This window comes from Camellia sinensis, chromosome 13 (assembly GCF_055761805.1).
Source record: "Camellia sinensis isolate YWXY chromosome 13, ASM5576180v1, whole genome shotgun sequence".
NCBI classification, from domain to species: Eukaryota; Viridiplantae; Streptophyta; class Magnoliopsida; order Ericales; family Theaceae; genus Camellia; species Camellia sinensis.
This window is the reverse complement of record NC_138973.1, coordinates 131,136,882-131,208,970: the sequence shown is the minus strand read 5'-3', so window position 1 is coordinate 131,208,970 and position 72,089 is coordinate 131,136,882. Positions and strand designations below refer to the sequence as shown.

The window sequence follows — 72,089 nt, the reverse complement described above, 5'->3', positions numbered from 1 at the left end:
ACCATCGATCGGTTGAAATAACTCTCAGACAAGAGAAGAAAAGAAGAAGAGGGGGAGGTTGTAGACATGATTGTGAGATTGATTCTTGATTAACCATAGAAAGTTATCAAAGCGTGTATAACACAACATAACAAGCTAGATGTGAAGACTTACAATATAACAAACAAGATATTCAAGCATATACTAATTAAATAAATTACAACAGCCCTAAAACAGCCCCTAATATGCTAAAAATAGCGACCAAAAATCATGTTAGAGAGCATAAAAAAGGTAGGAAAGAAATAAGGCAAAGTAAAACCAGTGAACAAAAAGCAAGGAGAGGTGGCTAACCTCTCCATTTTTAAGATCTCAAACCATGTTTTTTAGCCTTTTCCAAGCTCTGAAAATCAGTTTAAAAGGCAAAGAAAAGAGTGTAAAAACAAGGACTTGAGCTATGAAATAAGGTGCAATACCCTTTGGTAGCTATCCAAACCCAAGTTTAAACACTTGAAATGGACTCAAGGCAACACAAAAACACAAGAAGTAGCTAACAAGAGATAGAAAAAGAAGTAAAAGAGAAATTGGTAAGCTTATACCTCTCAAAGAAGCAAGCTCTTGATTATAACATAAACTTGGTTCAGACACACTCTCAAGCTTGAATTGTGATGCACACACAAGCCTCAACCAAGGCTCCAAGGTTATGATCTAGGGTGGTCTATGGTGTATGGATATTAGTCAAAAGAGATAGGTTTGCTCAAATGTGACTTGTATTGGAAGACAGAGCTCTCTCTTGTGTGTATTGGCCCTTTAGAAATTGTTCAACCCTCAAAACAGAGGTATAACCTCGTTTTTATTGAATTTGAGCAAAACTAATCAAAAATATCTTCAAAAATAGATAGTTGGCGAGCTCTCGCCTAGAATAGTGTGTATCACCAACAAAGCACAGTCGGACCCAAATAGCCACGGTCGGCTCTCAATGGGGCACTGTCGAGCCCTAATATGCTACCCCATTTGCCTGTTTCAAGCTCAGTGTAAGATGACACAATGCTAAAAAATGAACCCTTGATGCAAGCATAAGGCAAGTAAGAAGGTTTTGGGATTTTCTCGGGACTTGGCCTTGGATTCCCTCGCCGAGAACTTGAATCACACAATGCAGTTTTTATCATCGAGTGCATTGGACCAAGGGCCTAAGTCTTACGAGTGGTCAAAAATAGGACGTCTACAAACATATTCAAAGAATTTAAGCAATAACAATGCTTGGTTAGAATGATGAACTGATCTTTTATGTATGCAAGACGAGTGGATGCTAATCATGGAAAATGCTAAGGAAATGTGACGCTCTATTCTACCATCATAAGTAGAGAAATAAAAGGGAGAAAGAAATGGGGTTGGAAGATATACACACTTATTACACTGTTTTCCCTCATGCAAAAGGGTTCGAATGAATGTCCAAGTGTCCGAAATAAACTAACTATCACAAAACCAAACGAATGAATCAAGCTAATGAATATTAAATAACTAACTAGCTATCTAATTTATTACAAAAGCATGAACAATAAAACTAACTAGCTAAGTTAACTAACTATGACAATTACAAATGAACATTAATAATAATTACAATAATGCTAACTATAATGGTAATTAATTACAACAATGATGTGAACATAAATTTACAATATTGACATAAACAAAGAGACACAAGGATTGCGTACACGTGACTATTTTCAGAAGCAGCTTTGCCTGCCTTCGTGGAATCTGCCATGTTTTATCTTCAGCCACTGCCTTCTGTTTTTGCAAAAACATACTATTTACCAAATATTGGGGCCTGGCCAGCCCCCAATGAGGCCCGGCCAGGTCAAAACAAGGTCGGTCGTGCCCTGATTTCATGTAAAAGTCTACTTCCGTGCTCTGAGGTGAAAAAGTGCAGATAAAGTTTTTCTAAGCTCTGTTTGTCCCTCTTCCCTTCTCTGTCATGGATTTCAAGAGGAGCGGATTTGGTTCTAAAATCATTAACAAGCACATCTTGATGGCTTGATGATTTCGTACACAATTTGGACAAAAAATTAATAAATGCAATGAATAACAACCACTCTCCTACTTATCATGAAGTGAGCTCAAAGTAGAAGGTAAAGACGCTTTAAGATTCATCAAAACATCATGAATTGATGTGTGACGACTCTTGACATGATGGATTCGGCATAACGTCCGACCGAACCCAAGCAATATAACTCATTTTCTTTACGTCGGTTTCATTGGTTTTAAGCCCATTTTATTAATCCTTTCCATTCTTTAGTTCATTTGTCCAAAGTGATAGTTAAGTCCACTAAGTGAGAAGAAATGTCAAACAAGAGGTGATCTGAAGCATGAAAGAGGGACTACGCCTTGACGATGAACCTCCGTAGAGGTTACGCAATTGAGCATAAATCTCTTTCCCATGTCGTGAATAACCATCAATCCTTTGAGACAACTCTCAAACAAAAGAAAGGAAGAAAAGAGGAAGGTTGCAGACATGATTGTGAGATTGATTATTAGAATGAGACTCTTAATATGAAAACCAAGCAAAGGAAACCAAAAGATAAACAAAGCATGGACAACACAACACAACAAGGAAGATATGAAGACTTTCAACACAACAAGTAAGGTATTCAAAGTATATACTAATTAAATAAATGGACAGCCCTAAAACAACCCCTAATATGTAGAAATCAGTGACTAAAATGATGTTTAAAGAGTACGAAAAATGTAGGAAATAGCAAGGAATCACAAGGCTAGTGAACAAGAGCAAGGAGAGATGGCTAGCCCCTCCATTTTTGAGACCTCAAACCATGTTTTTTAGCCTTTTTTGAACTCTGAAAGTCAGTTTGAAGACTAAAAAAAGAGTGTAAAGACAAGGGTGTGAGCTATGAAGTAAGATGCAAGAAAGGGTGTTAAACCTTTCTACCTTTGATAGCTATTCAAACCCAAGTTCCAACACTTGAAATGGATCCAAAACAATACAAGAACACAAGAAATTGATAGTAAGAGACAGAAATGAAAGCAAGATAAGGGATGGTAAGCTTATACCTCTTAAAGAGGACAAGCTCGTGTTGCGAATCAAACTTGGTCCAAACACACTCTCAAGCTTGAATTGTGATTCTCAAGGTTCAACCAAGGCTCCAAGGTTAAGGTTTTTAGGGTGTATATGGTGTATAGCTATGACTTAAAGATGGCAAGCTTGTTCAAAGATGGCTTGCACAAGAAGAAGGAGCTCTCAAGTAAGTGTATAGGCTCTTTGGAAATTGTTCAACCCTCAAAATAGAGATATAACCTCGTGTTTATAGAATTCTAGTTTTTAATTTGTTACATGCTTTTTATTTTCTAGACTAGATTACATAATTTAATTTTTTAGAATTATTTGCATATGTTAATTGCTAAATGGTTATTGGTTTGCAACTCTTGCTTATTAATTTTAGTTTAATGTATTTTGGAGTTATAGAGTTTTATGAATTGTGTACATGATTAATTTGAATTTAATTGGGTGCATTAATCTGAATTATCTAATTGGGTGCATTAATCTAAATTATTTAATTAGATGCATTAATTTGAATTTAATTGGGTGCATTAATCTGAATTATCTAATTGCGTGCATTAATTTTTGGTTTTAATTTATTTATTTGGAGTTACAAGTTTACATGGTTGTTGTGAATTAATAACTCATGACTATTAAATTTTATTTTAAAGTTATAATTTAATTTTGAAGTTACAAATTGTATTTTGTTTTGATACCTTATTTTAATTGGTTACTTATATAATTAATAGTTGGCTAGATGGTTTCATTTAATTTATTAAATTTACTTTTTTCTTAGATTATTTGTTTGTATTTTGTTGTGGTTTGTTACTAACTTTCTTTGTAGGCATACCAATGCGAAAGGGAATGGAAAAACAAATACAAAACTAAATCAATAGTATTTGGGATGTAAAATTAAAAACATTTGGACTACTAACCTTTGTGTTGAATAAGAATACCTAAGCGTGGAAAGGCTTTTGGACTAAATAGAATCCTTATGGATTGGTTATTTTATTTAAATGTTTGAAGCATGTTTTGCTTGAGATTTAGTTGTTTTGTTTACCAATTTGTAGTAGCAAGTTTTATTTGCTTATATTGTTGTAACAATTGTTTTATATTGCTTGTAAAAATTTTGGACCTTGGTTTGTTTTAACCTAGTTCATCCCTAAGAAAATTTAATTCTTAAAATTGTTTATCACAGATTAGGAGTCAATATGCTCTTGAAAGTTTTGTCAAAAGGTTAACTGGGTCTTAAGTGGGATCGTTGTGACCCCTCCAGTCTTCCTGGGAACTTTCTTGACCATGTTTGATTCTAGGTTTTGTGGTGAGACTAAATTTTGAATTAACTTTTCATCTGAGGGATTTTCTAAGGAAGTTTAATTTCTAAAAACACAGAAGTGATATTCTGGTGTAATTTTCAGAAATGGCAACTATCACTGATGCTGCTACTACTGTTAATGTTGGTAGGGATCTGAACCCCGGGGCAACTAGGTTACCAACCGCTACTGTTGTGACCTTTGTGGTCAACCCTGGCGTTACTTTGGCTATTTCGGGAGGACCGCTTAGTCACCATGAGCGCTTAGAAAAATTTGTTGGGGGTAAACTTTAAGAGATGGCAGCAAAAGATGCTGTTTTACTTGACAGCGCTAAACCTTGCAAAGGTCCTGAGCGAGGATCCTTCAGTCGTCGCAGAGAATGAGCCTGATAGGCAGAAAGTCATGGCGCTTGACACATGGAAGCAGACAGACTATCTCTGCCGGAACTATGTGTTCAATAGCTTGACAGACTCATTAGACAGTGTGTTTTGTGCCAAGGGCTCAGCAAAGGAGTTATGGGAATCTCTAGACAAGAAATACATGACTGAGGACGCCGGAGCAAAGAAATTTGTAGTTGGCCGGTTCCTAGACTTTAAGATGATCGATTCAAAGACTGTGATAAGCCAAGTCCAGGAGTTCCAAGTGATCTTGCATGAAATTCATGCGGAGGGAATGCCTTGGAACGAGTCATTCAAGTTGCTGTGATCATTGAGAAATTTCCCAATGGTTGGAAGGATTTTAAGAACTACTTGAAGCACAAGCGCAAGGAAATGTCAGTTGAAGAGCTGGTTGTCCGACTCCGGATTGAGGAGGATAATAGAAAGAAATGAGGGAGTACCTCATCAGTAAAGGCCAATGTCATTGAGCATGGCAAATCTTCTGGGATTAGGAAGAAGCCTCAAATGAACAAAGGCTCAAAGTTGGGGCCAAGAGGTGGTGTTACAAAGAAGTTGGCATATAAGCCACAGGAACCAGGTTATCGGTTCTTAGGGAAGTGCTATAGCTGTGGTAGCGAGGGGCATCGGGCTAGTGACTGCCGCAAGCAAAAGAAGCCATACAAGACCAAACCTCGTGCTCATATGACAGATATACAAGAGCACTCCCATGAGGAGGATGATATGCACTTGTCTGCCGTTGTCTCTGAGGTGAATCTGGTGGGTTCAAACCCAAGAGAATGGTGGATTGATACTGGGGCTTCACGCTACATCTGCTCCGAGAAGAAGCTATTTACAACTTTCGAGCCGGTTACAAACGATGAGACGTTGTTTATGGGAAACTCTGCTACCTCTATTATTGAGAGAAAGGAAATGTGGTTCTGAAGTTGACATCAGGAGAGGAGCTGACCTTGAACGAAGTCCTGTATGTTCCGGACATTTGTAAGAATCTTGTCTTAGGGTCTCTTCTCAGTAAATATGGTTTTCGCATGGTTTTTGAGTCCGACAAGGTCGTTCTAACCAAAAGCGGAATGTATGTAGGTAAAGGTTATATGTTGGGGGGTATGTTTAAACTCAATGTAATGACTATTATCCCAAAGATGAATAAAGGTGCATTTTCTTCTGCTCACATGCTTGAGTCTTCCAATTTGTGGCATGGTAGACTAGGACATGTGAACTTTGAATCTTTACGTAGATTAATCAAGTTAGATCACTGTAGACACCTCATTTTTGACCATCCTCAAGACTTGGATCGTTTGAACACTCAATGATCATCCATGTTTGTGTTCGTTTTGAGTTCCCGGAGGTCTCGGTTACGCGCCTTGCCTTAGGATCTCTCAACTTGACTGTTTTGTGCTTGGCTGGACCAAGGACTTGTGATTTTTGCACCTGAGGTAGGAAGTGGCTTGTTGGCCACCCCCCTTAACCCACCAGCCATGGCTTGAGGCCACCGGCCTTGCTTTCTTGCCACCGGCCAAGTGTATTGGCCGATCGGCACTTTATTTAGTCGGCTGACCATGGTGTTGGTTGATCGGCCATTTTTTGCTGGCCAAACCCGGTTCATCTACTTTATGCAGATATTTTGTGCCAGCTGGCATAGACCCTATCCTCCATACACGTGTATGGAGGATTTTGAACCTTTGTTTTAGCTTCTTGAGGAAGCTTGAACCTTGTTGAGGAAGCTTGAACCTTTTGAATCTTTGTTTTAGCTTCTTGCGGAAGCTTGAACCTTTTGAACCTTTGTTTTAGCTTCTTGAGGAAGCTTAAACCTTTTGATGCTCTATCTTCTCCAAGAAGCTTGAACCTGTTGATCTAGCTTCTCCTAGAAGCTTGAACCTTTACTCTAGCTTCTCCAAGAAGCTTGACCCTTTTGCTCTAGCTTCTCCAAGAAGCTTGACCCTTTTGCTCTAGCTTCTCCAAGAAGCTTGAACCCTCTTGTTTCTCTATAAGAGAGGGCCTCCCTCTTCTTTAGAGAGGTTGAAAAATTTGTCTAAGGCACAAGAGATATCTCTCTCTCTATATCTCTATATTTTGGGTTCAAAAGAGTGAGATTCTTGGCCCTTTGCACACCACCTCACAACCACACACCTCCACCATTCATCTAAGGTTCTTGGAGGGTATTTTTAGAGGTTAAAGAGCTGGTTTTTGGTCCAAGAACCTGCTGGTTTTGCTGAGCTACAAGGGTAACTTCTTTTCCCTCTTTATTTCCCATTTTTGCACAAGATTTTGGCCTATCTTGCATGCTGTTTTGAGCTTAGTGTATAACTAATAAAAGTTCTATTGTTTTCATGATTTTAATCTTTGTTTAAGATCACTTTTGTATTTGAGTTTGTTTACCCCCTCTTAGGCCTTGTTTGGCCTCATTTTTGTGCCTTTTTTGTGAGCTTCGGGACCACCTTGTATTAGCCTTCTCACCACTCTGGATTTTAGTGGGGGGGATGGTGTTTTGAGGTCCTAAGAAGGAGAGGGCCATCCCCTCTCCTTTGTTGTCTTGTTTACTAGCATATTTGGCCTATCAAAGGAGCATATGTTTATATCATTTGGAGGCCTATTTCAGGCACTTTTTGGTGACTTTTTGGACCTGCCTAGCCTCTGTCCATGGTTTGGTCCCTTTTTGTTTGCCTCTTGCATGTGTAGAGTAATCCCTTTCATAGCTTATCAAAGTAGCGCATCATTCTTGCATGTATTAACCATGTTTCAATGGGTTTTTGGTCATATTTTGGCATGCCATGATGCTGTTTTTGGCTGGTTTGGTGGCCCCTCACATGCTTCATAGGCTTGTAGTGTAAATCATGCTTACTAGCTTACATTGCATGTTGTTTTGGCCCCCTATTCTAGCACTTTTTGGCCACACTCCAAACATGTTTTGTTCATATTTTGGGCTGCCTTAGCTCTGTTTTTAGGCCTCTTGGCCGATTGGTGCTTGCCATGCATGGTTGTAGTGTAATAGCCTTGCTTACCTTTGAGTTTTGGGGTCCCTTGCATGTGTTGCTTGAGGCATTTTAGTGTTTTGGCTTCATTGAATATGATATTTCAAAGTTTATAGGTGTGCCATATTCTCATGTTTATCATGCCTTCAATGTGTTTGAGAGTTATGCTTTTATACCCCATTTGTGAGCCATTGCATGAGCTTTATTTTGGTGCATGTCAAGCCATCATTCTAGTCCATTTGGCCACTTATTTTGGCATGCTTGAGAGCTACCCATGTTAGTGTAAGTCCATCTCGCCACGTTGTTGCATGCTTGTTTCATTTTGCATGTTGTTGCATGCTATACATGTTCACATGTTTAGGTTGTATGCCTATTGCCTATTGCATGCTTGTGTTGCTTTGTTAAGTTCATCATGCATGTATTATATTGGTCTAAATATACTTGCCTTTGCATGATATTAAATGTTAGCCTATTGACATGTTGTTGCATGAATCCATCTTGCATACTTGTTAAGTTACATGCTTGTTTGCATGCTTGTCTTTGCATATTGTTATATGCTAGTTGCCTTGTGTAGCATTGTTGCTTGCATGCTCATGTTGCATTAGTTTGCTTGCATTCTTAGGTTGCATAGCATTGTGTGCGCATCCCTTTCCTCTTGAATCAATCATGATAGAGGTTGGGGTCCTTATGTGTTTTTATGCCTTTCATTTGATATCAAATTGCACACTTGGCACCTTTGGCCATCATGCATTGAAATGCGTGATTGGTGGCCCGAGGGTGGAGAACCAAACTCGCCCTTGAGTTCATAACATGATAGGGAGGGTGGTCGTGCATACATTGTCTTGTAAATTCCTTCTCATGCACTGTCGGTCCTCTACTGCAGCAAAAACAGAGTTCTGCAGGAACAGATGGCCGGTCGGCCCTCTTCAGTGTCGGTCGGCTACCAAAGTCCAGCCGAGGGCCCCACTTTTGGTCGGTGACCACTTCCTAATGGCCGGTGGTCCTATCTTTTGGCCGGCGACATCCCACAATGCCTAGGGAGTAATTCAGAGGCATCTCAAGGATTTTCACAGTTCTCAGAGGTGCAGAACAGTGCAAATAGAGGCAACATATGGCATGACAATGGGTTTCCGAGCGAGGCGAATCGAGCATGCATGCATTTGACCCTCTTCCCGAGGCAGCTTTACTGCTTTAATAGCTTAATTAATTAAGGTTTTGTAATATTTAATTAGCTAGAGTAGTTAATTATTTATTTGGTTTGTATTATTCTTTTGCCCCCTCCGAGAAAGGGCAAATTTTGTTATAAGCGTGCGTGTGTGTGATGCATATCTTCCAACCCCACGTCTTTCTCCCTTTTACTTACCTGCTTTCAATGGTTAGTCTTAGGGCACATTTCAATTAGTATACTTATGATAGCATGTTTGCATACATTCATTCGTATTGCACGCACCGGGCTCGGTGCATCATACTAATTACATAGTATTTCAATTCCAACTTGAATACGTGTATCGAGTTGTCGCATTTCACATGCCATTTTTAGGGTAGCCGAGCCTATCTTAGTTGCATTTTGCATGCATTGCATTAGCCATTGCTAACATGAACTAGGATCATGCATGATTACTAACCAGTTTCTTGTTTTGGCTCGGAGTACACTGTGAGTGTTTATGCTTTAGCGTCTTGCATGTATATGAATGTTAACATGATAGCATGCTTGCCATGAGGCTATTTGCTTATGTGATATAACTGTCTGAATGCCTGTGGGTGAAGGTTGGATTACTCGAATTGGACCAATTCATTGAAATCCATGTTTTAGCCTACTTGCGAGTGGCAAACCTCAAACCATTTTCCAAACAAACGGATATGCGATGCTTTGTTCCAAATTAGGCGATCTAGTCTATACTTGTGTGTTGTGCGCATCACATAGTAATTCTAGCTAATTAACCGGAATAAGAACGCATGTGTTTTTAAAAACAAGATATCATGTTTAGTACAGGCCGATTTTTGATCGGGCGAGCGGGGGTGCTCATAGATGACCTTCCCCAATCGTATCCAAGTTCCCGAACCAATTCAACTTTGGTGATGACGGAAACATGGCCTTAGGCACGAGTCAGGGTTTCCTAAATTCTCCCAAAATAAAATATTTAGGTAGCGACTCTGTATTTGGCAAAGTAGTCCATGTTTTGCACTTCTTTCTGAAAATCAGTTTTTCAAAATGATTTGCGGGATTTGGACTCTTTGGTGATTTATCGGTCTTGCATTGCACACTCCACGAGAGTAGATACAGGACCGTGACATTGAGTCCGAACTGTAGTAAGCCCAAATGAACAAAATGGGATTCTTCCCAGGACATTCGGGGACGTCTACAGTTTCTAGCGACTCTACTAGGTATTTAGAGAACTTGACTTGAACTCATGATATCTTGTTTTGATTACACTTATGTGTTTCTTTGCATTGCATTTGCATTGGTGCGCCTAGGACACCGTGTTTGCCATCTGCTATTCCTGAACGGTTTGCCGGAGGCTCGCTTTGAGAAGCGTGCCATAAGGCTGACTGGTTACGGGCTCTGCCATGATGGGAACACAAACCCCGATTTTTACCGGGGCACCCCTTTTGACCATTCGACCTAGTGCATATTAGAATCCATAGTGACCATTCCAAGCTAGGACAGGTTACTTACCCGATTATAGGTTGTTTAAAACCGCTGCGTGCGTAGTGAAACCCTAGCTCCTGACAAAATAGGACAGGGAAACCCTACTCCAACATAGGGGGGTTTTGGGCTCTCACTTACTTGCTATGTGTTTTTAGAGTGCGTCTCTACAGGAACGGATGTATCAGTTTGCAAGTCTGAGTATCAGGCCTGAGGGCACTAATATTTGGAAATCAATTTTACCTGAGGGTATCAGTTTACAGGCAGAATTTGGGACAGAATTCAATAGAGAGCACAGTTATTCAGCTTTGCTCATATATGTTTTGGTGAAATCAGGCTGAGATGTTGTCTATTTTCTTCTTTTGCAGGGTAGTCTTGGAAACATAGCTTCAGAAGGCTCTGATATCCCCCGGTACATTTGGCTTATGCTGATAGACTTTGTCAGGTCAGAGATTCAGTTCAAGAGAAAATCAGTGTTCCTTCGCCAGAGGCAGGGTAAAAAGGCCAGTCAGACACAGATCATCAGTTCAACAGTCTTCGGATCAGCAGTCATTATCAATCTCACCTGTGTGCAATTGGGTTGAGATATCTGTTTTTACCACAGAGACAGATATACCGATAGATCAGTTAGATCAGGGCAGTATGGCAGGAATGGAGGAGATGATGCGTCAACTCTAAGAAAGTATGAAAATCATGCAGCAGGATGCTGTTCGTCAAGCCGAATTTGCCAAACAACAGGCCGAGGTCATGGCTCAGCAGGCAGAGTTAATTGCCAGGCTACAACAGCAAACCGGAGCATCTGCTTCACACTAGGTTCCTCCCCTACCAAGAGTCCCAATACCCAGGGAGACGGCAAATGTCCAAAATGTCCAGGAGGATACAGACATCCCAACGGGGCCACCTCCGCCCCCGATTCTACCTCAACTATCCAAAGCACCCACGCCTATCAATTTACCGGACTCTCCCTTTGAGTTCGAGGTGGACCCCACAGCATTAAAAGTGAGCAAGCTTGAAAAGCTGTTCAAGAAATCTCAAGGTGTGAAGTCCATTTCGGACATTGAGGATGGCTATACCGATGCGGCCGTAACTTTGTCGGACCGGTTTAAGATGCCACATATTGACCGCTTTGACGGATCTGTGGATCCCATGGTGTATTTGCGGCTATTTTCGGACATACTAAGGTCGATGGGCCTCACCAGATTACAGAAGCTTTCTTTGTTTGGCCGGACCCTGTCAGGCGTAGCGGCCATTTGGTATGCAAAATTGGAAGATTCCGTAAAGAGGAATTTGGAGGAGATGACTGAGGCCTTCATAGCTTAATACTCCTATAACATGCAGATTGAGATTACAACCTGTGATCTTGAGACCACTAGGCAAGAGCCGAAGGAGAGTTTCTCCGATTTTGTAACCCGGTAGAGGACTAAGGCCTCGATGATGACCATTAGGCCTGTTGACAAAGATCAGATACGGATGGTTGTGCGCAACCTCCAGCCCAAGCTCATGCAAAAGATGATCGTTCTCCCCTTCCCCATCTTTGCAGATCTACATGAGATTGGGGTACAGATCGAGGACGCTATGAAGCAGGGCCTCATTGACCAGGAGAAGGAGCAGCCCAGGAGGGCGTTTTCCCGCAGTTTGAATGCGACCACCAGTGGTGATGCAGCTGCAAGATCTTCTGAAGTGGGCATGGTCACCACCACCGCATCAAAAATAGCTACCCCATTCACCGGTGCGTCCGGAAGTAGCTTACAAAAAACCAAATATCCACCTCGAGTCAAGAGGGTTTTTACCCCACTTTATATGCCTTTGTCAAAGGCTCTAGAGATCTTACTCCGGAAAGGACATCTGAAACCATTGGAACAACGGCCTCTACTAAATCCTATCCCTCCAAAGCATGACCAGACTAAGTACTGTGCCTACCATCAGCAAACTGGTCATGACACTGACAGTTGCTTTCGTCTTCGCCATGATGTACAGGATCTGTTTGACAACAGGGTCATCGCTGCACCAGTCTTGCAAAGTCTATCGGCACTTGATCAGTGAAGTTATGGGGGATAATGTGACTATGTGATCGAGGGATGAACCACCTGCGGATGGCCCTCGATTTACTCCAGATGTGGCGTATGGCACGCACTGTTTTGAACATTTGCAAATGCTGGTTTTTGTACTTTCTGACTTGGGTATTGAGTCAGTCTTGTTGTGTTATATTGAGTCAGTCTTTTCTTACTGAGTCAGTTGGGTCTGTCTTATTGTACCGAGTCAGTCCTGTTTTGTTGGAGTCGGCTGATTTCGAGGGTGTTACCTCAGACAACACTTGCTTGTTTTGTGTTTGTCTTTTCGTTTTCTTTTGAGTCTGTTTCTGCCTTGGAGCCAGTAATGCCAACAGATTTGAATGAACAACAGTGATTTTTGTACTATTGTGTTTGCTTCTACCTTGTGCTAGTTGCGCCAGAAGTTCTGAATGAGATGGCAGAATTTGACTAAAAACTGTGTCTTTTCTGTGCTTTGAAATCATTACATTGACCTGAGTTTTTCAAAACTTTTTGAACATTGTGATGAAAACAAAGAGGAAGGAATTCCTCGGGATTTGCAAAAAATTTGATTAATTGAGAGAAAGAGAGGCATGCTGAGCCCTTAATGATTGAGATCATGTTTGTTAGTGTGAGTACTGAGAAGGATCCTGACTTGATCCAGATTGGTTCCGTACTGTCTTCAGCGCGAGCGACTAGTCGCTTTCTTAAAAGATTTCAAAAAATATTTTGCGCGATCCTGCGAAGACCTGTGTGGAATCGCTCTTGAGATTGCACAGCTTAGGATCGCTCTCAGCCCCGAGACTCGACCCCTCACTTTCAAACCTTGAACTTGAATTCAGAATGTTCAACGGTCAACCATAATGTAAGGCCCGCGTGGCCGGATCAGAAGCAACCCATGAACTAGGGGCGAGAATGTCAGATGTGATCAAAGGAAGCTTGCGAAGCTAGATCAAAAGCAGCCCTTGAACTAGGGGCAAAAATGTCAGATGCGCTCGAAGAGTCAAAGATGAGTCTTTTCTGCAAATCAGGGAAGACTGGCAAGAATGCCAAATCCCAGAAAGGGGAAAGAAGAAAGTATTGCTGAAGGACAACCAAGTTCCTATCCACAACACTGGGGGCAAATTCACCCTCCATTGGATGGACTTCTACATCATCAGCGAACAACAGCCATTCTCTTGGATTCAGATGGCTCCGAGATCTCAAACCATTTAACATGGACAAAGCTAAACTTTTACCCTTGAGAGGCTCGCTAGGCCGAAAACCCGGAAGGGTGACCGAGGCAAAAGTTAGAGCAAGAAAAAGAACAAAAAAAGAAAAATGCAAAGAATGAAAAAAAAGAAAAGAAGAAAAATGAAGAAAATGAAAAGAAAAGATGAAAAAGAAAAAAGAAGAAAAGAAATGAAAAGAATTGAAAAGAAAAGAAGAACAAAGCTCGCAAGGCTTGATTCCTGAGTGTACCCGAGTGTACCTTAACCCCGAACTACGTAAGGTTTGATTCCCATCTTTGGGATACGTAGGCAACTTCATTCTGAACTCCAGCTATAAAACACTTCAAATTTGACTGTGTCCATGTGATGGTTCTGGTCATCTTTGTCTTCTCTGTATCCGAGAATTTGGTTGTAATTGTCACTGTGAGGACTGGTTGCCACATGCTGCGGCGCTATTCAAACTAGGGGCAACTTTTCGTTGTCGTGCACTGCTGAGGTGCCATTCAGACAAGGGGCCATTTTCTATTGCCATACAGTGCCGTTCAAACAAGGGGCAATTTTCTATTTTTTTGGATCTGAGGTTGTGCATCTCAAGAGTAAGTTCCGTGTTGGTCGAGCAGTGGCCATTTGCAAAAATAGTTTTTGAGATTTTTTAATGAAGTTGACTAATTTTCTCAAAAATTATTTCATTTTTCCAAAACTGGACCATTTCTTGGACCCAAAAAAGGAAAATTTTCAGTGCTCATAACCTAACTTGCATGATTTTAAATTAGAAAATCGAACAAGCATGTTAATCTAACTCTCATGTTGGTCAAAATTGTATTAGCAGAACGTCAAAAACAAAAAATGGTCAAAATAATGAACTAGGGGCACCATTAAGTCAGGTGTTCTGTCTTTTCCCCATTGTCAAAATACTTGCCAGAAAGGGCACCGTATCTGCCAGAAAAGGGCACAACAGAAACTAACAACAAAATGACGAAAGTTCTCTCATCCTCCAAGCAATGAGGTATCAAGCTAGGTGCAAAGCACGAACTGGAATGGGGCAAGATATTCCACTCCCTCACCTAGACAGATCTAATCACGTCTAAACTCCCTAGTAGAGCATCGTCAACCAATGTCAATTGTAGATCTGCTGCACATCCAGCCGCATCACAACCCCTCTGTGGGGGAAGTTCACTGTTGTGAGCAAAAGAAAGAGAATCTAGCAGAATGCTAGGGGCAAGAGCCCGCAACTTCTTGTTTATCCATCAACCACCCAAGGAAGGGACAAAAAATGAGAGATTAAAGAATAGAGAGATGTGCGCTGAGAGAAAAAGTGAGGAAAAGGGCTTTTTCAGAAAAAAAAAACAGAGCCTAAGGGCCGAGTGATGTGAGAATCACAAATGAGAAAGGCTGGGAAACAATACCCAGAGAAACAGGCTCCCTGTGCACGTCTGAGTGTCGTGTCTTTTTGTTTTATCTATTCTTGTTTTGAGTCGTTTCGAGTGTTACTCAATGTGTTTAGGCTGTTTACCTTTTGTTTTCCGTTGTTGAGTCGTAGTGCGCTGCGTTCAGTCGTAGGCTCAATACCCTGGTCAAGAACTCATCTCTTAATTTCAAAAATAAAATCGTTTTGCACTCCGAATGCCGTGCCATTCTCCACATCTGTGCAAAACAAGATTCGTTCTTTCGTAAAACCGCAGGGTTCAACCCAAGTCATGCGAGAAAAGAGGGAAAATGTCGGGTATCTGAGTTTGTTTCAACTTCAGTAAGTTCTGAGATTGCATTTCGTGTGTACCTCTTCAGGTCTTGCCAATGCTCCAAAGTATGAGTGTACCTCTACCTTAAGCTCAAGATCAAGTTTGCTTCAAGCCAGAATGGCGATCAAAAGTGCTTTCCCTGAGTACCATTCCCTGCTAGAGGTATCTTGGCTATGTTCGCAATGCGTTCCTAGGAGACCAACTGTGACGGTGGAAACTAGAGTTCGAATGGCTGTTGCCTAGAACGCAAAGGTTCGGGATTTCCGAGACTAAAGTCTGGTTTAAATACCCAGAGGCGTGTCCTCGGCTTGAAATCTGTATGGAAGCCCCATAGGTTGAGATAGCGTGTATGCAACTCAATTCTAGATACTGAACCAACCTAGTCTGCCACCCCGTTAGAGAATAAGGAAAGTTGTGAATATGATTAGGAAAAAAGGCAACATCCAAAGTGTTCTACGTGAAGAACCCTTGTCAGCATTTCAGAGCCTTTGTACTGTCAGTTGAAGGTAAGTGTTCGAAAAGCACGAGGGAAAACCCCCGTCATAGTAGAGCGGTTCATCACCACTCACCCCATGAGGTGCTTTCTAAAGCGCCGCTAGGTTTGTTTATTTCATTCCTTAAACATCATGCATTGTATTGCATTGTACCCATCAAGTTTCTTTCTCATTCATGCACGATATTGTATGTACGGTTCATTCAAAGAAGTTCTGTTTGAGATCATTTATTTAGTGTATCAATTACACTTCATTCAGTTAGTGTATCAATCACACTTCATTTATTTAGTGTATCAATCACACCTCATTCACCCTTAGTGTATCTATCACACTTTCTTCATTCGCTTAGTGTATCAATCACACTTCATTTATTTAGTGTATCAATCACACTCTCTTCACTTAGTGTGTCAATCACACTTCTTTCATTTTGTGTACCTATCACACACATTCTCATTTTCTGTATCTATCACACACATTCTCATTTTCTGTATCTATCAAACATATTCTCATTTTCTGTATCTATCACACACATCCTCATTTTGTGTATCTATCATGCACATATTCACTTCATTACCTTTTGTGTATCCATCACACCTGTTCACTTAGTGCATCTATCACACTTTGTGTTCACCTTTAGTGTATCCATCACACTTGTTCACTTAGTGCATCTATCACACTTTGTGTTCACCTTTAGTGTATCTATCATACTTTGTTCATTTAGTGCATCTATCACACTTTGTGTTCACCTTTGTGTATCCATCACACTTGTTCACTTAGTGCATCTATCAGACTTTGTGTTCACCTTTGGTGTATCTATCACACTACACTCACCTTGTGTGTCTATCATACCTTGTTCATTTAGAGCATCTATCACACTTTGTGTTCACCTTTTTGTGTATCCATCACACTACGTCCGCTTTGTGTATCTACCACACATGCTCACTTTGTGTATCTATCACACATTCGCTTTGTGTATCTATCACACATGCACAGTGTATTCGCAGTGAGAATTGCAGTAATTCTCTTACACCATTTCTGCATGAAATGTAGTTAGATTTGTGTATGCTTGCTTAAAACTGTTGCATGTTATGTTTCGTTACAGCTTTCTTTGCATGATCATAAGTTATGCTCGGCTTTGTGCATTGTCTTGCATCTTGCCCCTGCCTTCGGGCACATATCTTTATTTGTAGCTTGTATGCTTTGTCTAAGTCTTCGGCCTTGTCAAAAATGGGTCGTCTTTGGGCTTTGATATTCACTCCCGTCATTTTTATGACTTTCAAGTTCTATCAAAGAGGGGCAACTGTAGACACCCCATTTTGACCGTCCTCAAGACTTAGATGTCATCATTTGAACACTCGATGATCATCCATGTTTGTGTTCGTTTTGAGTTCCTAGAGGTCTCGGTTGCGCGCCTTGCCTTAGGATCTCTCAACTTGACTGTTTTGTGCTTGGCTGGACCAAGGACATGTGGTTTTTGCACCTGAGGATAAGAAGTGGCTTGTTGGCCAACCCCCTTAACCCACCAGCCATGGCCTGAGGCCACCGGCCTTGCTTTCTTGCCACCGGCCAAGTGTATTGGCTGATCGACACTTTATTTAGTCGGCCGGCCATGGTGTTGATTGATTGGTCATTTTTTGCTAGCTGAACCTTATTCATCTGCTTTATGCAGATATTTTGTGCCAGCTGGCACATACCCTATCCTCCATACACATGTATGGAGGATTTTGAACCTTTGTTTTAGCTTCTTGAGGAAGCTTGAACCTTTTGAACCTTTGTTTTAGCTTCTTGAGGAAGCTTGAACCTTTTGAACTAGCTTCTCCAAGAAGCTTGAACCTTTTGCTCTAGCTTCTCCTAGAAGCTTGAACCCTCTTGTTTCTCTATAAGAGAGGGCCTCCCTCTTCTTTAGAGAGGTTGAAAAATTTGTCTAAGGCACAAGAGATATATCTCTCTCTATATCTCTATATTTTGGGTTCAAAAGAGTGAGATTCTTGGCCCCTTTGCACACCACCTCACAACCACACACCTCCACCATTCATCTAAGGTTCTTGGAGGGTACTTTCAGAGGTTAAAAAGCTAGTTTTTGGTCCAAGAACCTGCTGGTTTTGCTGAGCTACAAGGGTAACTCCGTTTCCCTCTTTATTTCCCATTTTTGCACAAGATTTTAGCCTATCTTGCATGCTGTTTTGAGCTTAGTGTATAACTAATAAAAGTTCTTTTTTTTCATGACTTTAATCTTTGTTTAAGATCACTTTTGTATTTGAGTTTGTTTACCCCCTCTTAGACCTTGTTTGGCCTCATTTTTGTGCCTTTTTTGTGAGCTTCGGGACCACCTTATATTGGCCTTCTCACCACTGAAATCCCTTTAGTAGGGATGGTGTTTTGAGGTCCTAAGAAGGAGAGGACCATCCCCTCTCCTTTGTTGTCTTGTTTACTAGCATATTTGGCCTATCAAAGGAGCATATGTTTATATCATTTGGAGGCCTATTTCAGGCACTTTTTGGTGACTTTTGGGACCTGCCTAGCCTCTGTCCATAGCTGGTTTGGTCCCCTTATGTTTGCCTCTTGCATGTGTAGAGTAATCCCTTTCATAGCTTATCAAAGTAGCGCATCATTCTTGCATGTATTAACCATGTTTCAGTGGGTTTTTGGTCATATTTTGGCATGCCATGATACTGTTTTTGGCTGGTTTGGTGGCCCCTCACATGCTTCATAGGCTTGTAGTGTAAATCATGCTTACTAGCTTACATTGCATGTTGTTTTGGCCCCCTATTCTAGCACCTTTTGGCCACACTCCAAACATGTTTTGTTCATATTTTGGGCTGCCTTAGCTCTGTTTTTAGGCCTCTTGGCCGATTGGTGCTTGCCATGCATGGTTGTAGTGTAATAGCCTTGCTTACCTTTGAGTTTTGGGGTCCCTTGCATGTGTTGCTTGAGGCATTTTAGTGTTTTGGCTTCATTGAATATGATATTTCAGAGTTTATAGGTGTGCCATATTCTCATGTTTATCATGCCTTCAATGTGTTTGAGAGTTGTGCTTTTATACCCCATTTATGAGCCATTGGATGAGCTTCATTTTGGTGCATGTCAAGCCATCATTCTAGTCCATTTGGCCACTGATTTTGGCATGCTTGAGAGTTACCCATGTTAGTGTAAGTCCATCTCACCATGTTGTTGCATGCTTGTTTCATTTTGCATGTTGTTGCATGCTATACATGTTCACATGTTTAGGTTGTATGCCTATTGCCTATTGCATGCTTGTGTTGCTTTGTTAAGTTCATCATGCATGTATTACATTGGTCTAAGTATACTTGCCTTTGCATGTTATTAAATGTTAGTCTATTGATATGTTGTTGCATGTTCACCCATCTTGCATACTTGTTAAGTTACATGCTTGTTTGCATGCTTGTCTTTGCATATTGTTATATGCTAGTTGCCTTGTATAGCAGTGTTGCTTGCATGCTCATATTGCATTACTTTACTTGCATGCTTAGGTTGCATAGCATTGTGTGCGCATCCCTTGCCTCTTGAATCAATCATGATCGAAGTTGGGACCCTTATGTATTTTTGTGCATTTCATTTGATATCAAATTGCACACTTGGCGCCTTTGGCCATCATGCATTGAAATGCGTGATTGGTGGCCCGAGGGTCGAGAACCAAACCCCCCCATTGAGTTCATAGCATGATAGGGAGGGTGGTCGTGCATACATTATCTTGTAAATTCCTTGCCATGCACTGTTTGTCCTCTGCTGCAGCAAAAACAGAGTTCTGCAGGAACAGATGGCCGGTCGGCCTTCTTCAGGGCGGCCGGCTACCAAAGTCCAGCCGAGGGCCCCACTTTTGGTCGGTGACCACTTTCTAATGGCCGGTGGTCCTATCTTTTGGCCGGTGACATCCCACAATGCTCAGGGAGTAATTCAAAGGCATCTCAAGGATTTTCACAGTTCTCAGAGGTGCAGAACAGTGCAAATAGAGGCAACATATGGCATGGCAATGGGTTTCCGAGCGAGGCGAATCGAGCATGCATGCATTTGACCCTCTTCCCGAGGAAGCTTTACTGCTTTAATAGCTTAATTAATTAAGGTTTTGTAATATTTAATTAGCTAGAGTAGTTAATTATTTATTTGGTTTGTATTATTCTTTTGCCCCCTCCGAGAGAGAGCGAATTTTGTAATAAGTGTGCGTGTGTGTGATGCATGTCTTCCAACCCCACGCCTTTCTCCCTTTTACTTACCTGCTTTCAATGGTTAGTCTTGGGGCACATTTCAATTAACATACTTATGATAGCATGTTTGCATACATTCATTCGTATTGCACGCATCGGGCTCGGCGCATCATACTAATTACATAGTATTTCAATTCCAACTTGAATACGTGTATCGAGTTGTCGCATTTCACATGCCATTCTTAGGGTAGCCGAGCCTATCTTAGTTGCATTTTGCATGCATTGCATTAGCCATTGCTAACATGAACTAGGATCATGCATGATTACTAACTAGTTTCTTGTTTTGGCTCAGAGTACACTGTGAGTGTTTATGCTTTAACATCTTGCATGTATGTGAATGTTAACATGATAGCATGCTTGCCATGAGGCTATTTGCTTATGTGATATAACTGCCTGAATGCCTGTGGGTGAAGGTTGGATTACTCGAATTGGACCAATTCATTGAAATCCGTGTTTTAGCCTACTTGCGAGTAGCAAACCTCAAACCATTTTCCAAACAAACGGATATGTGATGCTTTGTTCCAAATTAAGCGATCTAGTCTATACTTGTGTGTTGTGCGCATCACATAGTAATTCTAGCTAATTAACCGGAATAAGAATGCATGTGTTTTCAAAAACAAGATATCATGTTTAGTACAGGCCGATCTTTGATCGGGCGAGCGGGGGTGCTCATAGATGACCTTCCCCAATCGTACCCAAGTTCCCGAACCGAGACAACTTTGGTGATGACGGACAGGCTTTAGGCACAAGTCAGGGTTTCTTAAATTCCCTCAAAATAAAATATTTAGGTGGCGACTCTGTATCTGGTAAAGCAGTCTATGTTTGGCATTTCTTTCTAAAAATCAGTTTTTCAAAATGATTTGCCGGATTTGGACTCTTTGGTGATTTATCGGTCTTGCATTGCACACTCCGCGAGATTAGATACAGGACCGTGGCAATGAGTCCGAACTGTAGTAAGCCTAAATGAACAAAACGGGATTCTTCCCGGGACGTTCGGGGACGTCTACAATCACATACCATCTTTTAAGATTAATTCGAAACACAAGTGTGAAACTTGTATTGAAGCGAAGTTGACAAGATCTTCATTTCATTCTATTGAAAGAAGTTCAGAACCGTTGGATTTAGTGTATAGTGATGTGCGTGACTTAAAATTTATACAATCACGTGGTGGCAATAAGTACTTCATCACTTTTGTTGATGATTACACTAAGTATTGTTATGTCTATTTGCTCAAAAGCAAAGATGAGGCTATTGACAAGTTTGTTCTTTATAAGATTGAAGTTGAGAATCAAGTAGGCCGCAAGATTAAGGCTTTAAAAAGTGATCGTGATGGTGAGTATGAATCTCCGTTTATTGAGATTTGTGCTCAATTTGGGATTATCTACCAAACCACGGCGCCTTATTCTCCTCAATCAAATGGGATTGCTGAGCGGAAGAATAGGACGCTAAAGGAAATGATGAATACAATGTTGATAAGTTTTGGATTGCCATAGAACATGTGGGGGGAAGCAATTCTCTTTGCAAATTACATTCTGAATAAAATACCCCGGAAGAAGGTGGACAAGACGCCGTATGAGTTATGGAAAGGCGTTAAGCCTTCGTATAAATTCTTACGAATGTGGGGGTGTCTTGCAAAAGTGGCGATTCCTACACCCAAATGGGTTAGGATAGGCCCGAAATCCATAGATTGTATATTCATTGGTCATGCACATAATAGTAGTGCATATCGGTTTCTTGTACATAAATCTAAAATTCCAGACATACACAGGAATACCATTATGGAGTCAAGGAATGCATGTTTCTTTGAAGACATTTTTCCTTACCGAACCCATGAAGGGGTTCCGAGGTCTTTGGAGCAAGTTGATGAGCTTGCTAGTGATGATGATCATGTTGATGATCAAGGTTATGATCAAATTGAGGTTTTAGATGAGCCTAGAAGGAGTAAAAGGGCTAGGATGTCCAAATCTTTTGGTCCAGACTTTTTGACTTATATGGTTGAGAACGAACCTCAAACTTTTCACGAAGCTGTGACTTCTCCAGAGAGTCGTTTATGAAAAGAAGTGATCAAAAGTAAGATTGACTCTATCTTACAGAACCACACCTGGGAGTTGGTAGATTTACCTCAAGGTTGTAAGCCTTTAGGCTGCAAATGGATTTTTAAAAGAAAGATGAAGGCCGATGGGTCAAATGTCAAGTATAAGGCGAGGCTCGTTATCAAAGGGTACAGGCAACGAGAAGGCCTGGATTACTTTGATACGTACTCACCTGTAACTAGGATAACATCCATTCACATGGTGATTGCGATAGCAGCTTTGCGCAATCTAGAGATACACCAGATGGATGTAAAGACAGCTTTCTTAAATGGGGATTTGAATGAAGAAATCTCCATGGAGTAACCTGAAGGGTTTTCAACTCTAGGGCAAAGCAAGAAAGTCTGTAAACTTGTCAAATCATTGTATGGTTTGAAGCAAATGCCTAAACAATGGCATGAGAAGTTTGACAACGTAATGTTGTCAAGTGGGTTTAGAATCAAAGAATGTGACAAGTGTGTTTATGTCAAAGACACTGACAAAGGTTATGTCATTTTGTGTCTATATGTTGATGATATGCTCATCATAGGTAGTAACGATGAAATGATCAAAACTACCAAGAAGTTGTTAAACTCTAAGTTTGACATGAAGGATATGGGCATTGCAGATGTTATTCTGGGAATTAAGATTACCAGAATATCTGGTGGAATTGTACTTTCTCAGTCTCATTATGTTGATAAGATATTTGAGAAGTTTAGTGGATCAGATACAAGTGTGTCATCGACACCTGTAGACTTAAGTCTACATTTTACCAAGAATAATAAAGAGAGTGTCTCTCAGTTAGAATATTCTCGGGTAATTGGAAGTTTAATGTATCTGATGAGTTGTACTAGGCCGGATATAGCTTACTCGGTTAGTAGGCTTAGTTGATACACAAGTAATCCCGATGCTTCTCATTGGAAGGGCATTGTGCGGGTGTTAAGGTATTTACGCTACACTCGGGATTATGGGCTGCATTGTACTCGATATCCAGCGGTGCTAGAAGGCTATAGTGACGCGAATTGGATATCAGATATAAAGGACTCAAAGTCCACTAGCGGATTTGTGTTCACTCTTGGTGGGGCAGCCGTGTCTTGGAAATCTTCCAAGCAAACGTGTATATCTAGATCAACGATGGAATCAGAGTTTATTGCTTTAGATAAAGCAACGGAAGAAGCTGAATGGCTTCGCCATTTTATTGAATAAATTCCACGTTGGTCTAAACCTGTGCCAGCTATTTGTATTAATTGTGATAGTCAATCTGCAATTGGTACGACACAGAGTAATATGTATAATGGAAAGTCTAGACATATCCATCGTAGACATAATTCCATACGACAATTACTCTCGAATGGAGTTGTCTCTATAGACTATGTAAAGTCTAAGGACAACATTGCAAATCCGCTAGCCAAAGGGTTAAATCGAGTGTTAGTCGAATCGTCGTCAAAAGGAATGGGGTTGAGGCCTTTGGAAGTTACCGGAATGGAAACCCAACCTAGTTGACTGGAGATCCCAAGATCTAGGTTCAATGTGACAACCTAATTGTATGTAACGGTGGCATGTCACTGAGGAGGTTAAACCTCCAGCCATTCTTTTTACCAGTGATACCTGCAAGTGTAGAGGTTAAGCTGAGCTTTTAATGACTCTAGTGTGCTAAGCTGTTGAACTAAGTATAGCAAGATACTAAAGTAGAGTCACCTATGTGAGTTTGAAGTGGGGTCGCTTCTAGAAGAATTGGGCAGGCCAAGATTCTTTGAAACCACTCGCTGAACTAGGCTAGTGCCCAGGGCCATGCAAGGCACACCAGTGAGAACAGAATGGTGGTAGGAGTAATTCCCGTGTGAGATCTATTGTCTCAGTTTACATAAATGGCAGAGCAGTTCAAGATGTCATATTCACTGATCAGCCAGTAAACTCGATAGGTTTTCACTGGGAGAGGTTCAAAGTCAAAAGCTACATTCTCTGATGTCGGGGTTAGTTCGTTGTACTCTCTCTTCGAGTCATTATTGTTGAACGGTGTCCGTTTGTTGAGTCATTCGGTCAATTTTTATTTATGTGGGGGATTGTTGAAAAAAATGATTTTTTGGTGACTTTAATTTAATATTAAAGTCGGTCCCAACCATTTATTGTGTTGGGTCCAGGTGGGCCAAAAACCATTGAGATGTGAATAAGAAATTGCCAAGAAATTGCCTCATGATGTTAGATTCATGAATGAGATTTTAAAGGGTATTTAAATCCTTTTTCTTGGCTAAAGGGTGTGAATCTTTTGGGCATCCAAACTTTTCAACTTTTTTGAAAAGGGGCTATGGATGTTGGTTAATGGTGTTTTAATGACTAGCCTTAAAGACTGGAGGCTCTTCTTTTATTTCCTATACATGTATAAATTGAGACCCTCCTGTCAAATCTCAATATAGAAATTTTTGCTTCCATTTTACAAGTCAGTTTGCCAGAAAGTTCCTACAATGAGAGAGTGCTGCCACAGTTTTTGTTCGCTAAGCTAGACAGAGAGCGCTTCTGCCGTAGTTGGTTTTTGATCGTCGTATCCTGGGAGACAGACGCCGGGATTCCTCAAGCACTCGACCCATGAGGCGGCGAAATTTGTTTTAAGGAAACTGCTACCGTGCAGGCTTCGGTTTGGTTTCTTTACCATTTTATTGTTTTGTGTATTTCTGTTGAAATTTAGTTGTAATTATCAGCATATGTTTTTGTTATATAATTTTGATTTCTTCATAAATCTATTTATTTAATTTCACAATTTGGAGAACAGTTGGTGAGCACGAAGTAAGGAGTTGATGTTTGGTGGTTGTCCGTGAACCCCAATCAATGGTGGTCGCCGGTTGTTGGTGATTGTAGATTAAAAAGAGAAAGAAAAAAAAGGAAGGTGTGGTCGTGGTCGTGGTCGTGGTCGTGGTTGTGGTCATCACCGATATCAAAGAAAGAGAAATACAAAGAAGTAAGGTGTAAAGAAAGATGAGAAGATAAATTGGTATAGCACTTTTGGGTCTATCTAAAAGGTTTTGGGATTAAATAGAATACACACTTTTCAAAAAGAACTTGTGGGTAATTTGCCCAAAAAATATAGCAGGACTTACGTTTGCATCAGATTGTAACTTAGGACCTGATGAGTAATAGAATGAAATACCAAGATCGGCTGGAAGATTTCCCATAAAATTATTATTATCCTAAAACAATGAATAACAAATATTATTATTTTAAAAATTCAATAAATGTGTTATATGCTTTACACATGATCTAATTTTCTATAAATATCTAACAGAATCTAAATTTCTAACAGAATCCCAATAAAAAGGGTAAACAGTAATAAGATAATACTTTAGGAGGTTAACCATTGAGTTTTGAAATTCATCGAGCAAAGTGAAAATGGGTCATAATTTAAAGGGATTTACTATTATTTACAAATTTATTTGAGTTTGGCTAAATTAAAATTTGTTTGAGATTAACCCAAAAGGTAAACACAAAAATAAAAACAAAATTAACTTTAAACGCGTTATGAAAATTGTTAAGGTAAACAAATTAAATTTGAATAATCTACTAATTTTAAAAAAAATTATTTGAGTTTGACTCAATTAAAATTCGTTTGAGATTAACCCAAAAAGTAAATACAAAAATAAAAACAAAATTAACTTTAAACAAGTTATGAAAATTGTTAAGGTAAACAAATTAAATTTGAATAATCTGCCAATGAAAAAATATGTATTTAAGTTTGCCTCAATTAAAATTCGGATGATATTAACCCAAAAAGCAAACACAAAAAACTAAAAACAAACGTAACTTTAAACACAAAAATTTATGGGTTAATTACCTAAAAGTAAAATTGGTATTCCATTAAGTCCTGCCTCATTGTTTTTAACCTATAAAGTCCTATTTTCAAAATATTTATGTACATATAACTATTTTATCCTTATTAAAAAGCGGAAGGAATTGAGAAGTGTCAATTTATTGAGTGTTAATAAAAAATTATTAAGTGTTATAAGTGCACCACATAATAATATTTATCATTCACTAACCACCAAGCATTATGTGTCATGCCACAATACAAAATTGTGAGCTCTACCATCTTCACCAATTACAAATATTTTGATAACCAACCTAACCATGCCGTCAAAACATTAGATAATATTTCTAATTCAAGTGGGTATTGCTATGTGGCATTTATATTTGTTCTGTTATTTCAAAACCTAAAACTTTCATAACTTTTATTAAACATGTTATTTTTAATAAAAATTACATTTTGGAGTCTATACAATGAGATCTATCAAACAAGACCAATATTGAATATAAATTTTTGTAAAAGTAAAATATTATTTTTTTAGCTATACGAAATTAACAATTTCCTATTTTACGAAACTATCCAGTAAAATTAAGAAATTTCTCAATTTTTTTCAGTTTTAAAATTGAAAATATTATCAGTTTTTTGACTAAAAAAATTGGAAAAAACTAACTGATAATATTCTCAATTTTAAAACTAGAAAAAAATTGAGATTTTTTTTAATTTTTAATTTTGTATAAAAATGTTACATATAATTGTTTAGTCAACTAAGAATTTTTTCAATTTTTTTAGTTTTGTAATTGAGATGTTTCTTAATTTGTTTATGTATGCTTATATGTAAAAGAGATACTTTATTTGTTTAAAATTTTAATTTATGGTTAGAAATTAAGAAAATTGTACATAAAAATTAATATTAGTCTTGTTTGATAGATTTCATTGTTTTGATTTTAAAAATATAAATTTTGTCAAAAATAAATGTATATTGCAAAAATTATGATGTTTTGAAGTTTTAAAAACCAAAATAAATGTTATATGACCACACCTTTCTACAAATAATTACAAACGATGAATAATCATTATTTGAAGGGTAATTTCGTCTATAAAGAATTAATAGAACCTGAAGGAGTAACAAATCTTGTTTAGGACTTAATGGATGTGAGGGTTGGTTTTACAATACTCCTTCGCTCCAAACAAATTTCGTCTATAAAGAATTAATAGAACTTGAAAACTTAGGTGAACTCAACCCAAGTAATTTGAGTCGAGTTTAAAAAATTTTAAAGATTGAATAACATAATTTTCAATTGAGTGAGAACCTATGCAAAAATTTAAAAATTCAAATTAAATTTGAGTGGACTTGGGAAGAAACACCAAATAACTTGAGAAACCAAAACAAAATTATATATAAATTATTTGCTACTTTATTTTTTTTAAATAATAAATAAAGATAATTAAAAATTTAATATTAATGAACAAAAGAAAAAGCAATATACTTAGGCCAAGTTTGGGGACTTTAAAAAAAGTCAAAAAGTCAAAAAGTTACTCAAAAAGTTAAAAAGTTAACACTATTCACCAAAAGTCAACAATTACGGCTGCACAACTCCCCATTCAAATTTTTCCCTACAAATCAATTTTTACAATTTTTTATTACACGTTTTTCAATAAAAAGTCAAAAAGTTAACCCAAACATCCATATTTTCAACATCAATTTTTTAGTCCAAAAAGACAAAAAGTACACTTTTTTAGTCTTCCCAAACTTGGCCTTAAGATTTTCAATAGAATTTTTCTTGAAAATATTTAAAAAATAAACCTTTTAGAAAGGGATTATCGAATAAAGGGTTGTTTAGGAAGTGTCATATTAGCGCACTTTTTTTTTATCTTTTTTGGGTCACATTACTTCTCTACTTTTCTACACATCTTTTCGTAAAAAGTAAAAAAATATAGTTAATTATCTTTTTTGAGTCACATCACATCTTTACTTTTTGTACATATTTTTGTAAAAAATAAAAAAATATACTTATTTAGTACTTCCTAGACTACCACGAAGTTGATATTAAAAAATTTACTTTTTATAATGACATAAATAATTTAAATACGATTTTTTAGAAATTCTTTTTAATTTGAAATTACAATAAAATATTAAATAGAATAAAAACAAATTCCTTACAAAGTAAAAGTATTTGAATAAAAAAAGGTAAAAAGAAAATTTAATATGGTATTTTTATCTAATCTGAAAATAATTTTAGATGAATAATAAATTATCACTTATAACTCTTTCTTTTTTTTTTTAATACAAAAAGTTTAACAGACTATCACTTTTAATAATAATAAAAAAAAGATTTCTTTCTAATTTATTTTAGCAAAAGTAACTTTTTAACAATTTGAGCCAAAGATATCTCTTTATTCTTTATTCTAAGTTCTTTAATCGACAATTGACATTAAAAAAATAAAAAAAATACAAAACAAAATCTAACAAAATCCACGATGTTTGGTAAGTAATTAAAAAAGTTATGTTTTGTACTTTTGTCAAATATATATATATATTAAAAAATATTATATATATATATATATATTAAAAAATATTATTGTTCAAATTCTTATAGTATAGAAGGATTAATTTTTTTTATAAAATTTAAAACAAAAAAAGGAAAAAAAAAATTATAGCAATTAATAATTTGAACACATGTATTTAAAAGAAATTATATTTAGACCAATAATATTATGACGCATGTGAATATTGATCTCATTCTAATTGTAGTAATATAATTTGAAGAAGAATTTAAATTTGAAATTTTATTTTATAATTTAAAAAAGGATCCAAAATTTAAGAAATGAATATTGATCTCATTCCAATTATAGTAACATGATTTAAGTAAGAATCCAAATTTGAAATTTTATTTTAAGAATATAAAATTAATTTACAGACCAATCATATTGTAACACGTATTAACAAAAAATTGAAAAAATAAAAAAATTGAGAAAAAAGAATTACAACTTTCAACCTTAATAAAATGACAATATTTTACAATTATAATAGTATATCCACTTTTACTTATATAATATATATATATAGATAGATAGATAGATAGATAGATAGATTGATTGATTTAATAAGAATTTATATTTGCTTTAAATATTTTTTTAATATACAAATTATTTTTTTAAAGATTTTTTATAAAAATATAAAAAAAATAATTTAACAATCTCATTACTAATGGTGTATAAAAGAAGTTGAAAATAGTGTAGCAGTAGGTATGAGAGAAGTCAAAAAGGCTTGTTATGGATTGGGAGAAATCAATAAATATTACATTTTTTTTTTAAAATCAAAAAATTAGAAAATTAAGATTGAGATAATAGAGTTCCCACAAAATTTGTGGATTAAAAATCTCATTTGCCTTATCTAATATAGAGATTTTGAGTATAGAACATTCACGTGCCATAACAAAAGGGCCAACGAAACCATAACAAGTGGTGTATTATGAACAGTTTATTAACTTCGTATACTTGTTAAATCGTTAATTGTTAAGTTCATTTTTTTTGTGTTTCAATTTTTGGAATTAGTACTAATCTAACATTGTATTACAGTCAAGTTGAGAGGGTCGCGGGAGAATTATCAACCAACCCCCTTAGCTTGTCTATTTTCTTTCCAGTCAATTAAAGTAATGTTGCATCAGCAGTTGGCAATAGTATACTACATTGAGGTTATGTCAGGTGCATGTGACCAGTTGCAAGAATGCACTACGGCCGATGCCATTAACAGTAAACATGTAATTGATGCCTACTGAAGATAACCAATAGACATCACAACTCCACATGTTCTATACTTCATGATCTCCTACAACAGATTGTTTATCAAAGAAAAAAATAAAAAATGATCTCCTATGAGCATGCTCAACACAAAAAGAATAATATTAAGGATTATAAAAAAAATATTATGAAATTCTTTATGAAGAGTTTTCATCCTTTAATTAGTGTACAATGCTTTTTTGTATGTGTAATCTAACGGTAGAGAATATTTCATAATCATTTTTATGATATTTTTTTCATGATATCAATGAAATCAAGGAAATTAATGTTAGAATAAACCCTAATGTCAATTGCATCCACATAGAAAATGATACAAATATGGTTTCCCTGTTTGCAAAACCGTCTAATACCAAGAATGAAGGAAGAGGATCATCAATTATACAAGTCTAGGAATGAGTAATATCATCACAACCTAACATCATCATACATAGTCTAAGAACACAACCTGATCATGAATAAAACCCTAAATGGGGAATTCCATTTTCACAAGTGCATTCGAGGTCTCTATCGGTTCACACTTGAGCCAATCCTTAGCACATATAAGGGCCTCCACTGTCTCTGGTCGCAAAGAGCACCGGTAGCTGTCCATCTCTTTTCTCACAGTATCGAAAACCGAGTCAGATCCAAGAGTACACACTGGCATTGTCAAAATATCACGAGCCATCTTGGAGAGTGTTGGGTACTTCGTCTTGTTCAGCTTCCACCAGCCTAAAACATCAAACTCGTGGACACGAGGCAACAAAGACTCCTCCAGATATTGATCCAACTCTGACCTCGACTGCTGGCTGCTTGTCTCCATGATATACATATCAAAATCTGTAAGACCGAGTTCATCATTCGAAAGAAGCGTTCCTCCTCCTTGGGCCTCATCAGGCTTCATGTTTCCACCACCATTTGCTTCTTCCAAATAAGTAGGGGTTAGAGGCAGAGGGAGTGCCACATATTCAAGAAAGAGCTCGTGGATTCCCTCATCGACGATTTTCACATACGTTGCAGCATCATCACCGTAGATTTTCGTGAAACTAAATTCAACAAGCTTCATCTTGAACCTGGGATCCATAACGACTGCAATAGCCAAAACCAGACAACAATTCTTCCAGTATTTATCAAAATTTTCTTGCATGGGTTTAGTAATGTTGCAGGTGAATGGATCCTCGCTTTGGATGGCGCGTGCTAGCTCCAACTGGATTTTCCACGCTTCGTGGAAAAATGTGTTTGTGGGTGGGATAGTTGGAGCAGTTAGGATGGTAGCAGTGTCAAAGAGCAGTTTCAAGTACGTGCAGAGAGTCTCTACTTGCTTCCAGACTTCCATAGACGGGGCTTCTTTGTAATCAGAATCAGAGGTATCCAAGCAAGAAAAAACCTCCTTCAACTCAGAAGCAGCAACCAACATTTCATATGTTGTGTTCCATCGTGTTTTGTCATCAATAATTAGGCTTTTCATGCTAGGAACTTGGAGTTGTTGCTTTAGCTCGAGAAATTTTTCCTCGTGGGATTCTGATGTCTTCACATACTTCACGCTATTCCTTATCTTTTTGACGGTTTCCTCTGCCGCCTGTAATGCTTCTTGGGCTATGCAGCTTAAAGTACGAGCAAGGCAATTCCCGACCAACAGTTGACCACCAAGCATCAATGGGTTTTTAATGGAGAGTAAAGCTCTGAGATATTCAATTCCAGATTCGCTCAAGGGTTGATTTATAGTGAGAGAAAATAGCCTGCCCTCCATAGCCCAATCAGCTAGGCAAGCAGCAACGGCATGGCTGAAAGCAGAATCCGAATCGGGATATGGAACCATCACGACATTGAGAATTTTCCTGTGCAACTTCCAATCAATATCAATGAAGTGTCCGGTTAGAAACATGTAGCCCATGGTTTGACTTGAAGTCCACAAGTTGAGTGTGAGGCAGATTCGTCCAGGGATTCCCTCAATCACCTTCTGAAGACCTTGCTTTTCCCTTAGGTAGGTTGCTACACAATCCCCTTGGACGGTGTTGAAACTCAACATATCAAATCGTGGTTGAAGGCTCTGGACAAAAGCAACAAAGCCAGGATGTTCAACCATATGAAGTGGGTAATCATGCATGATGATCATCCTAGTGATCTCATTGCGGCAACGGTCAGGATCAAACCCAAAGAAAGGTGGGCCAGCAGTCCTGTACCGTCGTTTCGGGGTTTCAGTACCATTCCCAATTCCACCCATCTTTGACGGTGCACTGTATGGAGTTAATTGATTCCTCTCCTGGTTCCGAAGGACTACTGGGCAGGTCCCCTTGGCAATGTGGCGTTTGAGGTGGCTCGTACCAGCTACTTTTGAACCTGTACTGTATGCAAATGATTGCTTACATTGCTTACAGCATGCCCTTCTACATCCAGCGCTCACAGTTTCGATGGTGAAGTGTTCCCAGACTATGGACTTCTTTTTCCTCCGCTTGTTAGGCGTCTGTGTTTCTGCAACGACCAGTTCATTATTCTCAGTAGGGGTTTCCATTCTCTGAAGAGAAACGAAGTCCTGCTATAGGGAGCAAAACTGATTCTGAAAGTGAATTTAGAAATTAGATTAAGGCCTATAACTAAAACAAGATTTCGATACTATGACAACCAGAATATTTCATGAAAGTGAATGGACAGAACAGAAAGGCTCAAAATGCAATTCTTACCCCGCCAAACATATAATCAATATAAAACCATGAAAAATTAGCAGTATATTTATAAGAAGACGAGAGCAAAACTTATATGATGAATAAGCATTACATCTCCAGCCACTAATGATTAGGCATCATTTATATGTATTGCTAAAATGATTAACAGGAAACCCCCGGTTCCATGTGAATGGAGACCAGAGAAAAATGAGTAGAAACTTCAGACCAAGGGGACCGACCATACAAAACCATCAGAGATACTGACTAGAGCAGATAACAATGGAGACTAAAAAGGCAAATTAAAAAGATGAAACTGCAAATGAAGAAAGAATGAAAATTTTGCTTCTGATAAGTTGATCAGGAAAAGCTTTTACGCTTCTACAAGATGCACCAAAAATCATTGTGTGACAATGATAGTATGCCATGACTAATGAAGAGAGGAAGAGAGAGATGTGTTACCATCCCACTTTCCATAAAACTTAGAAAATTTCAACTACCTCATTTCAACTTCTATTATCTAGGGCACTTTTTAAAATGCTTGGATCCTGGATCAAGTTGAAGAGTGCTCAAAAAAGTAGCTTATGGTTTTCAAAACTAAAAGAATTTAACTTCAAAGTAAACGACTTTTACATTTTACACTCCAATTGGACTTAAAGCTGCAATTCACTTTTTAGAATTCAAAGTCTAACTACAAAGATTAAAACCAAAAGATAGTAGCTTATAGTTTTCAAAACTAAAAGAATTTAACTTCAAATTAAACGATTTTTACATTTTACACTCCGATTGGACTTAAAGCTGCAATTCACCTTTTAGAATTCAAAGTCTAACTAAGAAGATTAAAACCAAAAGATAACAATTCAAGTACATGAAACAAGCACCTAGGTTGAAAGTTTAAGCAAACAATAAATAAGAAGGAACACACCATCGGAAAACATGCTTCTATTAACAAACATCAAAACAACAAAAAATAGATAACTCAACTGGAAACATAGGGCTGTTTGGTATAGCTGCAAGTTGATAATTAGAAGTTGAAGCTAAAAGCCCTCTTTCCCCCAGCTTCTAAATAATAAGTTTTTTCTAGATAATTTAAGTTGTTTCTACCTCATAAGTTATAAGCAAAAACTACACCACACATTGTCATAGACTCCCAACATAATAATAATAATAATAATAATAATAATAATAATAATAATAATAATAATAAAGTTATCAAGCAGCAATATAATTGTATCAAACAGCACCAACAATAATTCATTAAAACTCAACAAGAAGTTGCGTGCATCATGAACTACAAGAGAGCGGCCACCTTAGTAGATCTCCAATATTAGGCATCTACGTTTACAGCATTTTTACCATATAAGTAGTGTCACAATAACACCAAATGTGGCCTCCTATATGATGATCATGGGCTGCCTTACATGCCATGACTGTTTGTAACACGCTTCCTTGTAAATCTTTCCAAGAATATAAACACAATCCATCCAAGGAGAAGAGGCCTTATTTAGCTTTCTTTTCTTTATCAGACATGGTTACTTAGCTCCATTTTTGTATTGGACTAGGCCTCGTTTGGGAACAGGTTTTTTTAGTAATTTTTTGGCTTTTTGGCTAAAATGTGATGTAAAAAATACTAGTATATTTGGGATGACTTTTTGACTTTTTACGAAAATATGTGCAAAAAGTAGAGAGAAACGGAAATCTTTGACTTTTTGGTATGAGTTGTTGGCTTTTTGATTTTTTTTAGTGACTTTTTGACTTTTTTTAGTGACTTTTTGGCTAAAAAAGCCACTTGCCAAACGAGGGCGGATGTTACTATTAATACAGTATCAAGGTAGTCATATAAGGCACCTAATATTGGGATTGGATGTTCAAAGTGGTGGCCTAGGATATATGGACACTTCTAAAAAAGTGCCGTGTTAGACTAGACATTTGTCAAACACTTCCTGATGTGTTAGGCACTCGTCCAAAATTGTCATATTAATTTTTTAAATAATTTGTTTTAGAGTAGTCACATTTTGGATACTTATGGGACACACACATACATTACTATTATTATTATTATTATTATTATTTTTTTTTTTAACAAAATAACTTAAGATATAATAATAAAAATAAAAATAACTAAAAATTTATCAGAATAAATGTAGTTTCGTATATTTTTATTATCTGTAACCGACACATTCATATATAACATATAAAACTATATATTTTATGCATCTCCCCCATTTGTCATGTATTGCATTCAAAAAGAAAAAAAATTATTGTGTTGACAAGTCATTTGCTTCCTAAGGGGTGGCCATGGATTTGAGTCAGAGACAAATCCAAAATTGAATCAACGTCAGTCAGTTCCATGTTTTTTGGAACCCAAAGTCAAACATACCAACTCTATATTGTTGTGCAACTGAACCAATCCAAACCATAAACATTGAACAACCAACTAACCAATGTTTACAAGTTACCAAAAGTTAAAATCCCAAACTTGCTTAACTTGCTTATCAAGTCCAAACAATTGCCCAACGTTATTGATTAAGTCTGCAATTGAACATACACCATAGAATAGAATAGAATAGAATAGAATAGAGAGGGTTATGTATTCACTCTCACCTAATGTACTAGATACATAAAGGGCACCAGGGTAAAAAGTACAAACCTTCATCACTACTAGATTGCTATGATTCCAAAGTACTGAATTCAATAGTGAACACATAAACTGGGCCCACCTTATAACAGTAGTATCTTGCAAGGGCCATCAAGGATTTACAGTGAAGATTAGAGTATTATTGCATACTTTTCTATAAATAACTTCAAGTGCGTAAAACCCAGTTCATGTATGTATGGCCCACTGAGAAAAGCCCATATGAGACAAGACATGAGTTAAGGGTAAAACCGGTATTTCCTGCATCCATGGGCTGAAAACATTTGCAGCCGAAGGAAAGAGAAGAGAAAATAGATCTAGGGTTCAATCAACCTTGGGCTCCAAACAAATCTACAGAGACAAGCCCAGAACAAATCAAAACCCCCAAATGACAACTATCACAAAACAACCATCAAAACAACAAAATCAAATACAACAGTCATATATTACGCTTCGAACTATGTAATAAATCTACAACATCTCACAGATTCATACTGAATTCAAAACCCAGAAACAAATATTCCATCAGAACTCAAAATAACTAGGGTTTGGCTAAAAAATTAGGGTTCTTACTTGCACAATCGGTGATTCTGAGAAAGACCCAGAAACAGATGCGATCTGTTGTGTGTACCAGAGGCTCCGAGAACAATCTTCAGCTCCTCTGCAATTGCTCGAGATCTAGGGTTTCGCCGAAGAGAGAGAGAGAGAGAGAGAGAGAATTGGGCTTGAACCCGAGAAAACGTAATTGGACCTTTGGGTTGGGGGTTGGCTGTATAGATGTGACTCTTTTGAGGAGAAAAAAATTTGGGGGGAGAGAGAAAATAAAGTGGATTGGATTGGACTTTGAGGTCCAATTTATTGTTTGAAGTGGTCATATATATAGTTTAGTATATAGTCAGATAGATAGATATATATAGCCCACCATTTAGGGTTTTGTTAGACTTTTTTAGATGGGGTTGAGGTGTACGTGTAGCCCACAGGATGTAGTGGATTATTTATGGTGAGGGCCCACATGGGGGGAAGATTAATTTGAAGAAACCATATTCAATTTTAGCCCAATGATGTCTGTGAAATTTCAATCTTGGGACTTTGCAACAAAATTTATTAAAGACTTGATCCAACTTGGATTGAAGGAGGGTTTGACCAATAAACATCTAGTAAAGTTGGGTTGGAGAGTTGGAGTTGGACTACTATGACTCTTCCATGGATGTGGCTTGTCAAGGGTATTTTAATAATTTTAACATTAATTGGGGGACATTTATCAAAACAATGTTTTTATTTATTTATTTTAAATAAATTCAAGCAATTGTAAACTTAAAACTGAAACTGAACTTTAACTCGAGCGAGAACATAGGCATACATCTCGTTTTTTTGGATTGAAATGCTTTAGTTAGAGCTTTTGATTAGTAAGACATCAATCTTATTAGGAAAAAAAAATATTTCTCCGACAAAACATTTTTCTATGTTTGGTGGTAATGGTGGTGGAATGAAGGTGGAAGTAGAGGTAGTGGCATCATGGTGGGGTGATGATAGCGGTGATTGCGACAGTGATAGTAGCGGTGGCTGTGATGATGGTGGTGTCGTGACATTGATAAAATTTTAATCCGAAAAATATTTTTCATCTTTTAAAAGTGAAAATATTTTCTACCTAAATAAGCTTGTTTTTCATTGATCATGAATTTTTTTTTTTGTTGATTTTCATTTTCCATATACCAAATACCAAAAAATACATAAAATATTTTTCACCCCAACAAACGGAGTTTTAATATTTTTAGGGTTAAATGGAAACCTAAAAAATTAGTCATGTGTTAATTTATTATTATGTAATTCAATTAAATGTTTCATTAAAAAATTAATTAAATGTTTGAGACATGAATTGGCATTACAAGTATAAAACTGGTATATATTCAACCATTTGAACATTTCAATCATATTGTTATTATCAGGATTCTTATAATTAGGGTCAACTTGCAACTGCATGATATATTTGATTTGATCCTTTAATATAGCGCACTAAATTAATTTAAGGGTTAATTATACTTTAAAACTGCTAAATTTTTATTAAAATATTATTTTGATCTTTTTATTTTCAATTGCTACAATCAAATCTTTACATTTTAAATCAAGTTTTAATGTCACCTTCGTATCTATTTGATTTTAATAAACTTGACAAAACTTTTCATGTGAGTGATATGTGAAAAAAAATTTCTATTCATTAACACTTTTAAAATCTCATTTTAGTTTATCTTTGCATTATTATTAAAATCTCACTTTGGTTCATCTATTTTTAATTTTCATCAACCTCATGCATAGTATAAGAAAAAAGAATGATGGGAAAATAACACATACATGAAGTAGTATAAGAAAAAAAAAGTACACTACAAGTGGATTTTTTTTTTTTTTGGGTACAACTCTGACAGATTGGAAGAGTTGTGCTAAGTACAAAAATATATTTGCACCATGCACAACGTAGAGTTGCACCATCATGAAACACTGCTATATTGAAATGCAATTTCCAAGAATAATTGTAACAATTGAAAGTAGGACGACCAAAATAAAATTTTAGCAAAAATGTAAGGGTATTAAGTGCAATTAGCCCTTAATTTAATATATCATTTTATGAGACTTTGTCTAAGGGAACATATATGGTAGCGTTTAGTAGAGTTTTAAAATTATGATTTGATAATAGAGTGTATTTTGAGTTTGTGAGTTTTGAAATTATAATTTGAGTATGAAAAATTTGTTTAGTTATGAGTTTTGAAAAAAGTTTTGAATTGAGTTTGAAATTTTTGATGTGACATATGATATTTGATTAAAAAACTTACAACTCATAACCAAACACACAACCCAAAATTCTATTCAAAGCTTATACAAAATTTTTAAAAAACTCTGAAAATATTTTTTATTTAAAATATAAAAATAACAATTGCCAAAAAATAAATACTGTTCCGGTCAACCAAGCGGACGTTCAAAAGACATCCGGGAGATGACCGGATAAACATGTTTTCGAAAGTGTTTGTGAAATCAATATTTGAAAATTGTAACCCAACAATGCACTCAAACTAAGGTGTAGAATTAAGTTTCCAAAACTCCACTAAACACAGCCTATGATTTTGCTATCATTAGTTAACAAATAAAAATAAAAGAGTAAATTACAAATACACATTTTAAGATTTACTTAAAATATGAATTATTTCCTATGGTTTGGAAAATTACAAATACCTCCTTATCATAATTTTTTATTTAACAGAATTAATTGAAAAAGTAAAATTTCTAACTGTTCACCTATACAATAATAAAATTATCTGAACTATTAATTGAAATAAAATTTTAACATTATTAGAAACTGTTAATTAACTTGATGATTTATTAATAAAATGACCTATTTATTATGAAATTAGAAACTTTATAGGGTATAATGTAATTTTTAAAATTACAAGGAATAATTTATAATTTAAGGAAATCTCAAGAGATGTGTTTGTAAATTACAAAAAATAAAAAAATAAAAAATCCACACCTGCTTATGCCTGCCATTTCCCTTTCAAGGTGATATTATCAATTACTTGGAATATAATTGTATTCAGATCAATGTTACCATCAAACCACAACTTTATTTTCTTTTATTTTGTTGGGCTGTTGTGCTTAATAGGTCTCTTACTACCTTGGCACGTTGTCCATCTTTTATAAGAAGTGTTATGTATCATTGATTTTAATTATAATTTTATTTCACTGCATGCTAGCGCTCCGATGTGTGTAATTTTTAAAAAATATATATTATAAGAGTAATGATAAAAATAAATACTTATATAGTGTATATTGTTCAAGTGCTAAGAGCCTTCATTATTAACCCCATGGTCGCGAGGTTCATAGTTTTTTCTCATTTTTGTATAACTTATACAAAAACTGTAATTGTAAGGATATTTTGAACAAACTCAAAATATGAATCACGTTTGTGTCAATACCACTAATAAGTTTCACTTTATAATAGTAGATATATAGAGACATAGATAGATAGATGTGTTTAAGGTTTGTCCTCCTATTTGCATAATTTTTTCCAAAACTCCAAATATAGGGGTATTTTGAAAAAATTTAGGCTTTGTTTGGTTCCATTATAGAATCATGATTTCACTCTCACATTTCAACCCTCTGTTTGATTATAGTTTTCAAAATATGATTCCAAATCAAATTTCAAAACACATTTGAAAACATGCTTGGTAACCATTGAGTTTTTGAATTTTTGGGTCTACCTGGTCGTTTGGCCAGACATCCTTCCTGACAGTTTTTGAATTTTAGGTCTACCCGGTCATCCGCCCGAACATCCTCTTGGGCGTTCAGTCGGTCGATCGGAACAGTTTTTTTTGGCAATTGCTACCTGTTATTTAAAAAACAAAAAAAATTATATTTGTTTTTGATATTTTTTAAATAGAGAAATTATTTTTTTAAGACCAAAATGACAATTTATTTGGCCATTTATTTAAAATTAACAAAAAGAATTTAAATAAAATTTGATTTGTCACAGTAATTTTTAAAAAATAAAAAACCATTTTTAAACAAAACAATTAAAAAAAATTTCCAATCAAATATACAATCAAAAGTAATTTTACAGAACTAGTTGATTCTTTTTTCTTAACAAAAAATAATATATATTTTTTAATATTTTAAATTAAATACATTTTATGAATTTTTTGAATTTTTTAAATAAAAAATTATTTTTTTCAATAATTATTTTTTTAATTGAATTTTAAAAAGAGTTTGGTTATGAGTTTTAAATAGAATTTTTAATAGAGATTTGAGTTGTGTGTTTGGTTATGAGTTGTAAGTTTTTAAATTAAGTTTTGAAAATTCTTTTCAAAACTCATAACCAAATAATTTTTCTTATTTTAAAAATTCAAAACTCAATTCAAATTTTTTTTCAAAACAAATAATCAAACAAATTTTCTCCTTTCAAATCATGATTCAACAACTCACAAACTCAAAATATAACTCTATTATCAAATTATGATTCTAAAACTACACCAAATGCTACCTTAAAATATAAGACACAAATATTTGTGTCAACAACACCATCAGACGCCTTCGTTTGGAAAAACCCAAAATATGACGCACATTTGTGTCAACGCCACCAATAGCCTCCTTCACTTTATAATAATATAGATATAAATGGATGGGCAAATGATTTTTCTTGATGTTTTCTTTATATAAATTTCCCATGATTTTCCGTGACATATAGTGTTTTAATTGAGTTAAAAGTGACACTAGGAGATACTAATCTTCACTCAAAGTGAGTTCGGAACACACAATTAGTGTTACCAATAAATTGAAGAAGAAGAAAAAAAAAAAAAGAAAAAAAAAAAAAAGGGGGGTAAAAGGATGGAGCAAAATGAAGAGGGAATACTGAAGCAAAATTCGCGATTGATAAGCTTGATTGATCCCAAGATTCTGATGTTTGGCAACTCGTGTATACGTAGCTACAACATTTGGGCTCCTAGGCCCATAGTGTCCAATGTATACTGTCCCATGACCTTCATATTTATTTGGTCATGCCATACGTGCAATTTGTGCAACCCTCAAATGATATATATATTGACACATTATTGTCATTCTAACCTTCCATGATCAATATTGAATTATGTTGGAGTATCCATCAAAATAAATAACGAATTGTAGAGTCAAAAAAAATAAAAAAAAAAGAGGAAAAAAGTCATTACTATGAGAAGATATCAGATTTACGTGATTTGGAAAATTTGTCTACATCTACGAATATTACCCCTCGCCCACTATTTTAAATATGCATTACATATCACATCTCCAAATATATGAATATATAATAAATCGGACTGAGACGTGGTAATCTTGCTCACTTTAAGGAGATTCAAGCCCTTTTTGGTTGATAAAATTTTTACTCTCCAATGCAGCAGAATATCATGTATTAGCCTGTCTCCTCCAAGATATAACAACTTGACTTTTAGTCGTGTTGACTCTACCAATCTTGTATAAGTAGGTGAATCCAAAGCTTCACCATAAAAAAAACCTTTATGAGTTGCCTAATTATTAATGTATAAACACTGTGGGTGTTGATTTTTAACCTCACAACCAAACTAGATCTCCTAGCCGAGATCTAAAGAACTTCACCGTAAAGCACATGAAAGAATAGGTTAAGCCTAATACCTGTACACAAGAAGACAATAAACACTGGTGACTTTTTCACTCGGGGGCACTTCGACGATCAAGTCAATAAACTTATCTCTTAAAAATAATAGAACAAGTAAAATTCACAAGTCAAAAGCATACTTTAAACCCACGGGGGTGCCTTACTTTTATAGTCAGTAGTGCTCTCGTCCTCTAGAAGTATCACTTCATAGGACTCTATCCCTTTGGATAACATCTATCTCGGACTCTACTAATCTGGATTAGAACGAACTCTCTTAAGAGTCTAGTCTCTATCCAAACAAAGAGGCTCAAACCATCTAGGACTCTTGCCCTCTATCCGAATATCTCGATTCCAATATGATCGCATCATATCTCGGCAACATGGTTCATCCACGTGGCACTTCGGCTAACAACCTTGGCCACGTTGACAACCCAAAAAATATGTCCCCACAGCTACCCCCGAAGTTCTATTACCTCAGCAACCTGAGGTGATGGAACCTACATTGTCTACCCTCTTAACATGTTGGCTAAACAACATAACGAAAGATGCTCTTCCGACCGAGATCATAACTCGTCGACGTTTAGAAATAAGAACTCAAGTGTCCACTCATCAAGAACCAAGAACCAACATGTTCCATATCATTTAAATCCAACATCTTGTCTAAGATCATCACCTCAATGGAGATCATACTACTAGCCAAGGTTATGACCTGCTAGTTCAAGAACCCACAAGTCCAAGTTCATTTCTGAAAAAAACTTCAAAACCGTCTAGACGCGTGGCACCACTTCGTTGGTGCATACCCATCACGTCCATCAATCAAAGGTGTTGTTTCAACTCTGTCCACACCGCCTGACGTCAGATGATGTCAATTCAGCACTTTGTCCAAGGCATTTGAATAATTTCTTTTTGCTGTCTTTTTGTATTTCCTGCAAAACTCTTCCCTCTCTTTTCCGTCTCTTCACTTCATGTTCCCCATTCTCTCTCTCTTGTCTCAGACTCTCTCTCTCTCTTTAAACCTTTTTTTGTCATTGTTGCCCCTTCAAGCTCCAAAGATGTAACTCATTCGTTTTCCATTTACGGTGGTCATTCCGCACGCTGCTCCGATCAAAGTGACTGTCTCACTCCGGTGAACACGATTCCGGCCTCCACTTTTCCATTTCTGACTTGTAAGTCTCTCAACTCCTCATTTTCAGTTTTGATTTCACTTGTTCTTTATGCCTTTGAATTTCTGCCTTTCAACATTGCACATATCTTTGATTCTGGTCACTTTTGATGTATATCTCGCCCTTAGGGATGGCTATTTTAGCTGAACCCGCAGGGGCCCACTCATACCCGCCTCGAACGAGGCATATTTTACCCGACCTGACACTTATGTGAGGCGGGGATGGATTAGATTTTGCTCACCTGAAGCGGGGTTGGGGCAGGGACAGGGGCGGGTATCACCTTTCCCGATCCAAACCTGACCCGATATAATTAATAATATATAATATAATTAAATATAAAAAAGAATACTAAACGTCTCAGGCTCTGATTATATATAAAAAGCCCCCTTTATTTATTAGACATAAGAAACCTTCAAATTAATCTTTGTTCCGCTCTGCTTTGTTGTTTGAAGTTCCTATTGGTCTCTCGGTTTTTCACATGAAGATTTGGTCCACTTCTCTTGACTGAAAAAATACTACAGGTATACAATTACAATGCTATATTTTTCGATTCTCTCTCAATCATAGGTTATTTTAAGTTCTTAAAGTGGGTTTTATGTTAAGTTCTTTCAAGTTCTATATATACATATATATATATATTCTTTACTCTTTCTCTCTCTCTCTCTCTCTCTCTTCTTACATACTATATATATATATATATGTATATATATTTGTATACTTTCTCAATCATAGATTATTTAAGTTAACCTCTTTCTATTGTGGTTTTTCTTATTATTTATATTTTATTTTCAATGTAGGCATATATATATATATATATATATATATATATGTATGTATGTATATAACAACAAAAGGTTTTTGTGATTCACAAAACTTGACAATAGCTACTTTGTTTATGATTTGTTGGAACATGAGATGGTGCTAAAGGAACTTATGTATAAACTGGAAATTTCCTTATTGAGTTTTTTTTTTATTTTTTCTATTGTATGTTTGATTGATTTATTATTTATTATTTTATAGATTTGTATGTTTGATTGATTAGAATTGGTTTGGTATATGATTTTGTACATATTCTTGTTTTGAATATTGAATGTGTATACAAGGAATTACTTTTATTGTTTGAGCTCTCAATTTGAAATGTGGTCGGGTATCCGTGAGGCGGGGAAGAGGGAAAAAATTCCTAACCATAGTGGGGTTGGGGTTCGGATAGGGACGGGGGTTTGAAAGCGGGGACGGGGGTTGGGAATGACAAACCCACCCCATAGCCATCCCTACTCATCCTGTTTTCATAAATTCTGCATTTGATTTTGCTCATTCTTATTCAACCTCGACTGTGATAGTTATACTTTGAATATGCTCTTGCATTTCTTCCTTCTTGACTCCTCTATGTTCTTCATGTTTCATGTATGTTCTTGCATATCAATCTTCAACTTTTGAATCTAGTTTCTTTCTTTTTGTTGTTCCAGATTCTTGCATATCTACCTCTGTCTTGAACACTTTAGATTAGGACTTAGGATTTGTTAGAACATTAAGCAAACATAACATAGAACACTCTTAGGAATTTCTAGAATCCACAGGCCAAATCACTCAGAAAAGACACCTAGAAACCCTAGGTTTTAGATATCTCGGCAACCAAAATCACTCTGGGTAAACATCACCATAAACATCCTTTCTGACATCATGGGTATGCATAAGTGGATGGTAGATTCCCTAATTAAGATAAAAAAAAACTTCTGTCGAGAATTTGACATCTCGGCTGATGTCCAAATTAGATTAGCAGGTGAGACTCTATCATGGCTAGGGACAACTACATTCCCTTTCCTATTGTATTAATTGTAAATGATGGAATCATATTCTCCCTTAACAGTTTATTCCAAGAAATGATGCACTATTACCGCCTCAACCCCATTCAACTAGCAATTAATACTTTTAGAATTATCAATGGTATAGCCGAGCTATGTCGCCGACACAATGCTAGGCTCACACTATTCGATGTCCAGTATTGTTACGCCATATGTAGCCTTAAGTCCACAAATGACATTTCATGCTACCTCAAACACAGATCCACTGCCTACAAAATGATAGCTGACATTCTAGACTCCAACAAGGGTGTTGGGGAAGACTATCTCATTGTCTTGGGCAATTAGGAATTTGCTCCAGATGATAATATGCATCTCTATCCCTTGTGTAGAGGGATATTTAGGGATCACAAGGGTAATCACTTAGTGCCTTAGATCGCACACTTTCATAATCAACATTCCACACGTAATCAAATGCTAATGTTTTCCTTCTTTGCTTTGTAGATCTGCCCTATTAGAGTAAATATTTCCCTAAGGCTTACGTCAAGCGAAAATATCTTACCCAACTTCTTGAACTTCCAATCAATGAGCGAAAAGCTCCCTTCTTGCTCAACTATATTCTAACTTACAAATCTCTTTTGCTCGACATCCCAGAGCAAAACTCCCCCATCAGTAACAACTCCAACTACATCCTATCAAACAGACTAGGTCTCGACATCAGACCCAGTCAACTAGCCATTTATCTCAGCTCTATCACAACTAATTCCACCATCCTAGCTTTAACATCGTCGTCGACCTTCTAATGCGCCAACAAGAAGGACTCGCAGTAGAGAACCTTGAGGCTCTGACTTGGCGGTGTACGATCTAGAGAACCCTCCTATTGCCCTTTCTGCATTTAGAATCGGCATTAGAGTAACAATCGCTGTCACTTTTGAAGAAAAAAGATGCAAAGCTGCTGTAGCTGAAGATCTCCTAGGCGGCATCCCTGATGTTGTCACCATCCAATCCATGCCATCTCCCCCTTTAATTTAAAAGCAGAAGAGGGTTAAAAAGGCTAAGGCAAAGGCCAAACAAACTATGGTTCCTTTCTCCGATGACAATGACCTCAATGATAGCTTGCTGACTTACAAAATGACAGCTGGAAAAAGGCCAGCCTTTAAGTGAACCGAGGCTCCAAACAATACGCGCCCAAAGTCGATGGTGCTAGAGGGGGAAAGTGATATCCTCCTCGAGGATGCCTAGTTCCCCAAGGAAAGGGTTGGTGCCAAGTTACTCAAAGTTGGGGACAGCGTAAAGAGAGACCTTGATATCACTATTATTTATCATTTATAACACTTAGTAATTTTTAGTAACTCATTTCCTTTCCTTGCAGTCCATTCAAAATGTCCATTTCTTTGCTCTTAAAGTTGAATTGATGAAGAAGGACTTGGCTAAGAAAACTTAGGAGGTGTCGGGCTACCTCTATCAGCTCAACAAAAGCCGAGGCTACAATCAAAACTCGGCTGGACAAGATCAAGGTTGCTAGAACTACTGAACAGAAAGCTAAGGCTGTTGCTAGAGTCACAGAGGATAGAATTGCCTAAGCCGAAAAGAACCTGGCAGAAGCCCTGGCCTCCAAGGACCAAGAAATCAAGGCGGCTGGTGAGAAGGCCTACAAGGAGGGCAAAGCTGATGTCTGAGATTAGTACAAGAAGAAAGTGAACCTAGCCTGCAACAAAGGCTCCTATCTCGGCTGGGTCGCAGCTCTAATGAAGTTGTCTGTCCTTGAGAATTCGCCACTTCGGGGCCTCAATTAGCTCAATGTACCATTTCCTTCTTCCTCTACTCAGTCCGAGGAGATCGCTGGCATGGAAAAAAGGGAAGAGAGAGAGAGACCACCCAAGAGACAGCTGTTGGGGCCAAGTCCCCTACCTTGAACGATCAGGTCCTGGCCCTCATTAAGGATGATGATGAGGTTTTCAAGAGCATCTCTTCAATCAAGGAGGCCGACAAGGTTGTGGCCGACAAGAGCATGGAGGAGACATTTAAGGAGATTGATGAGGAGATTGCAGTCGATATCGAGGCTGACACTTCTACAACCAAGACTTCTAAGGCCTTTCAAATTGCTACTATTGAGGTTGAACCAGAGACTTAGGATTTTATTCTCTACTTACTTTTGTATTTTCTCTTTATCTTTTGAACAAACACTTTCGTTTTTTGCAAGGCTGAAGTGCCTTATGATGTAATCGAACAGATCTTATAGTTAAATTTACATTTTTTTTCTTGCTAAGTGTTGAATGCCTTATTGTCTCTTATATTTTACGAAAACTTTCCAAGTGTAACATCTTGGAATCGTCAACACAATCATCTTGGGTATAACTTGTTATCTCGACTCAATACTTTAATTTTTTTTTACCAAGTATAACATCTTATATTCTGATTTTGATCATGATTACTTCGGAATAACCTTGACCATGTCATCAATTGAAAGTTTTGCCAAGTGTTACTCTTTTCAAATCACAGTCTTCAAACTTAACTCATCCATACTCTCTGCCCCATAATATGAATGTAAGTTACTACTTAACTTACTTTCATATTAATGAACCAACATCCTAATCTTGCCAAAGTCTTACAAACTTGGGCATCCATGACCAATCTGAGAATGGACCAGTACCTACGAACGAAATCTCGCACCACATTGAGAATCAAATTCTGGAGGAGTTATGATATTTAAGAGGAAACCAACAAATGGATCAAACTCATTTCTTCTTGAAGCAGAGACCTCTCAAATTTTTAGGAGTGCAGAACTTTTTGTAATCTGAGCATAAATGTGTAAATTGTCTTTTGTTAATCCAAGTATTGGTGCCTTTATATTCGCACTTCAAAATTCTTGAGTATATATTTTATTCATTGTATTTCCTTGCATCAATCCCCAACATCATCTTAGATATAGACTCGTCACTCGCACATCAAGCCCTGATCAATAGTTACCAAGAGAGATGACTTATGTATCTGGTGGAATATCTTTATTGTTTAATGGGGATAGACCAGATTCCCTAATTTCAACGAATTGACGAACGCAAAGACATCGGTACTAGAGGATCAAAAAAATAAATTCTTAACAAACATATAGCGATTCTAGTTTAAACCCAACCCGTTGATGTTCTGGATCTGAGTTTTATTGTTTTATATGATTGTTCATGTCTTATTTGTCCTTATTCCTCATTGAGTTTGGTTATTGGAGTGTCTTGGTTGCGTTTGGAACAGGTCGGGAGTTAGTTTTTCAAAATAGTTTCCGCCTAGATTTTGGCCTCTTCGCTTGAGCGACACTTCCTGCGTTCGAGCGGTTTTTGAGAACTCTCAGTACTTTTGCAAGCCTGTAGAGATACTGGGAGTTGGCATTTTGCGTTTGAGCGGTCATTCTTGCACTCAAGCTGTGTTGACTCGAGTGGCCCTTCTTGAGCTCAAGCAATGGTCCTCTGTCTGTAAAATTTCTAGAAGTTTGTATTCTTCGCTCGAGCGGTAAACTTATTTGCTCAAGCAATCTCACTTATTGTGTCTGGTCGCTCGAGCGACACTTCTTGCGCTCGAGTGATTTGCGTGTATATCAGTTTGTGAAGTTACCTTTTGGTTCACTTTTTCATATCTCTTTCTTTCTAAACTTTCTAAAAACCCTAAATCTAGAGCTTTTCTCTCTAATGCTCATATTCTTTCTACAAATACACCTAGATCCATTGATTTCTTCACCTGTGTCCCTTTGAGGAAAATGTAGAACGCTCCGAGAGCTTTCTTGTGATCGGAGCAAAGTTGGGTTTTGGCATTATTGAAGTTTCTCCATTCCTTCTCTTGTCTTCTAAGCTTGAGGTAGGGATTCTTCGTACTTTCTTATGATTTTTAACTTAGGTATTTGCTATTTCTAAAATAATATTGTGATTTGGGATTTTTTGGACAAATCTAGAGTTTTTGGTTAAAAATCAATAGAGGGGTTTTCAAATGGATTCTTGAAAATGGTTGTGTGATTGGGAATGAGGTTGAGTTGTGATCAAATGGTTGGTTTTGATATTTGGAATTGATTATGGAATAAAAGGGGGCTTTTCCATAGATATATCAAATGTTGATTTTGTATAAATAAATGAAAATTGATGTTAGGAATGTGGAATTAGATTGATATTGATGAGGATGGTGGAGTTGGGTATGTATTACCACTCACATCTTGGAATTTGGAAAGTTTATGTTTGTGGAAATTAATTATCTGTTTAGAGATATCTGTTTTGGGCTATCAGTAGGATAATTATGATTGTTGTAGAAGTTGCATGAGGATTAGGAAAATTGAAACTATTTTCTCATCCATGGCATTAAGCATTGTTGCAAATTTAACACATATTGAAAATGTTGTTGTTTTGAGAAAAAAAAAATGAATATCTTGGTGAATCTGCGTAGGAGTGTAGTTGTGATATTAAGTTGGCCTGTGTGTCCTTGATGAAAGACCAGAAACTCGCGCAGTTAGGTGTCGAGCCTTCTAGTTAATACCGGTAAAAAGGACAAATTGGTAGTGCTTGTAGCCTACTTGCAGACAAGTCCTACAGATTCACATTGTTGTATTCATTGCCCTATTTCCTATTGTAAAGGAAATGATATCATGATTTGAGATATAAGTTTGGCATTGCACGGTTTTGGAAAGAGAAGTTAAAATGTTTTGACATGAGCATTGCATATACATTTACCTTATATATTTGTTAAGATTCACAAGCTGTGTTGTAGTGTCTCAACTGGGGTTTGGCTCACCCAATGAGGAAAATTATTTCCAGGTGCTAATGATATGCCTCCACCAAAGCAATAGCTTGAGAAGACTGGGAGCAAGAGCTTCATTTTGTTTACTTGTTGTAATTATTTTTGTACAAGCCTAGGGCTTTACCTGTATTGAGTTTAAAACTCACTTTTGTTGTAACCAAACATTGTCTTGAAAAGTTGTAAGCGTTTAAGGCATTTCTTACTTGTTTTAACTCTTATTTCATATAATTAATTTGTTACACATGCTATAGATTCAGGGTTAGGACTTGTGAATGTATAACTGCATGTGCTACCTTTTGTATCATGGGATCATATGAAATGGAAAGATACTTATTTCAGAAAAACTATATCTTTACATTGTTGTCATTTATTAGTATTATGGATGGTTTATTGTCTTTGATTTCGGGGCGTTACAAAACACGAAGGCGTTTCATTGGCCTGGGCAATCACCGACTCAAGAATTGATAGAAACGATCTTCACATTGAAACAACAATATCGTAACCTAGATGACAAGTAGTTCAAAAATTTCACAAATCACAAGAGATTTATGTACCCCTTTCACATTATTAATTAGAAAGGAAATTCGACTTAATAAAGACGCTATTATTAGAACGAGGCCTTTGGTGGCTCTGGACAGAAGAAAGAAGAACTTAAGAGGAGAAGATAATCTAGATGATTAAAGTATGAACCTAGCTAGAAACGTGAGGATACAATGCAAACAAATTATCTACAATCTTTTTTTCAGATTGGAGGAACGACTTAAATTTCGAGGACGAAATTTGTTTAGGGGGGGATAGCTTCCGAGATCTCTAAATTTTGTAAATCCTAGTAAGATCCTTATGTTTGAATTATTATAATAAAAGCCCTTAGTTCCTCGTTTATTTGCAAATTTAAGCTTTGAACTGAAAACGTATCACAGATGAGCCTCGTACAAACCCTAATCGATCCCGGTTACTTAGAAATCATTTCTAACACTCTAGTATTAATTATTTAACTCTCAAATTTTAGATTAGTAGTTGAAAATCTTAATTCTCGATTTTTATCATTTTCATTTGGTTATGTGTTTTTTTAATTCAAAGCAAGATCATTCGAACCAAATTATTTTTCCTAACATTATTTTAATTAATACTACACTTGAAATACATATTCTAATCAATTCCAAACCCACATATTTTATTTTAATTACATTTTGAGCCCAAATCATTCTTTACACATAAAAGTACACCCCAATGTTATAATCTTTTTTTTCAAAATATCTACAATATGTATATATATATATATATATATAATTGAGAAAAGTCCCTCAAATCTACATCACATGGCCAGCCATCCTAGCATATACACTTGTAGTGTACTTTTGAAAACAACATTCCATGATTCATGGAGGAAAATTTGACTTTGGCACCATAATTCAAGCAAATTTGTCTTATACTTGTAACTAGCTTAGTTCTAATTACACATAACCCTATCTAGAACTTGTTTAAATACACAATTAGGGCCCTAATCACCCCTCATTCCATTACATCCTAACTAAATCCAAGCCTATTCAATTGAATTGGAACTAAGGACATTTTGGACTTTTCACCATTCTTTTCTCTTTTTTTTTTTTTTCTAAAAATACACCAATCCCCTCTACACTTTTGAGCACAAAAACACATTCACACTACATATTCAGCTGAGAAAGAGAGGAGAGGGAGAGAAAAAGAGAGGAAGAGAGCTTTGGTGGTAGAGGAAAGGAAAAAAGAGAAGAAATTGTGCAAACTCTTCAACTAGGAAACAAGTAAGCCACATCACCATCTCTCCTTATATTTTCTTTTTCAAATACATGTTATTAGAGATTTAAAATCATATTTTCAGATGTTGTAATGGTGTTCATGTGTTCAAAGTTGATGACTTAGGCTTGATCCTTTCCTCTTAATAGATGCAAAACTACCTTTTTCTTCCCATATCTCACATTATTTCCAAAGGCATACCACCACTCTAAAAATTTGAGTTATCGAAATATTATTTAGTATGTTTTCATCAAAAAATAAGTGAAAAATTTCCCTTAGTTGGCCTCTTTTCTCACCAATCTTCTTATTTTGTGTATTGTGCATGAAAAACCTGTTTTACAGCCAACTTTCAAAAATTCTAGAAACATGTAGACAAATCTCCTGGACTTTGGTTTTTTTTTAAAAGCTTTGTTAAAGAGTTATCTTTCAAGGAAAATTGGTTTCATTGAAAATGAATGAGCGGTTTGTAAGAAAATCCAATTTTCATAACAGTCTATGAGTCTGGACAGCGCTGGAGTGTTTCTTAAATAACTAAAAATCTAGAAAACCTATTCCATTTCTAAAAAATATTCTAAGAACTAGATAAAATTCTCTACGAACCATGGGAAGGTCAAGCTTGGGAAAAATCTGAAATGGTCCTTTTGATTTTAATCTTTAAATGGTACTAAATTTGAAAATTTAGTTTTGCATTGGTGTTTTATGCTCTTGTCTTCATGAATATGCTTATTAGTATATGAACATGTCTTGGTATGATATTGCATGTGTTATGGTTATGTTCCTTATTTTCTTCATGTGATGATGCTCATGCTCATGTGGATATTACTATCTTGTTAAGTTGTTCTAATTTTAATTTAAGACATCTAATTCAACGGAAACCTTGATTGAGGTGGTATTGGGTTTTTTGATCACTTGAATAATGAAGAGATGATAATGTGATATGCATGGATTGATGGGATATGCTCCCTAATTGAAGGTTAAGTCTTGCGCAAGCGGTTATTGTGTAAATCTTAGAATGGAACGCACGTATTCGGGCTCTTGTGATGATTTGATTTGGTGAGATAAGGTTGGATCCAGATGGGACATTCAAGAGGATAAAATTTCTTGGGAGGATAAGTTTGGATCCGGTATGATAAAAGCTTTTTCTTTTCACCGTCCTTTTTGAGATCCACCGATGGCGCTACGCAGTATGTAACCGTTGTAGGCATTCGTGGTAAGGTCTGCAAAACAGCAGAAGGGAGAGTTTCGAATAGTCTGGTGTCCAATTCTCGCGGTTGGGCTCAAAATCTCCATCAATAAATTACATATTCAAATTGGGCATCTCATAAGTAAGTTTAATTCATAATAATCACAATTCTCAATCCTCATAACGTAATTAACTAAATTGAATATTTTATTAAAGTCCCATATGGTACGATACTTGAAATCAAACTGATTCAACTCATCAACGTCACCTCCTTAAGCCATTTAGGCTTTCAAAATAAATCCTTGACAAAACCATATGTGAATCAGGCTCAATAATTCGCACAGATCCCAATTAAATTAGAATAATGACTAATTACAATCCAAATCTCCTTAATCAATCAAATATAAAATATTATATGTAGCAAGGCTGTCACAATCTCTTCCATTAAAAAGTTTGGTCCTTCAAACTTAAGGCATTATACTGAAAATCAATCACATAGCTTTATCTCATTTCATTTTTTTTGCTCCTAAGTAACTCATTTTCTGTTCGAATCTTGTCACAAAAGTTCAACTCGTTGTCATTTATTTATTGGTTAATAACCCAAATTGGCTTAGTCATCAAAAGTTATCCAGTAATATAATGGTGAGCCTCGAAGTCAACTTCATAACATCAAAACATAAATGTAACGCCTCCAAAAAAATACAATGTGATAACATAACATTCATTACTCCTTATGATAACCCAAAATAATCTCCCAATGTTTGCATTAAAGATCATGAGGTCGAACAAAACAGTTTCACATGCGAGTATACATTCAATGAATTCTAGCACCTGAATCTATAGCATATAGGACATTAATAAAAAATAAATAAATGCCGAGGGCTTACAAGTTCCAAGGCTTAAGCCCGGTTACACAAAAGATGATTTCTCAAACCCATACATGTATAGCCCTTGGCTTGCAAAAATTACAATCACAACAAAATAGAGCCTTGTGCTCTCACTACATACACCCACGCCCTAGTTTGGTGGGTTCACCACGTCTTTTCCTGCATCAAAATCCCATAGGGTGGGCATAAAGCCTAGTAGAGAATTCTTAAAAAAGTATATACATTTTATACAAATCTCAAGGAATGAAATGCATATGCCATGTTATGCTCTTTTGAAAGAAAATCACATTTTGCTCATCTTTTGAAAACCATCTTGTTCAATGATATCTTGACATTTTCAACAAACTCAATACCACTCAGGTAATCCCTAGGTTGATGTCTGCAGGTAGGAATAACTAGCACTACCAAAATCCCACTTTACCGGTCTCTCACCGGAAGGGAAGTTGTATCTCCTCCGCGCGTGTTTTCGGTCTTTCACTCCGGACACTCAGGCCAACTTAATCAATTTCATCTACACTTCCTATCCGGACTTACCAACGTATTTATCCCAAAATCATTCCATGAAAACTTGTTTCACAACATTCATTTCTCAATGCAAAAGTTTTCAAATTTGAAATTCAAAGCTTAACATAATCAAATGAATCGATATGTCAATGTGTCAATTAATAATGCAATGCAACATTCCATCCATTTTCCATCCTTCCTCACAATATTACCATTGTGATCAAAATTCCCAATTCTCTTTTCAAAGCAATTTCACAAGATGAATATATATACTTTTATTCCAATTCATCCAAGGAATAACACATTTCCCACATTTCGAGCATTCTCGACAATTTAGTCATTTCAAGACTATATCAATATTTTGAACAACAACTTCCAAAATCACAATTCTCATATTTCATGAAACTCATCATTTATGTAAATATAAATAAGAAATTCTCAAAAAAAAAAAAAAAAACATTCATTCATTTTGGCACCCAAAGAACATATGGCCATTTCATCAATGAATTCTCAACATCTTTTAAAAACCCCCAAATTTCTAGGTTTTCTCACCTCAACCTTGCACCTTCGAAACATTTGAAAGAATCTCACCAAAAACATCTTTCTTCTATCAATATAATATAAAACCCTCATGTGAATATTTGAAAAGGAATAAGAGATAAACCCACTTTCAAAATTACTCATTTTCTTGAGCCAACAACCAAATTTCAAGCTATCAAAGTAGGATTTCGAAAATCATCTAGATCTTGCAAAAATATATATATAACTCAAAGAAAATCCCTACCTTAAGTTTTGAAGAAGAAATGAGATGAAAATCCCCAAAATCAACGATGTCGAAACTCGATCTTCACTATACACAACGTAGCCCTTGAGAAGTTATCCAACTTTGATGAAGAAACTATGGACAAAACTCTAATGGATTTAAAGAGATCAATGATTTGATCTTGTTTGGTGTAGGAAATGTAGAGAGAAGAGAGAGAAAAGATTTTTAGAGAGAGAGAGAGATACAACAAAAGTGAGATACACGCAGCCCAAAGAGAAGAAAAACAAAAAATTTCGGACTCACTTACGACCGCACGTGCGGCACTCATGCCCGCACGTGCGGAGCGTGTCTCCTGCACGTGCGGCCTTTATCCTCGCACGTGCAGCCCTCTCTCTCCCGCACCTATTGCTTCAAATGCATTTATTTCAGTATGCACCCAGGTCACCCTCTCTGTTTTCGGCACGTTCTTCCCAAGCCCCCGCACGTGCGGTTATGGTCCTTCAACCTAGAAAATTCTCAGCTTAACTCCCAATACTCCGGACCTGACCTCGCACCCTTTGGAACAAGTGAAGTACTCGGGATCGAATTAAATACGAACAAAAATTTTGAGAAAGAGTTTTCAACAACAACGTACTCGGCATAACTTAAAGAGGGGCGAGGCGAATTACGTATCAGTCATCACAATAAAACACATTAACCATGAAACTCATATATTGTGGACATATATTCACATATCATCAAATAATTCACATATTTGCAAATAATCTACATGTCTCCAAACAGTCGAGAATTAATCTCAAATGATATTCATGATTCTACTTAACTTCAAATAAATCAAAGTACTCCTTTATTGGCATACCACTCAAAGTCATCCAAATAAATTAAGTGTTTGATCCAAGTGTTTGATACAACATTAATAGCAAATTCAACTTCTCGGTGCATTAATTTCTTGGCAACAATAATCCAGATATTCATTCTTAAATAGTTCATAAGCCATCAATAGCAAATTAATTAGAGTGGGGATTTACTCCATTGGTTCCACCAGAAAACTGTTTAATCTTGGAGGTCGAACACAACTTGTTTAGACATATAATCAATGTTTGCTTAGCAAGTAGAAAAGCTATTCATACACAACATTACATCGTAGCAACCTCAAATTAAGTTTCAACAGCCATACAAATGAATTCTTAACTCTTTAATAGCCAATCAAGCGAATATAAGAATACCAATTCCAACACAATACTTCCTGCATTTGTTAAACAAATTCTTATTGATCTCTCCTACCACAAAATTTTCAAGCACATTCTTCGTTGATTTCACACTTAGTTTTTTCTGCTGATCTTGTCGTATCTCATGACATGATTGCTTAGGTTCCATCATATTTTTTTAGCATTCTTCTACTTTGTCTAGTTGCTTTAACATAGATTCAATTTCCACATCATTCTTACTTCTCATCGTCTTTTCCTGAAGTCACAAGACAAGGGTGAATAACACTTGGGGTTATACCGATTAACTTAGAATATAACATCATATAATTAACCATAAGCACAACTACAAAAATGCTTAAGGATCACACTTAAGAAAATTAAAACATGGCACTTTTAATGAAAGTGTGATTAAAAAAATCAAATTAATATTTTAATCACACTTAATTTAATTGAGTGTGATAGTATTTATTTTTTATGTCACTTTCAATTAAATGTGATTATATCTCTTCTTTTTTTTAATCACACCTTCTAATTAAACTGTGATTATATATATATATTTTTTAAATTTTATTTTTATATCTAACTCTCTCACATCTAATTCTCTCACATCTGTCTATCTCTCACAGTGACTCTCTCTCTCTCTCTCTCTCTCTCTCTCTCTCTCTCTCTCACACACACACACACACACACACACACACACACACACACCTCTGCCCTCTTCCTTCTACGCTATCTCTCTCGTTTTGTCTCTATCGCCTTCGGGTAGAGGAGCATCGTTGCCATCGCACATGAGCACAACCTTCGTACATGAGCACCACCGTTGATCCACTGTTGGAGCATTACCCCAGGCATGTCCTCTCTATTTCACCATCTTTCTATTTTCTTTCCTTAACTTCAGCCTCTAGGGTTTTCGAAAGTGTTGCAATTCGAAGAGAGAGAAAGAAACATAGAGGACATAGAGAGAGTGTGTGTTGCTGGCAGAGAGCAAAAGACAAAATGACAATGGCTTCTTCGATCAACAGGTCTTTGACTTCTATTTGCAACTCCAAATCAGCGATGTGCATCGCAACTTGATTTCCGAGTTCGTTTCGCGTTGGGTTCACTTCTCCGAGCCTCATCAATTCTAGAAAGGTCTTTTCTTCGATAGTTTGTAAAGCAGTGCCTGTGAAGCCCCAAACTGACATTGAAGGCCTCAACATTGCCGATGATGTCTCTAAGGTGAGTCAGTCAATTCCTTTTTGCTGAAATTCACAAGAGTTGTGAAGTGGGTACTTGTTATTTCTTAGAGTTTTGTCTTTGAATTGGAAATTTTTTCAAATTGATGATGTGTTAATTTAAATTCAGTAGAGCTATTGAAGAATTAATGGACATTACGAAGTGGGTTGCTTTTATTTTCTGTTTTGGAATTTTGATTGTGAAAGGATTAGTTTTGAAATTGTTTTGTCTTTGCTTAGAAGTTAGAATAGTGTTTTACTTTAGATTTGGGTGTTTTATTGAAAAATTAATGGAAATAAAAATAGGGGTCTGCTTTCATTTTTTTTTTTTTTTTTACTTGGAAAAATGATTGTGATTGTGAATTGGCTATCTTATCAAATTTTAGACTGTTTTGAACGGTTTTAGTAATGTTGATATGTTAGTCAAGTGAAAAAAATTTAGTATTGTTTAGAATACATTATGGAAATTGGGAGTTTAGTTAATTTTTTTTTTTTAAATTTTAATTTAAAAGTGTGGGTTTGAAAAACTGTACTGTTTAGATGAAAAAATTTAATGGATGTTTTATGATTTTGCAACTGATGTGGGTTCTTATTAATTTTAGATAAGGCAAACTATGCCAGTAACGATGACGAAATCTATGGTCTAGAAATCTATAGTTTGCTAGAAAGCGAACAACTGTCTTCTGATGTACATAATTTGGGTATTTTGTTTTATTGTCTTCATAAGGTCAACAGTAATATCATTTATCATGGCAATGTTTGAGGTTCAATTAATAAATGAAAATATGAATTAGGACACCGGTTATAAATCTAAATTGATGAGCAAAATATATATATTCTTTTCTTGAAGGAAGATATTAATGGAATTTAATGATTCGATGAATTTTGTACATTCCTGGATAAGGTTATCTTTTATGCTCATGGCCATTATTGTGCTTCAAGGAATTGTGATTGTTTTGTACTAAATTTATGTTTGCAAGAATTTTATAAAAATCAACTTTTGTTTAGAATGACTCATGGGAAGCATGACATAGGTTTATAGTGCAGATTCCCATTGTAATTGGGCTAATATTAAAGCTTTATGATATAAAACATGCGAATGTTTTTTTTGAATGATTGTAGGAACTGTTTTCATTGATAAGTGCAGTGTTGATTAAGGTCAACTTGCATTGGAATTTAGTTGGAATTGTTCATTAAATATTGGTTCAAGTTTTAAATATATAAAATAGCATTATACATGATGCTGGAAAGTTATCTTCACTCTTTTATTGCTGCTTGCTATGTTTAAACTCACCATAGAAGTGGGAACAAATCCCTAGAGAGAGTGAGAATAAGAGAAACAATAGATATTTGAATAGTTTGGAGATAGCTGCAACAGAGATGAGAAAATTAGAACTTTTAGTTGCGAATGAGAATTTGGATAGAAGCTTAGCTTCAAATTATCAAATTTAATATAAGACAATTGTATATATGTATGTTAACTAACTTATATGCTTCATGATATTACTCTTGAAATTGATACTAACCTTTCCACCATAGATAAGACCCAACATAGCCTACGATGTTTGTACTAGATTTGTTATGTTTTCTTCCAGTGATTGATATTTCTTTTTCATGCATAAAAATCATCAAAATGAGTAAATCATAAAACGATGGAAAAAAAACCGAGCATTTGGAATAGTTTTTATCATTTCTCACACAATTGTTGTGTAGAATTTTTTCTTTTTCCTATGCATAATGCTTATTCTTGTGCATGCCTTCTTTGTTCTAGGCCATAGCCCTCTTATCTGCTGCCTTAGTTACTGCATTCTGAAGTGAGGCATTGGAATTTATGTCAAATCAGTGCTTCAGCCTCCTCTATTATGATTTTAGTCCTAAATCTAATACTATTGTTCTTTTCATGTTTTGTACACATTTATTTGTCTTTCTAATTGTACTTCAGCTCTCCTTTTACTTTTCGAGTGAACGAAAGTCTATTTATTTTCTCAACTAGAAGGTGAATAACTCTGCCATTATGCAAGGGAAACATATATGCTACAATGGTTATGAATTTTGCAATTCTTGTTATACCATGAATATTATATTTTAACTGTAGCTATCTTATTTCTACAAAAAAAGTATCTGTAATGAGAGGTTTTAATGCCTAAGCATAATGCATGATGAAAATTAAGTTTCTGCAACTATAATAATAATAGATTAATGGTAATTATTTGTTCTTTCAGTGACATATCTTGTGAGAAATGTGGAACAGTAAATTAGAGTGGCTTGAATGACAAAGCTTGATTCATGTTGTGAGATATGTTGCTAACCCCAGTAATTTGATTTCACTCTAACATTTTTGTTTTATCTATCTTAAAACAGTAAATGCACTGCTGAAAAAAAAAAAATTGAAATGTACTTATAAAGGGCCTTGATTTTAGTTAAAAGAAAAGTTAGAGATTTGAGAGATGCTAGGGAATTGTTTATTTATTTAAATCGTTTATAATAAAAATGAAGTATTGCTTTTGGTATATAATTGAAAAGAATTAGGTCACGACGGACCTTAGGACGATTTTGTATATGAGAAGAAAGGTTAGAGATTTGAGAGATACTTTTGTTCTTGTTTGAATTTATAGGAGACAAAAAAAAAAAAAAAAACAATGGGGTTCTTACTACAGGTGTTGATGGCCGCATACATGAAAGATGGGATGCCAAATAGTGATTTAGTTAATAAGGTTATGGTATGTGATACTACTTTATTGGACTTTTAATATGATTTATATTGCACCCTCAAACCCATTACATAGGCAATATGCATTTTAACTATTTTTACTAGTTGGTATTTTTCTTTATTCTAGATATCTAATTTCTTCATATTTATGTTGAAGGGAGCACAATTTGTTGACGCTACCATTTTAACAGCATTCAGTTACTAATGTGGATGGCATATCAATTGGGCTTTAACAGTCACTACAACAAAATTGGGTTTTCACGGCACCACATCAACGACATAAAGTAAATGCATGTCGTGGTTTTTCACTTTTACGACTTGCTTTTTTTGCACGTCGTAAATAATTTTTCAATCACGACGTGTCTATTGTGTAGGTCGTGAATGCTAATAACGATATTTTTTTACGACTTGCAATGTTAGCCGTAAATAATAAGACTTTCTATGACGTGCATATGACATGTCGTTAATACATCAACTATACATGACACGAATACACCACCTGTTCAAAATATTGAACAGTTCACGGCGCACAAAAAGTCACCCGTTAAAAAGTACAATTTCCACGATGTTATTTGTATTACAAATTCTACGGTGCTCAATCAGCGTTGTTATTTGTCTCACCAATTAACGACGTACAAAAGTAGTCGTAGAAAAAGTAAAAACGACGCGCAAGAGCTGCTGTTAAATAGTTTGTAACGGCGTGCTATGACATACCATTGAAAGTGAATGACTTTTCATGATTGGCCATAATATGACGTTATGTTGCACGTCATTGCACGCCGTAAAAACCCTTTTTTGTTGTAGTGAGCTTTCAGCTAGAATGTCATGTCAAACTACTCCCAACAATTGCATAAGTAATGTCTGCAACATTTGATATTTGAAGCAACATTCAGTTGATTTTCCCCTTTAATAGCTTTTAAATTTTCATTTTACTTGCAAACTTGCAAATTTTTTTCTTTTCCAAATCATTATTGCAATGCATTTTTTCTTTTTCTATTCTTTACATTTTCCCACAAGATTTAAATGTAGGGTTTTCTTCAATTACTTGTTGCAGAGAGAGGCTTTGGCCATGAACTGCATTGGTTTGTTGACAGAGTGTTCCATTCTACAGGTTAGAATTTTTTTGCTAGACTTTGTTAATATATTTAGTAATTTTCATATATATAATTTTTTTTGTTCTTTAATGGAAGTTACACTTATTAATGAGCTAAGAAATTTCAAAAATTATGAGGTAGCTCACATTTGTATCCATAAACATACGAATATAATTCACTTTGTTATATATTTATTTTTATTTTTTATTTGTATTGGCAAATAAAATTTGAGAGTTACTGTGGAGATATATTTTCTGAGTACCAACACGTGGCAAGGTGACGCCGACGTGTCAGCCGAGGTGCCACATGTCCTGGTCGAGACGCCGAGGTGATCTCGGAAAGGCCGAGGTTATCTCTGAAGATATCGAAATCCGAGATAAACGGATAAGGGACAAGAGTCCTAGAATGAAGAGGAGACTTAGTCAAGATGAGGATAAATCTCTTAGGGAGTTTATCTTTATCTCTTGAGGAGTCCAAAGTAAGTACTGAGTTGGAGTCCATAGAAGTCAGGCTTCTAATGGAACTAGGATTAAGTGAACTATAAAAGAGAGGCACCCCCATAGGTCTAAGGTACGCAATTTTATGCTTTAAGTAGTGAGTTTAGCACTTGATTATCTTTGAGAGATATATTGGCTTGATCGTCGGAGTGCCCCCGGGTGGAAGAGCCACCGCCGGAGCCTTTTCTTTCTGTTACAGGTTAGCTGAAGCCATCTATTCTGCCGGTGCTCTCTAGCTGATTACTAAACGGGCAGTGTAATCAGAAAATCACTCACACAATTTGGCGCCGTCTGTGGGAACTTAGAAGAATAGATGGCCAGTAACGGACAGAAGGAAAACATTGGGGGCGACACTCCTGTTGGGAGTGGCAGACCAATTGACCTTGACGTTGAAGGAGACAACCACAATGCAGAAACTCATGACCAGGGCCACGGAGAGAAAGACGTCGGCCAGGAGGGCGACACTTCGAAGAGGACAGACCAAAGCAAGTACTATAACGAAGATAACCTTCAGGTATGGAGGGATAGGTGCCTACGGAGGGATGAGGAAGTAAAAGAATTGGCAAACAAGTTGGCAGACCTACAGTCGGTCGTCAACTTCATGATGCAAAACAATGTCATGCAGCCACCATACCCGCTGCAGGATACGCCGATGCCAGCAACTAATACCCAGAAGGGAGGAAGAAAAACAATCCCCGAAGTCCCTCAGCACACCAAGAGCGGAAGGCACTCTCACCGACCTTCCAGGGAAGTTAGACGAGAGAAGCCGAAACGAGAGGAGTCCTGAAGAACGTATCACACAAAGGACCCAGAGCCCAAAGAACATCGGCATGTTCAAGGGCAGGCGCTCTGCTTTGACACAACGCATGGAGAAAGATCAAAATGAGCCCACCATGAGGCCGAAAGTAGTGTGTCGAAGAGATTGAAATCTAGAGATAGCCGAGCTCCAGGGAGGAGCAAAGAAGACTTGAGAGATTACCTCAAGAGAAAGCAACAGAATGCTGAAGTCGAGGTAACTTCCCCGGTTAAGCCGAAGACACCATTCTCGGTGGAACTAGACAAATTTGAAGCACCAAAGAGATTCAGTATGTCGAGGTTCCAAATATATGATGGTAAGTCAGATCCTAACTTTCACGTTTGACTATACCTAAATTCAATGGCATTATATAGTGAGAACGAGCCGTTGCTCTGCAAAGTATTCCCCTCATCCTTTGGGGAAATTGCATCAGATTGGTTCCATAAACTACCGAAGGGAAGCGTAAAGACTTGGGAAGGCCTGGCCGAGATGTTTGTGGCCAGGTTTGTGACAAATAAACTACAACCCTTGAGGGTCGACGCACTGATGGCTTTAAAAATCACCAAGGATGAAAGCCTTAGGGCCTACGCAAAAAGGTACTACGAGGTGTTCAATCGAACACCTGAATGCAACCAAGAGGTGGCAGTCGTGTCTTTCAAGAACGGCCTGAAAGATGACTGCCCACTACGGAAGTCTTTGGCAAAGACATTGCCAAAAAGCATGGAAGAACTCATGGCGAGAATCGAGAAGTACGCCAGAACCGAGGAGGATGCATCGGGAAACAAAGAGACAAAGCAGGAGAAAGGGAATGGCTCGCCGAAGCGAAGCCGAGGCAACAATGAACCGACCAAACAAGAAACGAAATTGAGGGCTAAACAGGCAGTAACAACTATATTCCGAGTCCCGATCCACAAAGTCTTGGATCAAATATGAAACCAACCCTATTTTAGAGGACCGACAAGAACACTAGGGGAATTTATGGGAAGAAACGTCGGTAGGCGTTGTGCTTACCACAATGAAGAAGGGCACCCAACTTAGGGCTGCAGAGCCCTAAAAGCACACTTAGAAGACTTGGTAAGGCAAGGACATCTGAGGGACCTTGTTGATGAGGCCAGGACTAGAGAAGAATAGGCAAGATTGCCTCAAGCACCAGCAGCTCCGCCTTCCCCAGCTCAGCAACCACAGTTAGGAGGACCACGGGTGGTCAATGTAATTCACTCAAAGGTGAACGAAAACGACATACGAGGGGAGACTTAGAGGGTAAAACACCTACAACACATAAACCAGGTCGGACACAAAAGACCTCGGCCTGAAGAATGCCAGAGACTGACGATAGATTTTACTGAAGCCGACCTAGAGATGGTCCAGCATCCACATAATGATGCCTTGGTAGTATCCCTCCAGGTTGGGGAGTGCCAAGTAAAACGCATCCTGATTGATCAAGGCAGCTCTTGTGACATCATGTATGTTAGATGTTACAAGGAGCTGGGCCTTCATCTTGATGACTTGGAGCAATCCAATAGCCCGATGGTCGGCTTTAATGGAACGCCAATGTGGCCACTGGGCGCAACAAGCTTGGAAGTACAAGCTGGCACTAAAAAGATCAAGACAGAATTCATGGTGATTGACATGCCTTCGCCATACAACATCATCTTAGAAAGGCCATGGTTGCATGCAATGGGGGCAGTTCCCTCAACATTGCATCAACTACTGCGATTCCCAACAGAGCATGGGATAGAGGAAGTTGGAGGCGATCAGCTACAGGCGAAGAGTTGCTCCATGGCAGCAATGAAATCTACCTGTAGCGTGCGAGAGCCAGAGAAGGCGGAAATTGAAGATGAGGACTTGGAAGTCCTAGAAGACGTCGGCAAAGAACCAGCCGAGAAGAGCGAAGAGGCGCTAAAGAAAATCCTCGTCCAGGAGGGGGATGAAGAACGTTTCTTTCTTCTCGGCTCCGGCTTAGCCGAAAAAGAGGAAAGAGAGTTGGAGACTTTTCTAAGAACAAATATTGAGGTGTTCGCTTGGACACCTTACGAAATGCCTAGCATTGACCCCGAGGTCACTTGCCACAAACTGAATGTTGACAAGTCGGCCAAACCTGTAATTCAGCGAGCCAGAAGACCGACGTTGATACACGTCGAAGCAGTAGAAGAAGAAGTAGACAGACTTCTGGAGGCCAGGGCCATTAGAGAAGTACACTACCCAACATGGCTATCCAATACAATGGTGGTAAAAAAGAAAAATGGTAAATGGAGGGTCTGTGTAGACTTTACCAGCCTCAACAAAGCTTGTCCCAAAGACAGCTTTCCCCTGCCCAAAATTGACCAGCTAGTAGATGCCACTTCAGGGAATGGAAGAATGAGTTTTCTAGACGCCTACAGGGGGTACCACCAGATCGCCATGTACCCCCCAGACGAAGAAAAGACAGCATTCATCACCCCAAAAGGCCTGTACTGTTACAGAGTAATGCCTTTCGGGTTGAAAAACGCAGGAGCAACTTACCAAAGGCTAGTAACCAAAATGTTCAAACACCTGATTGGTCGAACAGTAGAAGTCTACATCGATGATTGGTCGTAAAGACCAATGAACCTAAGGGTCATCTTGCCGACCTAAAAGAGGTCTTTGATATACTCAAAACATACCGGCTCTGACTCAACGCATCGAAGTGCGCATTTGGGGTTGGATTAGGTAAGTTTCTGGGGTACCTGGTAACAAGAAAGGGCATTGAGGCCAGCCCAGATCAAATCAAGGCCATCCTAGAGTTGAAGAGCCCGACATCGGCAAAACAGGTGCAGATGCTAACTGGAAGGGCCGCAGTCCTAAATAGGTTCATCAGCAGAAGCTCAGACAAATGTAAACCCTTCTTCAACCTGGTGAAGAAGGCCATGGACTTCTTCTGGACTGAGGAATGTGAGGCCGCTTTGGCCGACCTAAAAAAGTATCTGACCACGGCTCCAGTCCTCTCAACACCTGAACCTAGAGAAGAACTGTTTTTGTATTTGGCAGTTTCAGAACACGCAGTAAGTGCAGTACTAATCCGAGAGGAAAAAGAGGAGCAAAAGGCTGTTTATTATGTAAGCAAAACCCTAGCCAATGTAGAAACAAGGTACCTACCACTAGAGAAATTACTACTGGCCTTAATTATGGCTTCAAAGAAGCTAAACCATTACTTTCAAGTGCACAAGATTATAGTGCTAACAGAGCACCCGCTGAAGTCCTTGTCACATCAAGGAGACTTAACTGGAAGAATAGCAAGATAGGCAGTGGCCTTGGGCCAGTATGACCTGGAGTTCAGACCGAGAACGGCAATTAAGGGCCAAGTTTTGGCCGACTTCGTGGCGGAATTCACGCCAGAATCCATCGAACATCGGGCTCTGTTGAGCCAAGATGAACGATGTCCAAGCAAATAAGGAGAAGCCCAGCCAAAGGCAAAAGAACAAGGAAAGGAAAAGCTCAGACCCTGCAGCATTTACATCGACAACTCCTTTCGCCTTTTTATCGATGGGAGCTCAAACCGGCAAGGAGCGGAGGCAGGAGTAGTGTTAATATCTCCTGATGGGGAGATATTGGAACAGTCTATTCGATTGGGGTTCAAGGCCTCAAACAATGAGGCATAATACGAAGCACTGATTGCAGGACTAAAGCTAGCAGTGGCAGCAGAAGCAGATGAGGTAATAATTTTTTGTGATTCACAACTTATAGTAAATCAAACAACAAGAGAGTTTGCAACCCAAGATGAGAGGATGTCGGTATACGCAAAGGAAGTCATCAAGCTGGCAGCCTTGTTTCGCAACTGCCGACTTCTTCAAGTCAGCCGAGATGATAATAACCACGCCGACGTGTTAGCCAACCTGGCAAGCTCAATGCAAATTGGAAAAACAAGAACAATAATGATTGACTATCTATCAAACCCGAGCATAGAACAGCCGATCACAGAGCAAGAAGCAATGTGTGTGGACTTGGGACCAAGCTGGATGGATGCAATTGTTGCATTCCTGAAAGAGGAAAAGCTGCCAGAAGACCATAAGGAGGCACACAAAGTCAGATTAAAGTCGGCAAGATTCAATTTGACAGCGGACGGACATCTCTACAGAAGGTCCTTCACTGGACCCCTTTTAAGGTGCGTACACCCTTTGTAGGTTGAATATTTTCTATATGAAATTCATGAAGGGATTTGTGGAAGCCACGCTGGGGGCAGATCACTAGCTCACAGGGCCATTACCCAGGGGTATTGGTGGCCCTACATGCAAAAAGATGCAGAAGCCTACGTGAAGAAGTGTGAACAATGCCAAAGGTTCGCACCTTTGATACACCAGCCAGCTGCTGACCTGAACCCTGTATCCAGTCCATGGCCATTTGCCCAATGGGGCATGGATCTCATTGGGCAGTTGCCCCAAGCAACTGGGTAAAGGAAGTACTTACTGGTAGCAACAGATTACTTCACGAAATGGATAGAAGTAGAACCTCTTGCCAAAATCCGAGATGTGGACGTCAAGAATTTCATATGGAGAAACATCATCACCAGATTTGGCATTCCAAGAGCAATAGTTGCCGACAACGGAACGCAGTTTGACAGCAAACTCATCAAGAACTTCTGTGCAAAATTCAAGATAAAGAATTACTTTTCAACGCCAAGTTTTCCCCAAAGCAATGGGCAAGCAGAAGCATCCAACAAAGTAATTTTGGATGGGATAAAAAAGAGGCTGCAGGTAGCAAAAGGAAAGTGGGTAGACGAGCTGCCCAATGTACTATGGGCATATCGGACTACGCCGAGAAGATCAACAGGGAAAACTCCCTTTGCCATGGCTTATGGCACAGAAGCAGTCATCCCACTGGAGATCGGTATCCCAGGGATCAGAACCCAGGGAGTAGAAAATGGCACTAATGATATACTTCTAGCCCGAGATCTGGACCTCTTAGAAGAAAGAAGGGAGAAAGCTGCAATTCAGCTCGCAGCATACCAGCAGCAACTTGTTAGAGCTTACAATAAGAAGGTTAATCCTAGGGATTTTCAGGTCGGCGACCTAGTCCTAAGGAAAGTTGTTGGCAACAAGAAGGACCCCAGAGAGGGCAAGCTTGGCCTAAACTGGGAAGGACCCTACAGAATTACTTCGGTATTGGGCAATGGAGCATACCGGTTTGAAGATAATGAGGGCAAAGCATTGCCAAGACCCTGGAACACTTGTAATTTGAAATTTTTCTATCATTGAATGCTCCTTGTTATTTTTTACCGACATCATCAATAAAATTTTAGCAGAGTTCTCCAAAGACTTATGATGCATAATGATTGTTTCTGAATAATGAGAACCCAAGTGGAACTCAGGTTCACATTGGGGGTAGAGAGAAGACAGTAATGCTTAATACTTGTTGAAATTTGTAGCAATTTACAAGTTGAAGTTAAGCCGAGATAATTGTTTATCTTCACTTGTTGAAATTTGTAGTAATTTACAAAGTTGAAGTTAAACTCAAGTAATGCTTAACGCTTGTTGAAATTAAAAAGAGGTATTAAGGAATATTCAAAGTGTGAAATAAAGAGAAAGAAAAATTTACCAAGTAGACGACGTTTACCTGAACAGAGTGCTGTAGCATTAAGGCATAGTTCTCATACTCACTATACTGGGCATTCTGCTCCAGGTCACCTAGGAGAAGTAGAGCGGTACTGAGTGCAACGCCGACATTGATATCGTTGGCGCTGTCACTTGCCATTACGGGCTTATTCTCTAGGGTGATTTCAGGGGCCCAGGGGGCATCGGGCTTTTTGGATCCTGAAGTTGTTGCGGAAGAAGACCTCGGCTTTTTTGGTTGTTGGGATTCTGATGGTTGAGACTCAGAGCGCCTCTTCCCAGCAGAAGGCTGAGATTTATCACTCTCAGCTAATTTTGAAATAGGCAGAGTGTCTTCAGACTCAACTTGAGCTACCTTGGCCTTTGGTTGAGCCTTTTTTATTCTTTTTGGTTTTGCTGAAGGTTGGGTTTGTGTTGGCTGCTCATCAACAGATGATGGAATGCTGGCCAGAAGATCTTTAGCAACAGGCTTAGGGCGACCCATCTCGGCAGTAAGGACAAGTCGTCGCCGACGTTTTCGTTCAGAAATTGGAACCAAGTATGGAGCTGAAGAAGATGGCTGATTTGCTGGATCAGATGTTGATCCTTGATCTGTTCGTGATGTGGATACAGTCAATGGAGTTGTAGCAGAAGGTGGAGAGAGGCTTTTCTTCTTCTTCTTAGGGACGTCGGGCAAGGTTGACTTATAAGTTGGGATAAAATTGAGAAGCAGATGCGCCTTTCTTTTGTGGATTGGCAAGTCCAGAAGTTTCTTCAAATCCTTGCTGGGAACAAAGGATTGACGAAAATTTTTTGGTGGCTGACGAACAGCTGCAAGGAGAACAGACGTCAGAAATAGACAAAGTATTTAAGACTTCAAAAGAAAACAGGCAAAGCTGAATATTGGGCTCTTACCCTTGCCCTCTAAAACTGAACGAGGAAGAGGGTAGAGATGGACGTCCTCGTCTGGAGCAAACTCCCAATTTCCCGAGGTAATGAAATAGTCATCTCCAGCCTCCTTGTTGGAGTTTGGGAGGTCGGCTACGATTTTGAATTCTGTAGACCTCGGCTTAAGGTAATAAATGTAGCCTTTTTCTTTCAAATTAAGGGCACACATGGTATAGCAGTACTAGATATCGGCTAGGGTGATCCTAACGTTTTCCTGTTTAGCTAAGCCAATAATGCCGTAGATCACTCGATAAGAGTTAATGGCCAGTTGCATGGGATTCAACTTGTAGTAATGAAGAATCTCGCAAAAAAGGATGTTAAGTGGAAATCGAAGTCCACACTCGATAAAGGCAACCACAGGGAAGGGCATGGAGTTTTTGGTAGGCATGATAGAGTCATCATCCCCAGCCAACCTCAGATTGACATCGGCTGGGATTTCAAACTCTTGCCTGAAAAATTCCAGCTTAGAGGGGGTGTTTACCCAATGTTCCCACATACCCATGATGTCGGGATAACTAAAGGTATTGGGTTTCAATAAGAGGATGGTTCAAATACGGTTATTAGGACCTCGGCAAAAAACCTAGGTTTTAGTTGATGAAGAAATTTGAAAGGGATGTTTTAGTTTTGCCCTAAAAATGTGGGTTCTACAAACAAATCCCAAACCTAAAGCTATGAAGATGAAGATCAAAGGCACAGATCTGGAAAAGATACAAAAAACAGAAAACAAATACGAAGTTTCAGAATCAAGAACAGAGATGGACCATCAAGAACATGAAGAATACAAAGGGTTGAAGGCCAAGAACAGTGGCAAGCTGTGAAAGGAGAACTATGAACAGTACATGTATTTAGGGCATAAGCAAAAAGCAGAAATCAACACATTCAGGTGTATGAATCGCAAAATAAAAGTTTCAATAGATGTAGTAAAGGCAACAGGTAATGAAGAATGTTAACAGAATTGAAAACGAAAGGAACAGTAGCTTACCAGAAAAGAGTGAAGCCGGTATGAAGATTGCCGAAGTCAGACGATGGTTGCAGGAGTAACAGAGTAGCGAAAGCTTCACAGAAAGGAAGGACGGAAGACAATTGCAGAGCTTGGAGCTTGAGCAATGGCGGATTCGAAAGAAAGGGTTTAGAGAGAGGAAAAGCAAGAGAAATCAGATGCAAAAGTGGAAAAATGAAGAAACGGGTAAAGATTTTGTCAAAAATGAAAACAGCGACAAAAAAAGTAATCAATACGTCTAGAAAAGCGCATACATCAGACGGCGTACGTGAGAAAGAGATGACTTATGGGCACATCACAGGCACGAGCCAGTAAGAAAGAAACGGGTGATTAAAAACGGTTGAATTATGGTGTATGACAGCTCATACGCGTGGAAGGGTTCTTGAAATTCTTGTTCTTCAATAAAAGGATATCGGCCAAAATAATGATCTCGGCTGAGATACTGAAAACCGACGTACTGGAAAAACGGAACGATATAGGTTCCATCACCTCAGAATGCCGAGGTAATAGAACCTAGGGGGCAGTTGTGGGGATATATTTTCTGAGTGCCAACACGTGGCAAGGTGACGCCGACGTGGTAGCCGAGGTGCCACGTGTCCTGGTCGAGACGCCGAGGTGATCTTGGAAAGGCTGAGGTTATCTCCGAAGATATCGGAATCTGAGATAAACGGATAAGGGACAAGAGTCCTAGAATGAAGAGGAGACTTAGTCAAGATGAGGACAAATCTCTTAGGGAGTTTATCTTTATCTCTTGAGGAGTCCAAAGTAAGTACTGAGTTGGAGTCCATAGAAGTCAGGCTTCTAATGTGACTAGGATTAAGTGAACTATAAAAGAGAGGCACCCCCGTGGGTCTAAGGTACGCAATTTTATGCTTTGAGTAGTGAGTTTAGTACTTGATTATCTTTGAGAGATATACTGGCTTGATCGTCGGAGTGCCCCCGGGTGGAAGAGCCACCACCGGAGCCTTTTCTTTCTGTTACAGGTTAGCTGAAGCCATCTATTCTGCCAGTGCTCTCTAGCTGATTACTAAACGGGCAGTGTGATCAGAAAATCACTCACACAGTTACATTGAAAATTAGAGCAAAGTTAGAGAGATCAATTGAAAATCTATGGCTTCTTCATAGATTGTTCTCTCCTTCTCTGAGTTTGTATACATGTGAATTTTTATGTTTGTAGATGTCATTAGTTGGGTTAAGATTTGCATGTCCTATTGGGTTAAAGCAACTAAAAACATATTAGTAGTTTGTGTTAATGAGTTGCTATTTAATATTCATCAAGAAATTAATTTATTTTATGTGAAAATGGGGATAAAGCAATCAATTTATTAATTTTTCATTTTGAAGTAGGTGCACCTTGAGGTCAAAAGCACTCGATAAAAGATCAAGCTTTATGACTATATTGTAGATGGGTGGTCATTCTCTTATCTCAAGTAGGTAATTTTTAAGATTTTTGGTTTATACACTTAAATTAATGAATTTTTATAGCTTGTGTAGCTTGAGGCTTTTGGCTTGTGGCTTGTCTGTTATTGAATTGGAACCTCACCAATGTTCTACTATTGTTTTGGATTATGCACATGATTGGTCTTGCTATGGGTGCCAACATAGTTGGGATGTGTGGCTTTGAGAATGATGCAATTTAAATCCAAAATTTTATCTTGTATATCTTTTTTCTCATCAATAAATTCTCTTTTGCTGATAGACAAAAAAGTAGCAAAAAAATATGCTGACGATCCAATTTTTATTGTTCTTTCACATGTGCCACTACCCAGAAATGATTTTGTAGTCAAAGTGCATAAAACATAATAATCACATTATCTCAATTTTTTTGATCCAACACACATCTTTGTGAATTTCTTGCCTTTATTTTGCCTTTAGCCTAAATTATTTCTAAAGAAGAGGTAAATAATTAATTTGTGTTTTCATTTTTCAGGTCAGAAATTGTTTGGAGAGATGGAAAATATGGTCAAAGAATTTAAGGACTTTGTGCTTCACGTTTTTCATTTTTTTTTAATATATGTAATCACAGGTAAATTTTTTTTTTATTAATTCTTTTGTATATACTTTTGAACATTCAATTTTCCTTTATGAAATATATAATGTTATTCTATTCAATATGTGGTTGTAATTTCAAATGATAATATATAGTGTGTATTACATTCTTCAAATGCGTATAAAAAAAATATTGATTATTCTTCAAATATGTCGAACCCTTTTTTATCACACACATTAACTCTGATGGGAAATGCATATAACGTGTGATCTTATCTCATTATTAATCACATGTTTTTTTAGATATTAATCACACTTAAAATATGAGATCTAAATATTTATTATCACAGGTTAGTTATATATCACCAATAAAAAGTGTGATCTAAATATTTATTATCACATGTTAAAAGTCTGATCTAAATATTTATTATCACACGCATAACGTGTGATGGAATCATCTTTTAATGACACTCAAAATGTGATTAAAAATGACCATTTTTAATCACTCTCAAATATCACACTTTGACAAAACTTAAAACATGTGATTAAATAACATACATCACACATAAAAAGTGTGATCTATTTATGATTTTGTAATAGTGAAGGCATACAATCGTTCAAAGGCATTGGTAAGATATCCTATTCATTCCCATGGAATTATCGATAATTTCCAATTGGAAGCTACGCTGGCTGAACGTGATTCCAATCAGACCTTCAAGGTTATTCAACAAAGGCATAAGACTCTACAGTTCATACAGTAGGTCTTTCACCTATACATACCATCTTACATATCAAACAATTTCCTTATTCTCAATCACCATAGTTCCACACACTTCATTGATCATCAAATACCTTAACTTCCCACATATTCTCATAATCTAATTTGACACATAACCTATATAATTTTCATAGCTTCTAGCGAAGATTTTAATAATTTATGATACCATGTCTCCTCAAATCAATATACTTGTACTCACCTCACCAATGTTCTGTATTCTCACAAATCAATATACTTGTACTCACCAATGATCTAGTTAAAACTTCTGCTTTCCTTATAACATCAAAGTTCCATAATAGCTTTAACTTTTAGTCTTAACAAGAACTTATTCCGGTT

The 72,089-nt window shown here is 37.2% G+C and overlaps 2 protein-coding genes across 8 annotated transcripts; one reads left to right on the top strand and one right to left on the bottom strand.

The window, feature by feature from the left end:
• Positions 1–29,980: 29,980 nt before the first annotated feature.
• On the bottom strand, positions 29,981–35,877 carry LOC114289298 (zinc finger BED domain-containing protein DAYSLEEPER). 6 transcript variants are annotated; one of them, XM_082903386.1, is made up of 3 exons: positions 35,557–35,864; positions 34,999–35,334; positions 29,981–32,245 (listed from the first exon to the last, which is right to left on the bottom strand). In XM_082903386.1, exon 3 carries the CDS (start codon positions 32,198–32,200, stop codon positions 30,176–30,178), a length of 2,025 nt encoding a protein of 674 aa, XP_082759512.1. In that variant the 5' UTR covers positions 32,201–32,245; positions 34,999–35,334; positions 35,557–35,864; the 3' UTR covers positions 29,981–30,175. The 6 variants fall into 6 exon arrangements, with proteins under 6 accessions (XP_082759512.1, XP_028088795.2, XP_082759513.1 ...); XM_028232994.2 differs by having other exon boundaries at positions 29,981–32,160; positions 35,236–35,334; XM_082903387.1 differs by having other exon boundaries at positions 29,981–32,160; positions 35,557–35,835.
• A 19,941-nt stretch (positions 35,878–55,818) lies between these two features.
• Positions 55,819–66,798, top strand: LOC145806435 (uncharacterized). Of its 2 annotated transcripts, none has more exons than XR_014349576.1 (2): positions 55,819–56,402; positions 58,170–60,156. XR_014349576.1 is itself a non-coding variant. In XM_082903385.1 (2 exons), the coding sequence occupies exon 2, from the start codon at positions 62,855–62,857 to the stop codon at positions 64,070–64,072; it is 1,218 nt and encodes a 405-aa protein (XP_082759511.1). In that variant the 5' UTR covers positions 55,819–56,402; positions 60,163–62,854; the 3' UTR covers positions 64,073–66,798. The 2 variants fall into 2 exon arrangements, 1 of the variants encoding a protein (XP_082759511.1); XM_082903385.1 differs by lacking the exon at positions 58,170–60,156 and adding an exon at positions 60,163–66,798.
• Positions 66,799–72,089: the final 5,291 nt, after the last annotated feature.

What these genes read in the sequence shown, in the direction of transcription:
- LOC114289298 (XM_028232991.2), bottom strand. Translation starts at nt 32,200, where the DNA reads ATGGAAACCCCTACTGAGAATAATGAACTGGTCGTTGCAGAAACACAG.
- LOC145806435 (XM_082903385.1), top strand. Translation starts at nt 62,855, where the DNA reads ATGGTCCAGCATCCACATAATGATGCCTTGGTAGTATCCCTCCAGGTT.